Source organism: Apus apus, chromosome 1 (genome assembly GCF_020740795.1).
Source record: "Apus apus isolate bApuApu2 chromosome 1, bApuApu2.pri.cur, whole genome shotgun sequence".
Lineage (NCBI taxonomy): Eukaryota > Metazoa > Chordata > Aves > Apodiformes > Apodidae > Apus > Apus apus.
The window spans coordinates 185,385,261-185,457,349 of record NC_067282.1 but is presented as its reverse complement, the minus strand read 5'-3'; the positions used below and the strand labels follow the sequence as shown (position 1 = coordinate 185,457,349).

The 72,089-nt window shown below is 39.8% G+C and overlaps 1 protein-coding gene across 1 annotated transcript; it reads right to left on the bottom strand.

The window, feature by feature from the left end:
* Positions 1-18,772: 18,772 nt before the first annotated feature.
* Positions 18,773-64,753, bottom strand: IL17REL (interleukin 17 receptor E like). The gene is made up of 17 exons (XM_051609185.1): positions 64,652-64,753; positions 46,478-46,505; positions 39,649-39,798; positions 39,097-39,206; positions 37,659-37,773; positions 36,044-36,088; positions 34,233-34,372; positions 33,999-34,070; positions 32,068-32,122; positions 28,880-29,043; positions 26,604-26,651; positions 25,915-25,972; positions 25,434-25,579; positions 22,933-22,992; positions 21,835-21,892; positions 19,781-19,835; positions 18,773-18,800 (listed from the first exon to the last, which is right to left on the bottom strand). The coding sequence occupies exons 1-17, from the start codon at positions 64,751-64,753 to the stop codon at positions 18,773-18,775; spliced, it is 1,434 nt and encodes a 477-aa protein (XP_051465145.1).
* Between the last annotated feature and the right edge of the window lie 7,336 nt (positions 64,754-72,089).

Sequence of the window (72,089 nt, the reverse complement as noted above, 5' to 3'; positions counted from 1 at the left end):
ATCCTTTTGCCAGCACTGGGAGAAGTGTTAATACAAACTAATAACTCTGTAATAATGAAAACTAATTATTTGACAGCAGATCATTTTTATTTTATTTCAAAAGGTAGCTCATTAATCAAAGGTTGTGCATCCCCCTCATGCACGTTCCTCTCTTCTACATATCATTTTAGCATTCTTCTCCTTTTGTTCCCCTGTCATATAAGTGAAATTGAGACTTTTATGGGGGGGGAAAAGCATTTGCAAACTTGCATTCACTTCCTAATTCTTGTCTTTGCAAAGTGGAAGGACCTGCTGCAGGGTCTGATGTTTCTATATTAATAAGCAAAGTAAAAAAAATCAGAGTTAAAAAGCTGTGAGGTAAAAATGGCAGTGCTTGCTGTTCAGACTGTGGTTTCGTGTTCAGATTGGAAGAATGTTTTAGGAACTGTGCAGCTGCAACAGAAGTATCATGAAAAACAAACTGCTGAGGATGATCTACAGTAGATAGAAGTGGGTGGGAAATGGGTGTCTGAAGAGAGATGAGAAGCAAAAGGAGTCTGAAAAATTCACTGATTTTCATTGACAGAAAAAATATTAGTAAACTGTGGATTTAAAGCCTGGAAAAAAAATTTTATGATGATTCATGACCTTGTGCCCATTTTTCCTCTGAGAGATCCATGTGGAGTAATTCTAGGGAAACCAGAGGATCCACATCGATGGAGAATGCAACCAAGACCCACATGGCAAAGTTATTCCCGCTTTTCATGAGGAAAATAATTCCCAGTAAAAAGTATTCTGAAGAACCACAGCATAACTGGTTAATCTGTAGTTAGCTTTCAGTTGATTTTATGAACCCGTATTTCTTTTCCTGTAAAGTATCAGGGAAGTCATCCCCAGAATAATCCCTCCACTGCAAGATGAACAGTTCTCCTCTGTAATGAGCAACAGCCCAAATAGAGCCTCACCTGGGCCTGCTCCCTGTACCTCATGAGTTAATCAACATTGCACATGTATGTGTTTGCTTTATAAAATGCATGTTAGAACAGGAAGGTAGAGTATTTCATGTACCTATTAACTACCCTCTTTTCCAAATAAATTATTCTGAGATTATTTCCTGACACACAGTAGGTTCTGTCGATTTGAAAGCTGGTCCAGACCTCAAGCTTTGCTCTCTATTTTCAGCATACTCAGCAATATTGTCGCACTCTCCACCTTCCCGACAGTCACTCCCACCAAAGCTGCAATTCTGCCTTTACAAGTACTGCAGCACAGCCATATATTCAGAGACCGGCTCTTGGGCTCTAACCAAGAGACTCTCATTCTTCTCCATGAGTTACTGAGATGCCAGGCAAAGGCAGATCAGACACATCATTGCCGGGGTGTTGGTCATAACAAGTTTGCATTGAGGTTCAGTCTCATCAGTCCCCAGAGGGAATTTCCAGCCTTGTTGTTCTCCTCACTTTACCTCAAGCCCCTACTTTGCATTTATTGCTGCACAGGTGGATAGGAGTCCCTCTTACCCCTCCTATTTACTTTCAGACTCAAAAAGGTGCTTTGTGCAATTCCCAAATTTTGGAGATGGGCCATTATGAAAAGTCAATACCAGCACTTGGATACACATGGAGTTAGCAATCATCTGTCATCACATCCTACTGAATAAGCTGCTGGACAAGCTGACTTCTAAACCATCATACCATAACCTTAAGTACTCAAGTGCACCAAAAGAAGGAAGGCTTCTGCTGCTTCTCCTCTGTGTCAGTATTAAGATGAAAGAGGCTGTGTTCCTGCTGAGGAGTCCCAACTGGCAATAGTGTGCAGACAGTTTTCCAAGTGTTCTGTCTTGAAAATCCAAGATACTGACAGATGTCAAGAAATGAATAAACAAAACAATGAACAAACAAACAAGCAGATAATGAAGTGTCCTGAATATCGCATGGAGAATTTTGCTATGCAGTTTCAGAGGAACCATGCAATTGTGGAAGTACATTCCAACAGAGGTTGAAATTACCCTTATCAGACTTTAAAATGCAGCAAGACTTGAGCCTAGGCCTGATGGATAGTCTCCTCTTCCCTTACCAATCATTACAGTTCAAATGCTTTATTCAGTTTTTCACAATTGATCAAATAAATGCTCAGCCTACGCAGCTGTTAAGAAATGCTTGATAAAAACTCACAGATGAAAAGGTGAAGGAGAATGACTAATCCAAATCAAACAGTACTTTGCATAAATTAAGAAATAAATATGGGGAGACATATTATTCACTGCAGAGCACTTCCCTTTGGAGCACTCCATGGCTCATTGCAAGTCAGTGCAATTCCATTCCACAGCTCTCATATTTGGCCCAGCTGTGCTATTGAGCAATCTATCTAAAGACATGTCTTCAAGTGACAAAAAACTGAGGATGAGATAGAGGGCATCAAAAAGGTATCCAGCAATTTAAGAAGAAATATTGATGTAAATTTTTACTGTTATAGAGGGAGCATATGTTGATTTCTTAAGTGGTCAACTCATAAATTACCTAGGTACTGATATAAACCATTTGCTTATTAATCTAAGGTACTCAAGCTGAATATGACAAATTACAAATGAGTTTTGCAAAAGTGAGCAGCTGGTGATAAAATGGTAGGTGATATTCAATGCTGATAAATAAAGTGATGTGTGTGCAAAAAAAATCACAGCTACAGGAAACACTATTGACCTCACCCCCACCATCACCACCCTTACCATGAAACCTTAAATGCATGCAGAATGTATCCTGTGCTGTCTCACAGTAACTCAGCTGATTTGTGAAAGAAAAAGCTGCCTTAAAAAGTAGGTTGCAAACTTTTCTAAAGCTACCTGTCTTGCAGAAAAATATTATAGGCCATATATTATGTGGCCACATACAGCCTTCTCTGGATAGCAGTGATTTGGACTACAGGATCATGACCATTTTTCCTTAAAACCTGACTACATAAAGAGCACAGAGTTACAACAGTGCATGAGTGTCTCCATATATGACATCCTGCTTCCAGTAAGAACATCCTAGTACGGACTGAACACCCTCTGGCTGGGTCTTCCCTGCAGTTTGGCACAGAGGCATATTAACACCCATGGAAATGTTACCAAACACTGTTTACAGTGGCACAAGGGAAATGCCAGCAGTTGTCTTTTTTTCCCTCTTGATTTTGCCTAGTTAAGTAATAACAAAGCCTCTCTCTCTTCAGTCCAGTCTACAAGAAGCAGGGTCTGCACAGAGCATAAAGCTGCACTTTTTCTGTAATACAGCACTAAACTGATATAGCCATAAGCACTAAGGAATAAGATCTCAGATTTCTAGCAGTTCCATGTTGTCAGCAGCTCAGTACTTAGTAGAACTGGTTAAAAACAGGCATGTAGTTGTCAGCATTATTAGACAGGGAACAGAGAAGAGGACACAAGGTCACTACACCACTATATAACAAATACATGAATGTCCTGGTTTGACCCAGGATGAAGCCAGTTTTCCTTTTACACATTTTTTTTCCCCTCAGTAAGCTTTCTTTTAACTAGTAGCAGTTGATAACAAACAGTGGATTTTTTTTCTAACTACTGGGGCTCCAAGGTCACATCTTTACTCTGACGGCTCAGACAGTACAGGGAGATCTATTACACCCCACACACACACACCCCCGCCCCGCCCCCCCCATAGGAGGCTGAATTAGACAGACAGCAAAACTGGCCAGAGATATTCCATTCCATATATCTACGTAAGCTCAGAGGAAGGTCAGACATCACAGGACACAACTTCCTTCCTGCTTTTTCTTCCCTTCTCTTCCATCCATGGCCGGCATCTGGGGAGGACTCTGTCCATCCATCACCGTCGATCCCCAGGCTCGAGCTCTCCTGACCCTCATCACTCTCCACTTTCTCCAGCAGCTCTGAGATTTTTCATGACTGTTCGCAGCTAAGGAGATGCTGTGAGAGTTGCTGGGGGTGGGGGGAGGCAATAGGGGTTTTGTACATTTCCTGAATACATTTGTATATAATTGTATATATTTTCTTTTAGCATTAGTATTTAATTAGAGCTGTGTAGTTTAGTTTTCAATCCAGCAAAATCTCTCTCTTATTCTCTCTCTCCTTCCCTGCCTGGGTGGGAGGGGGAGGGGATCGAGAGCATTGTTGTCAGACCTGAGTGAAACATTGACAATGAAGCACTCCTATTTTGACTGCCATACACAGTTTGGGCGATTTCCACATAAAGAACTATTAAATAGACCTGAGTTCTTCAGAGATCAGGAGAGAATAACAGAGAGGTTGGACAAAGCATAAGGAGTGTGAGAAATAAGTACAGAGAAGCTGTTCATTATCCCTTACAACACAAGAGCTAGAGGACAGCTAGAGCTAGGTGAACGACATAGTAGCTGGTGACAGGTTTAAAGCAAAGACAGATACTTCACACACCACCTGCTTAAACTTCAGAGTGCCTTACCACAAGAAACAGAAAATTTGAGAAGTTTACATGAGTTCAAAGAAAGACTTGGCTAAATTCATATAAGAAAAACCAGTCTGGAGGTACTAAACATGCAACGAAATAAATTCATTTATCAAGTTCTTAAGACAGGGACAGTGAGGTTGGGGAATATCACCCTGTGTTTGTCCTGGCTATCTGCAGATATTCCTGTGGAGAACAGAGTACAAGCTAGATGAACCTTTGATTTGACTCGGTATAAACTCTCATATGTTCTTTTACAAAGTCAAGGAATCCTGGGGTGACAGGATAGAATTGTGAAAAATGTAATGGTGCAGAAAAGCTCTGCTGACAGTGTGCACTGAAATCCTGGCTGACTCATCCAGATTGGTTTTGGAGTGCTCTGCAACAGATAAGGAAAGATGGGATTTACAGGGGAAAAGATTTAACTTTTCCTACCTCTGTCTGTGATTCCTTACATTACTCAGACAGTACTTTTTGTTTCTTCTGGCTCCTCAACCTCAGTTTCCCAGATGCCAACAAACTGACTTCCATGAACAGCAGAGAATATGCAGTGTTGTATAACGAAAAGGGAACGTATGCCTCTAGCTCCAGCCCCACAATCCTCCCCCAGTATGGATTTAATTTGCAGATGGAATAAAGGGAAGGGACTTGTCTCATCATGTGATACAACCTTATTGAAGGAGGAGCATCTTTGTCACAGGACACAGTCCTGGCAACTGTGAAAAAGTAACTACCCTTACAAAATACCAGGACTGCATCCTGCACTGGCTTGTATTGAGGGGGACCTAACATCAAGCTTTTAGGGGAACTAGCAAGGAAGACAGCAAAAGCATGGAAGCTCATAATGTCCTGATCCAAAGCCCATAAAAATTTGCCTGGTGAGGAAAATACTTTGTTTTTTTCATGTTTCTATACCATGTATATCATGTGTACTCTTTACAAAACCTTTAATCACCCACATTTCAAAATCCATTCTGCATGTCTCATAGTCTAAAAACTTGCTTTCCACTTACCTGGAAATGAATCACAGGAGAATTAAAAGATTTTGTGCTTCTGGGAAATGAAACTCAGTAGTATGCATATATTGCCAAGCACAAAATAGGACAAAAGACAAATGGAATTCATATTTGTCTGGGATTTACTACTAATTACTACAGATGACTTACAGATCAGCAGCGTGATTTCTCAGGCAGGACAAGGTCTGTTTTCTTCGTGACAAATGCTAAGTGAGCAATGAATATTATTTTTTTCTGGCAGGCACAGTGACTGTTGCTGTCAGGCAAGTGGCCCACAGGGCAGATAATACACAAGAGAATGTTTCTCATGATGAAGTTAATTCTTTCTCTCCCTTTGTCTCACGCTTAACACACATGCACACACACACCCCTGCATAAGAATTCATAATTGTCAGATTAGACATGGGATGGGAATTGCGGCTGTGAACTATATTACAATGAACATTCTTTTCCAGAATTCTGGAAAATTGCCTATTAAATTTAAAAGCAATTCCTCTGCAGACAGGGGGGAAAAAAAAAAAAAAAAAAAAAAAAAACACAAAACAAAACAAAAAAACAAAAAAAAACCAAAAAAAAAAAACCCACCAGAAACAGATAAAGGAATGTTGCTACTCTGTATGCTAAGCCTTACACAAGCCCATCCCCAGGAAAGGCCTTATGCATCAGTTCTTAATTTCTGTAAACTAGAACCAAAATATAGAGATATTTACTGGAGAAAGAACATGAAACCTTGTGAGAATCTAAACCAAAATATCCTGTAGTGTTTGAGTCTTATAAAATACCAGAAATGTAGATGATGGCTTACATTCTTCAAACACAGTCATTACTTTTCTCTTGTATTTATGACAGAGCATTGCTGGGCTGTAGCACAGTAGAGCATGCACTCAGGAATCACAGAGTCCTCTTTCGTCTGAGACAGTGACACAGTGGCAGCAATTTTCATACACTATTTCCCATGATAGCCAATGTCTCTGCACCAAGCAGATAATGACAAGTAAGAAACAGCTCTCACAAATACATTTACATTATTTATGTGATCTTTTCCATGGAGTAAATCTTAGCCTGCAATATCAACTTGTGCAGACTAGGTTTTATTTATACTGTTCCAGGGCTCTTTCAAGACCAGACTGGCTACATCCACATACCCAAAGGGAGGGAAAATACCCTGGAGCCTAAGCTGTGCCCATGCTTTGTCTCAGATGGGAAAAGTTGGTTTGTTCCAAATGAAAGCCCTGGAGTCAACTAATATACATGTAATGTGGATGATCAGAACCCTCAAGTAAATTGGAACAATACAGTTTCACCCTAGGGACTAGAAAGTATTTATTATATTAATAAAAAAGTAAAATACCAGAGTTTTGTATTTCTTAAAAAATAAGAGTTGTTTTACAATGCCCTGTCAGACCCAGTTACCTGAAATTTGTCCCTATGTAATTTTAAGTGCCTGTTAAGACCTTTATAACAGCTGGAACACATTTCTCTCATCATGGTGTTCATCTCTCCAAAGGATTCCTTTAAGGTAGTTCCAGCTGTCTGTGATTGAAAGGGCTGTCTCCTCAAAGGCATTCCACCTCATGGGACACAAAGAAAAATAGGACAAGAGAGAAAGATATAAACTGATTAACAATTTTATTCATGCAAGAACAGATCTCCAAAGCCTTTTCTGGACTAGAGGTACAAAGCTCTTACTCCGAATTTCAAAAGCTCTTCTCACAGAAGAAAAGTCCGAATATTGCTTGTCAACAAGGAACTAACACATGCTTCAGCTGTGAAGGCACAGGTGCTTGATTTGCCCCAGCCTTTGTTGGATTTTAGGTATGCCATAAAGGCCTAAATTCCCACCAGGGTATCCAATTCAGAAACTAGTGAGCTCATTTTCATGTGGAGTCCAGATGGAGCTGCAGTGGAGCAGCTCCCAGGCATGAAAATCAGCAAATAAATTTAAAAAACAATTCAATAAGACAGCATCTGAAGGATTTTCAGCAACAGTTGAAGGACATAACATCATTGTCTGCAGTTTTGACTGACAGACTGGCAAGCCCTGTCACTGCACTTCTTTTAGGAAGTGGGGATGTCTGGTGAGCTGGCCAGCAACAATGAGCTATTCAATGATGGTTCTCCTGGAGGTAGAAACAGAGGAAGTCTGATCACCTTGGAGCTTACAAATAAAGGTGATCTGTAACACACCCTTTAAAAGCTAGAAAATTTGCTTCTATAAAGAAACTTGAGGGTAACAAAACACTACAGAATCATAGAATCGTTTGAGTTGGAAGGGACCTTCAAGATCATCTAGTTCCAACCCTCCTGCATGGGCAGGAACACCTCCCACTGGATCAGGTTGCTCAGAGCCCCATCCAATCTGGCCTTGAACACTTCCAGAAATGGGGCTTCCGCAGCTTCCCTGGGCAACCTGTTCCAGTGTCTCAGCTCCTTCACACTGAAGCATTTACTCCTAATGTCTAATCTAAATTTTCCCTCTTACAGTTTTGATCCATTACCCCTCGTCCTATCACTACAAGCCCTTGTAAAAAGTCCCTCACCAGCTTTCCTGTAGCCGCTTCAGGTACTGGAAGGCCACTATGAGATCCCTGTGGAACCTTCTCTTCTCCAGGCTGAACAACCCCAGCTCTCCCAGTCTTTCTTCACAGGAGAGGTGCTCCAGCCCTCAGATCATCTTCATGGTCTGATAACAGGCCAAAGGAGTTGAGTCAGGCTAGACATTTATGACCATTTTCTGCTCATCATTAACTCACAGAAGCTTAAAGCAACATAGAAATTATGTCTCAGCTTAAATCATAAAATAAAAACTACAATCTCTGAAGGAAGGGACACCAAATGAGGTAGTTCATGTGGCTCAGTTCAATCTCATGCTTTAAATAAGCCAAGACAGAAAGAGCGAATTGGTGAAATATCTCAAATAACACTACAGAACATATATCTAGAAAAAAAGGCTTTAAGTTTTGTTTATATAGTAAGGTGAGGACAGATACCAGATTGCTGTCTGGGCTCTAACTTGGTCAGTGCAGGTTATCCTCAATCTGGAAACAACATTAGTGCTGTAGCCACAATGATCTATCCTGCCTCTCAGTAAAACTTATTAGTTTAGGTATATTCCCACACAACTGCAGTTAAATGAAGTCCAGGGCTCAGACACACAGACATATTAGAGCAGAAAAAGCTTCCATGGTCTAGAAATACTGAGATAATCAGACACCCATGGTTAAAAGGTTAATCAGGGTAAGTCGGGTAGGGCACAGGTAGGAAACTGAATAAAAGGACACACCAAGGGAACAAGCAGAACCTTTGAGGATTATTATGTTATTGGTGTCTGCAGACATAAAGAGAACTATGTCTTCCAACCAGAGCTGGTAACGGCCCAATCTGAAGGCATTCAGCTGGTCAGGGTCCTGCAGGTAAAAAGAAATCAATTAGTATAAACTACAGATGTAGGAAGAGATTCTCTATTTCACAAGGAATGTGACTAGAAGAGGAGCGCTGCTGGATCTTGTGCTCACCAACAAGGAGGGCCTTGTTGAAGCAGTGGTGGTCAATGGCAGCCTTGGCTGCAGTGACCACGAGATGGTGGAGTTCAGGATCCTGTGTGGGAGGAACAGAATACCCAGCAGGACCAGAACCCTGGACTTCCACAGAGCAAACTTCGGCCTCCTCAATCAATTGTTAAGGGAAGTCCCATGGGACAGGGTGCTAGAAGGTAAAGGGGCTCAAGATAGCTGGTCAACATTCAAGGACCACTTCTTGCAAGCACAGGATCAGTGTGTCCCAATGGGTAGAAAATCTAGTAAGGGAGCTAGGAGACCAGCGTGGTTAAAAAAGGACCTGCTGGGCAAACTCAAGTGGAAAAGGAAAATCTATAGATCATGGAAGGAGGGGCTGGTTACTTGGGAGGAATATAGGACTATTGTCAGAGAATGTAGGGAGGCAACTAGGAAAGCTAAGGCCTCCTTGGAACTTAACCTTGCAAGTCGGGTTAAGGACAATAGAAAGGGCTTTTTCAAATACATAGCCAACAAAACTAATACCAGAGGCAATATAGGCCCACTGCTGAATGAGGCGGGAGCCCTGGTGACAGAGGATTTAAAGAAGGCAGAGGTGCTGAATGCCTTCTTTGCCTCTGTCTTTACTCCTGCAGGCTTTCCCCATGAGCCCCAGGTTCATATAGCCCCAGTAGAAGTCAAGATAAAGGAGGAGTTTGACATGGTAGATGAGGATTGGGTTAGGGATCAGTTGCATAATCTGGACATCCATAAATCGATGGGTCCGGATGAAATGCATCCAAGGGTGCTGAGGGAGCTGGCGGAGGTCATTGCTAGGCCACTCTCCATCATCTTCGGTAAGTCATGGGTAACAGGAGAGGTGCCTGAGGACTGGAGGATAACAAATGTCACTCCAGTCTACAAGAAGGGCAAGAAGGAGGACCCGGGTAACTATAGACCGGTCAGCCTCACCTCCATCCCTGGAAAGGTGATGGAACAACTTGTCCTTGGCACTATCTCTAGACATATCAAGGAGATGGGGGTCATCAAGAGCAGTCAACATGGTTTTACCAAGGGTAAGTCATGTTTGACTAACCTCATAGCCTTCTATGAGGAAATTACTAGGTGGATAGATGATGGTAGAGCGGTGGATGTGGTCTATCTTGATTTCAGTAAAGCATTTGACACCGTCTCCCACAGCATCCTTGTAGATAAGTTGATCAAGTATGGGTTTGATGATCAGGCAGTGAGGTGGATCAAGAACTGGTTGAAAGGAAGAAGTCAGAGAGTTGTAGTCAATGGGGCAAAATCTAGTTGGAGGCCTGTGACTAGTGGAGTCCCTCAGGGGTCGGTACTGGGACCGGTGTTGTTCAACATCTTCATCAACGACCTGGATGAGGGTACAGAATGTACCCTCAGCAAGTTTGCTGATGACACCAAGCTGGGAGGAGTGGCTGACACACCAGAAGGCTGTGCTGCCATTCAGAGAGACTTAGACAGGCTGGAGACTTGGGCGGGGAAAAACCTGATGAAGTTCAACAAGGGCAAGTGTAGAGTTTTGCATTTGGGGAAGAAAAATGTCATGCACCAGTACAGGTTGGGGGCTGACCTGCTGGAGAGCAGTGTAGGAGAAAGGGACCTGGGGGTCCTGGTAGACAGGAGGATGACCATGAGCCAGCAATGTGCCCTTGTGGCTAAGAAGGCCAATGGCATCCTGGGGTGCATTAGAAAGGGTGTGGTTAGTAGGTCAAGAGAGGTTCTCCTCCCCCTCTATTGTGCATTGGTGAGGCCGCATCTGGAGTATTGTGTCCAGTTCTGGGCCCCTCAGTTCAAGAAGGACAGGCAACTGCTTGAAAGAGTCCAGCGCAGAGCCACAAAGATGATTAAGGGAGTGGAACATCTCCCTTATGAGGAAAGGCTGAGGGAGCTGGGTCTCTTTAGTTTGGAGAAAAGGAGACTGAGGGGTGACCTCATCAATGTTTACAAATACATAAAGGGTGAGTGTCAAGAAGATGGAGTTAAGCTTTTTTCAGTGATGACCAGTGATAGGACAAGGAGTAATGGATACAAATTGGAGCATAGGAGGTTTAAGGTGAATATCAGAAAAAATTTTTTTACTGTGAGAGTGACAGAGCACTGGAACAGGCTGCCCAGAGAGGTTGTGGAGTCTCCTTCTCTGGAGACATTCAAAACCCGCCTGGACGCCTTCCTGTGTGATGCACTCTAGGTGACCCTGCTCTGGCAGGGGGGTTGGACTAGATGATCTTTCGAGGTCCCTTCCAACCCCTATGATTCTATGATTCTATGAATCAAGAGCAGAAGAGGAAGAGCCACCAGACTGGAAGCTGACTGCCCCAGAAGTCCAACACTGCAAGAGAGGAAGGCATTCATCATAATATTAATCATAGAATCATAGAATATGCTGAGTTGGAAGGAACCCATCAGAATCATCGACTCCAACTCATACTCACCTTGTACTCAGCACTGGTGAGGCCACACCTGGAGCATTGCATCCAGTTTGGGGCATCTCAATTCAAGAGAGATATCGAGGTGCTGGAGTGAGTACAGAGGAGGGCAATGAAGCTGGTGAAGAGCCTAGAGAAAAAAAATTATGATTAATGCTTGAAGGAGCTGAGAATGTTTAGTTTGAGAAAGAGGAGGCTGAGGGGAGACCTCATCAGTCTCTACAACTACCTGAAAGGTCATTGTAGAGAGGTTGGTGCTGGTCTCTTTTCACAGGTAATTAGTGACAGAACAAGAGGGAATGGCTTCAAGCTGCAACAGGGTAGGTTTAGATTGGACATTAGGAAAAATAAATTCACAGAAAGAGTGGTTAGACACTGGAACAGGCTGCCCAGGGAAGTGATTGAGTCACCATCCCTGGATGTGTTTAAGGGTCGTCTGGATGTGGTGTTGGTGGATATGGTTTAGGGGAGAACTTTGTAGAGTAGGGATGACGGTTGGACTCGGTGATCCCAAGGGTCTTTTCCAACCCAAATAGTTCTGTGATTCTATGATTCTATGAATTCATGTCCCTGTGTAAGGCACCCCAAGAATGTGCCTGAGAGCATCATCCAAATGCTTTTTGAACTCAGGCAGGCCTGGTGCTGTGACCACTTCTCTGGGGAGCTTGCTCCAGTGCCCAACCACCCTCTGAGTGAAAAGCCTTTTCCTGATATCCAACCTAAACCTCCCCTGATCCAGATTCCTGCCATTTCCCTGAGTCCTGTCATTGGTCACAGGAGTGAAGAGATCAGTACCTGCCCCACCTCTTCCCATCCTGAGGAAGCCATAGAGTGCAAGGAAGTCACCCCTCAACCTCCTCTACTCCAAGCTGAGTAATCCGAGTGACCTCAGCCACTCCTCATAAGTCATCCCTTTCAGACCCTTCACCACCCTCCTGGCTCTCCTTTAGACACTCCCCAGTAGCTTGATGTCCTTTTTATATTGTTGTGCCCAAAGTTGCCCAGCACTCAAGGTGAGGCCGCACCAGTGCAGAGCAGAGCAGGACAATCACCTCCTTTGACTGGCTGGCAACGCTCTGCTTGATGCAGCCCAGGCAGGGTTGGCCCTCCTGGCTGCCAGGACACACTGCTACTTCTAAAAATAAAAGGAAACTGACAGTAATGCAAAAAAATGAAATCAACAGCTCTGTGAATTGCCAGTACTTTTAAGGTGGAAAGTGGTTATAAGGGACTATTAAACATATGTGGCTGTTGTGTAACTCAGTGTTTCTCTGCTTATTTGAATCACAACTTTGCTTTCTCTCCCTGCTGTTAGGACCATTATTATTGAAAAAAAGAAGACAGGCTTTTTCCATGTCTCTTCTAACTCATGCTCTGCATTTAGAAGCTGAGGTATAGGACAACTTGCTGAGGACTCAGATACCCATAGGGAGGTCCTATGTGTAAGAAGCCCATAGGCACACTGATGAGGACTCCTTGTCAGACAAAGAAGTTCTGGGTCTGTTTGCCTCCCACTCACCATGATGTTGTGCTCCATGAAGAAAGGGACAAGATAGCATAGGGCAGGGATGAAAGTGAGAAGAAACCAGGTAGGGCAAATGTATGCACTGGATGCAGAGCAGTACCTGCCTGGTTACTCTCCATTCACATTCCCATTTTACCTGAAGGTTCTGAGTGAGGAATAGATCTGAGCCAGAAATGTGAATCACACCTGGGCTGGCTGGCTTCACCTCTCCCTTTCTTGCCTCACTCTCTTTGTCCCTTCTAGACCATCTCCCCTGCCCCATCTCCAGTCATCCCTGCCTCCACTTACACATGTCCACTTCACCTTCACCCTTTATGGAGTTCTTTCTGTAGGCTTCATATACTGTTTCCTGATGAGAGCTTCTCCCCACCTGTGCCCATAGATGGCTCAAAGTGCATTCTCCCCATCTTTTATCTTTTATCATCCCATCTTTGGGCCTTCTTTTGTCTTTCATGGTTTCTTCTTCCAGATACATCTCATCAGAGAACCTCTCGTGCAGAAACTGTTGGGCAAACACAAACCCAGTTTCAGGATGCATATAAGCTATAAGAGCAATGTTTGGAAACCTCTGCAGTGGGTGTTCAGCTACTGAGCATGGACTAAAAGCTCTGAAATGTATAATAATAGTGGCTACTGACTCAAAGGCAACTTTTTTTTTATTATTATTATACTGGCTATGATATAAAAAGGTCCAAAATTCATGTAGAGAAAGTAATGCTGAACATGATCCCATCCCAAGCTGATTTTGAAAACTGGACCTTAGAATTTAGATGGGAACTTAGCTTTAAAAGAGGATGGTTTAGGTTTCATGTAGTCAATGGCAGGAAAAATATCTTATGAGTTCCTCGTGTTGAAAAACATCACCTAGAGAAACGATCATCTATCTGCTTTTCAGTAGATAAACTGTCCTGGTTTTATGGTATCAGGAATATATATTAAGAGTCATTTGGTCCAATTTAAGATGGAGAGTAGATAAGATCTGTCTTGACACTGATGGTTCATAAATTCTAGAGTTCTTGGGAATCAAATACAGGAACTGACCCTTACTCATGTAGCTAAACTTTTTAAAAGTGGCGTTTGTGGCCACATAAAAGGGTCTATTCCTGCAAAATGTGAGCCAGTGACACTGACAATGGCTTGGAGCCATAGAAAAACAGAAGAGGATTGGGAGCAATAGCTCCCACAGTTGCTACTGGACTTTTTCCAGGACTGCACTATACACAGCAGCATTAGATGTTTGCACTAAAGGTCTTTCTGGATATGAGGGAGGAATGGTTTTCTTAATCTAGCAATGATGTTTCTGTACAATAAAAAACTTTAAAGGGATATAAGATAAAGTCATCATTTTTTAAGGCCAGCTGTTACAGGATATGAACAACGGGAATTTGATCATTGCAACTTTTCACAGAAACAAATACATTTTCTTCTGTTTGCTAAGCAGAGCCATGTGGTCAGGTTGCAGTGTTACATTATAATTCAATCTGCTGTCTAATGACTAAGAGGACCAACACCGTTTCAATTTCCTTATCGCTGGGCTATCTGCCTTCTGCTGGCTCACATATGCCTGACTTACTAGTACAGGAAGTGAACTAACCCCACAAAAGTAGCAATTATTTCTCTTCCCATTTATTTCTCTGAAGTATTTTATGCAGAAGTCCAGAAAAGAGATGAGTCAGAACACTGCCAGCACAGCACTGGACTAGATCTTCTGTGGCTGATTTTATGGCTTAGTGGATACACAGCTACTTGTTAGGATGTGGCAATTCGAGCAGGCCACTCAACTCTAACTTGCTATCAAGGAAATGTATCCGTTGCTGCAAACACAGATATCCAAAATACTGCAGCAGCATCTGTCTGGTCTCCCTCAGTAGACCCAGGGTGGGTGTGGCAAGTGAAAATCAATCTTTAAGTAAGTGGAGGTAAACTGCTTTAATTTATGCATAGCTAAAAGTTAGTTTCAGGTTTGTTCAAGCACTAGACACAACTGAAAGCATCTCTCAGTGCTTTTGCTATACCTCAACAATATGCTGATACATGCTATTATCTTGGAAGAACTGGGACATAGTAATAACAGTGACAATAGTAAGAATGTACATATGAAATGAGAACCTAATAACTGTGGGTTGTCTCAAAATACAGTAATTGGACTAGGCTCACAATAAACAAGAAGGGAATTTCCTTCAACAAAGGAATGAAGGCTCTGCAGAATTAGACAAGTCTATGGGCAGTCATGTAGGGGATTTTTGCATTTGACTGTTATTACAGCACATTTACTTGTGCGTTGGCCCATATTGCACAACCATTACATAGTTTGTCTGAGAAAAAGAAAAAAAATCAGTGGCCATCAGAGTGAAATGAATACTTTTAGAGTTGGGAAAGATTCTCATACCTTCTTCTTTCAGAATTGACCTACTGATGTTTAAAATGCCTCATGAAAAAGAAAAAAAGAAAAGAAAACAAACACTATATTTTTGCAGCTGTAATGCAACAGGGACAGTAGTGCTTCATAGCTTAGTAATGCAGAACTCTAACGTCTCTAGAAAAGGCATCACCTGAGTGGAACTCCTTCCAGAGCATTACATAGGGTGGTCCAGTAACTATATGACAGAGTGGGAAGAGCTGGTCTCAGGTGAAGCAGGAATTTTGTAGTCAGAAGAGACAATGTTTACCTGAAGTAGGGTATTAGAAACAGAACAATTAAAGATCAGTCTGGGAGTCAATCAGAAAAGCTACCAGCAGTTTTCTCATTACTTGAAGGCACTGCTCAGACCTGAGCCAAATCATGGAAATGCGATTAAGACATGCCATCCAATGGAAGGTATTAATGGTAAGCATTTAGGCTGAGTAGTCTAGGCTCCCTCTAAAACAAGTATTCAAGCAGAATGGAATACTCTTGGGAAGTACCTGTCTCTCTGCAATGGCCATCATGGGAGTATAGACTATTCCCTTTGAATAAATACTTTATTTTTAGACAGTTAATATAAGTTAAAAGTCTGCTATGTTCATTATTCAAGCTTTCCTGTAAAACAGCAGCAGGGTGATCAGGACCATGGTTGATCATGTTCGCTTTGGTATTTTGATAGCTGCAGCCAACAAGAGAAGATACAGAGCAAGAGATCAGTGTCTCTGCAGCGGAAACGGGATCTTATCATTGTGTATGGGGTTTGTGTGGAATGGTTTTGGTAGTGGGGGTGCTACAGAGGTGGCTTCTGTGAAGAGCTTCCAGAAGCTCCCCCCGTGACTAACAGAACCGATGCCAGCCGGCTCCAAGACAAGCCCATTGCTGGCCAAGGCTGAGCCCGTCAGCAATGGTGGTAGTTCCTCTGAGATAACTGTCCTGGTTTGAGCCAGGATTAAGCCAATTTTTCTTTTCACTGATTTTAAAGGCGGGGGGGGGAGGGTGTAAAAAAACCCAAACTCCTGCATAACTGGAGCTGGAGAGAGGAGTGAGAATATGTGAGAGCAACAATTCTGAAGACACCAAGGTCAATGAAAAAGGAGGGCGAGGAGGTGCTCCATGAGCTGGAGCAGATTCTCCTGCAGCCTGTTGGTGAAGACCACAGTGAGCCAGGCTGTTGCACTCCAGCCCATGGAGGTCCACAGTGGATCAGATATCCACCTACAGCACATGCAGGTGGCTGTGACTCTGTGGGAAGTCTGAGCTGGAAGAGGCTCCTGGCAGGACCTGTGGAGATGAGCCCATGCTGGAGCAAGTTTGCTGGCAGGACTTGTGAATCTGCTGTGGAGGACCCACTCTGGAGCAGTGTGTTCCTGAAGGACTGCACTCCATGGAAAGCAGGAGCAGTTTGTGAAAAACTGCAGCCCATGAGAAGGACTCATTGGAGAAGTTCATAGAGGACTGTCTGCCATGGGAAGGACCACACACTGGAGCAGGGGAAGAGTGTGAGGAGGATGGAGCAGCAGAGACAAAATGGGATGAACTGATGACAACCCACATTCCCCATCCCCCTGCACTGCTGCAAGGGAGGAGACAGAGAAAATCGGGAGTGAATCTGAACCCAGGAAGAAGAGAGGGGTGGGAGGAAGGTGTTTGAAGATCTGGTTTTATTTCTCATTATGGTACTCTGATTTGATTGTTAATAAATTAAATTAATTTTCCCCAAGTTGAGTCTGTTTTGCCCCTGACAGAGACTGCTGAATGGTCTCTCTGTCCTTACCTGGACCCAGCATATTTTCTTTATTTTTTCTCTCTCCTGTCCAGCTGAGGAGAGGAGTGACAGGGCAGCTTTGGTGGGCACCTGGTGCTCAGCCAAGGTCAACCCATCAGACATTGAAAGCATCCAGCTTCAGTACAGCTACCTTTGCTTCAGGATCTCATACAAACTTGTCATTGGAAGTGGTGTTTTGTCTTTGCTACACTTGTATTTTCAGATCCTGCCATGCCTTTGTAATTTTAATTCCTTTTCAGTCTGACATTTACAAACAGCTGATTTGAAGACCTTCCTGCAATAAAAAGCACACTGTACAAATCAAGCTTTCCTAAAGAAAAGACTTTTCCACTGGAGGGAAGTGAAAAGGGTGGTGTTATGGTGCTCTCTCAGTTGAATGGCTGAATGTCTTGTTTCTGGCTGCATTCTGGAGGGTATTAAAGGAAAAGCAGATGTCTGAATAGATCAGTGCTTCAATTTCACAGCCAAAGCAAGCAACTAAATGCTTTAGGAAGGCTGTCTTGTTGCCTCTGCTTTTGGAACTGTAGCATTGGTTGGAATAAGCATATATCTAACAGATGTGCGGTCTACACAATTAAGCTTTGATATCAAAGGAACCAAGCAGAATTTGTCCTCTTCAGGGCACCTCAAAATCCTTCTGTTTCAGCACAGCAGATACATCTCTTACACCATATTTTTCTCTTGTCAATTGCTCTTTGAAAGTCTTGAAACAAAAAAAAACATATTCAGATGGAAAACATTTTTATTGATCAACTTCTTGTTCCAGACCCTCACTCCCCACCCATATTCCTGATTCCACTTGAGCAACTCCACATGTTTTCAGGATTTGCTGTTAATCATTGTTTAGTTGACTTTATTTCCATGTTACACAACAGAAAGTAAGGATGTTGGACAGGAGTATTCAGTGAAATAAAGGCCAAATGTTTGATAATCAGTACAGTGTGTAGTAGTATTCTCAACAATTGAGTATGAACACTGATATAATGGGAAAAAAATACTTCAATTCTTTCCAAAAAACTGTTTCCTTCTAGGCTGGATTTCCTCATCACAGTTTTAAATAGCTATCAGACCAAAGAAATGTACCTGCTCAAAAAAATAGGAAAGTTATTTCCAAGTCATATAAAAACACAAACTCAGAAAGTAGTTGTTATATATTTAAGGAATGTGGTCTGTCTTAGTGAGATCATAAGGACGGCATCAGAAAACAAAGGAAATTACAAAGGATAATGTAACAAAGCCAAGAAAACTTCCTCCATTCTTAATTTCTCAAAAACTTTTGCTTATGGTTTAAAAATGAAGGTTACAAATAATAAAATATTAAATACTTGTTCTATGGGTAGACAAGGTACCATGAAAGTACTCATTTATAGCATATTATATATAAAATACAAATTTAGAAGGGAAATGTGAACCACATTCTCTAACCAAGTGATCTGAGATATTTTTTGTTTCGAAATTCTGGGAAATGAGGAATCATATTCCAGCTTCTTTTGGACATGTTAGAATAGACTTGCTAAATTCTTCACTCATGAGAATAATCTCATAGTAATTAGAATAAACTACTAACATTAGAGATAACCAGTTAGACAAGATTTGCAAGTTACACCAAAATACAAGTTAAGAAGGACCTTGAAAATAGGTTGATAAATTCAATGCAAGGAATGCACACTCTTCATTCTAGGGGAAAAACAGAAGAGGAAAAAATATTGGCTTTTTTTTCTCTGAAGTGTGAGGGAGTTAATTGCATTTAATATGTAGCTGGAGTTAAACAACAAATGTAACCATTCATCCACACCTTGTGGACTTGACTGTTAGAGTCCAATCAGCACTTACATGGAGAAATGAACAAAACCAAGGTATTTTATACTGAATGGTATCTTCTGACAAGAGAAAATCCAAAGACTGCTCAAAGCAAATACGGTAGCCCCTTCTCAATCACATAACTTGTAAATCCTTTGCAAAGACGCATATTGTCCCCATCTTTGAACAAGGGCTTTTCAGAGCCTCTCTACTTTCCCTGGAGTTCTAGAGTGCTTCCACTGTCTTAGGTTGCCTCTGAAAGGGTGTCCTTAAAGGAAGAGGTCTATTTAAGAGCTCAGGCTATACCATCCATGGGCTGCATTAATTACTGATTTGTTCATAACCTGGGAATAAGTGTTTTGCAAAGGGTTGTGGGAACGAAAAGAAGCACTGGAACTGCTGAGCAGACACTATTGATGACTGAGAGGACAGAGGGGACTGATCTGCCTGCAAATGTCAGGGAGGAAGCAGGAATCAGGGGCTAATAATGTAAATGTCATGCTCAGCAAATCTAAGATTGTTCAGGGTTCTTGAAGGTTGTCTTGTTACTTTACAAACTTCTCACTACATCTGGTTATTTGACTTCCTTTGTGCTCTTTCTCTGGCAGGAAGGCCTCTGATGACACTATTGCACTGTGGTGCTATAGAGAGAAAGCAAGAGGAGAGAGCACAGAAGCAAGAGGTGTCTTCAGTGGTGACAAGGAGAGGGGAGAGATAGGAACCTGATATTCCTGCTGGCTAGTAAAACCTTCACTCAGTGATTGCTTCTGTTCTTCAGAGAGGCCAATGATATGTTTTCAGGATTAACAACTCTATGAACTGTCAAAGATATTTTAAACCATACACTGGGTGGATACCTGTGTGTCATGGCCTTCGCTGGGTTTCCATCACTGTATGTCTGACCACGGAAAGCTGAAGAAACAAGTTCAAATGTAGGTTGCCACTTTGTCTTCATTATGGTTCATACCTTTATTCTCACATCAACTGATTTGGGTAATTGTTTCATTCAAAATGGATAAGTTTATTTTTTAATGGGTAAAATAATGACTCAGAAAGCTTTGCTACATTAAACAGAATCCAGAAAAGAGGCCAAGGGAGGGCAGGATGCACTGATGCTGCTTGGCATCTTTAGCAGTGATATTTTATATTCATTTCTATTTCACAAAGTTGTATGCAATGAATATTTTTACTATTTTCACTATGCCTTTATAAGATTATTTGTAATTTACTTTGACTTTTTGTATAACCCAAATTGTCACAACTTATGGACATATCTTTGGTATAATATTCTCTTCACCTTTATCTGGGTTGTTTTTTTCTTAAACATCTTAGATTCAGACACAATAGAATCCCAGTGTAAGAATTATCACCTTTGGTGACATTGCCTTGAATTTCATCATCTCCTGATTTTGAAAAGCTAATGCTTGAGAAAATAACTTTCGTATAAAAAATAAGCACTGAAGAATACAGAAGCCCTTAGTAGAAAATGCTATTACTGTTACATTCAGAATCTTCCAAATGACAAGCAATTAATGGCTCCTGGTGAGTCATTAAGAACACAGGAATTACAGCAGTGAGTCAGACCCATCAAGTTCACTGTCCCATCTCTGACACTAACTTCTACCATCTGCCTCAGAGGGGGGTTTTGGGGACCTCCTCCTGGACAGCTGGCAGGGACAGAATTATTCACCCACTAATATGGACTGCATTATCCCAAAAATATAAAGTATTGCAGAATCCATAAAGCATGAGGTTAATATCCTCTATATAACACACACAGCAATCAGGTATTACAGTTCTGATATTCTTTACATATGTGCAGTCCTTAGATTTTTTTCTGAATCACCACAAATTCTTGATCAGAACAAAAACTTTTGCCCAAAAAGTTCTCTACTCAGTTTTTGGTGTTCCACTATTTTCATTTAATACACAGATCCATTCTCTCCTACTATAAGGCAGCGGGGAATTTCCAAACTGCCATCTCTGGAGCCTTTCATTATTTTACATGCTTTTGTCATATCCTTCACACTTGTTAAAAGGAAAATATGAATAAGGAAAATGCATCCAGACTACATGAATCCCAACATTCTGACTAGTTAATTGATTCACCCTGAGTGGTTTAAGTTTTTTAGCAGAGAAGAAACCTGAACTAGCATTATGCAAGTGCTTATACAGAGAACTACATTTAGACTACAAATTCAACCTCCCTCCTTTTTAGTGTTAGGCTTTGAAATCTGAAGCTGTAGTTAAATGACAGGTATTTTTAGACAACAAAGAAAATCTGTCATAGGAATCGCTATGCTTACAATGAACAGGGAGGTGAGACTGTTTCTTTGGGTGCATTTGGGGATGTGTTTTTGGCAATGCTCAGATTTGCCTTCCCACAGTTTGGCTCCATTTAGACTTTTTAGTTCTAAACTACCCACTCCTGCACTCTTTACTGTAAACCCCACAGCCTTAGTTCACTCTGAACTCACTAACTTCCACATCTTACTTCCAGGTCTTAGAGATTCTGGAATATTCTGACTCCATGAGCATATCTGGGTGTACCTTAAATCATAAGGAAGAACTGTTTGCTTACTTGCCAAGGATTGTTTTAAACTACTTACCTCATGTAATGGCAGCAAGGTAAAGGTAGGTGTGGCATGCAGAACTTGGCACAGGATGGAAAATTCACTCAGGAAGCAGAAAAAACAGCCACAAAAATTGCCCTTGCAGTAGCTAATTAAAAGCTAGTTGAGGTATATGAGTCCATTGTTTATAAAAAGGAAGCTGAGTGTATCTAGCTCACGTGCAGATATCCACATTCAGTCAGGTGATTCCCACCTCAGTTTCCAGTGAAAACACAGTTCACCTGAGATGCTCTCTTCTACACAATCAAGACCTAATTCTTCTTTTCATTCATACTTACCACAGTGGATATCACAGATCTGCAGTGGAACTGAATACTCTACATCTGTCCTCCAGCCCTTGTAAAAAAAAAGGATTAGTCTTATTTCCCTTTCAGCAGAATTGGAAATAAAAACTTGTGTTGACAGAGTGTGATCGTTTTATGAGCTTGCTCCAGTGACTGCATTTTTTAATCTGTTTTTAAATAAGTGGATACGGATACTTCTGGTCTTGTGTATATTTAGTGGGTTGCAATCACTTTTAGGTTTCTAAATCATAAAGCGAATCAGATTGGGGCAGGAGTTGAGGTGGGAGAACTGTATTTGGACAGCTAATGTCTAATTTACAAAATAAACAATTTATGCAGGAAAACATCAATTCTACCACCAAACCTGATTTTCCACTAGGGAAAGAAAAATTCTCATTATCCAGAAGGCTCTTGCCAATATCCCTTTCATCTTGCCCCTTTCTTCCTGGCAGCTGAGAGTGAGGCTGACAAGATTCTTCCAGAGCAGCTGCTGAAGTCTCACAGCTGTTGCTGTCAGTCTCTGCTGTCCTAGTGTCTACTGAGAACATTAATTCCAGAGAGGAATAAACCTATCAGCTTCACGCTCCTTTTCTGTTAATGTTGTCTCAATAAAGTTCAGCCACAGAAATAGTGTGCAAAAATGTCAGAAATAATTTGCTAAGCTCTGCTTTTGAGAGTGTAAATTCTATCATACAATGCACTTACTGTGCTGTTTGCTATGTGCCTAACCTTTTCCAGCTAATGGCAATTTTTGAAAAATTCATCTGTTATTTACTTGGATCTTTTGATACCTTGGAAGTTTTTATTACAAAGTAATGTATAAGGACAGGATTAACAATTTCCTGATGATATCCCTTTATCTGTCATTGACAAAGGAGCAAGATCATGGAGTGCAACTTCTCCATTGATTGTCATCTCAGTGAGAGGCAGCACATCAAAATGTAAAAAATGCTCTTTGCCAACTGTGTTTGCACAGTAATCAGATTTGACTGGGAGGAGAAAGTAGTGAGAGTGCCCGCTGTGGGTTTGGTTTGGTTTTTTGTATGATTTGTTTATTATGTACTAAGTACCTGGCAAAATCAAGACACATACCTGAATGCAAATTGTTGACCCACACATTTCCTTCGACATAGTGATTGATACAGAATCTCCCTAATGAAAAGGAAAAATAATGAAAATTATTCTTTTCCATACCCTGGAACAATGAAAATTCACTGTCTCTCCAGCTCTTTGGTTCATTTGCTAATAATGCTACATGTTCTGCTATGTCAGAAAATTAATAGAGTATATATTCATTATGGAAGGTTATATATTTTCAGAAATCCCCGGATCTCAATGATCATAAGCAGCTGGTGTAGTTTTGCCAAGCACAATTTGGGCAGCACAGGAACAAGGGTAATGTTCCTGCATTTTATGAAGCATCAAAAAGCAGGACACCCTCCTCACCATGGCTGCTTACACCCCATTATGAAGTGAGCATCTTCACTTTTTTTCCTGGTGTACATGAGTTGAAGGAACAACCATTTCTTTACAGTTCTGTGTTTCTCATCACATTGTTTGCTGAGAACAAGTTCAGCCTTAGGGTGAAGTTGTCCTAAATGACTGTTCTGACACTTAGTATTTGAATTTTTTATGGTTTGTCCTCAAAATAATGTTACTTACCTCACTAATAGCTAGGAATCCTACACTGCTCTCTTTAGTGTGGCAAACTTCTAAAATAATCTGGGGCAAATTAGGTGAATATGTTCTTTTTTGAGCATGACTGAACTGGGCTAGTAGGTAGAAAATGAACATTGGTTTCTGGGAACACAGAGCTAAGTAATGATTAAAATGTTGTGTATGTTGCTCACAGTGTTGAGACAGGAATTGTATGCAAATTATGTAGGCTCCCATTCTGACATAACAGCTTTCTACTGGATGGAAGAAAACAGCATTTTAAAATGCATCAGTGCCCTTTATGAAACACAGACTTCAACACCTAGCTGCGATTTATTGGTGCTGCACCACTACCCTTTTCCCTCAGCAATTCACACAGGGAACCTTTAAAAGCAGAAAGTCCAGACTTCACAGATCTCACATGAAATAAGCCTGTTGAAGAGAAGTGCCACTGTTAAGTGTTCGCTGAAGACAGTGTTTGACAACTGTTCTGCCATACAGATCCCCATCTCTGCCAGTAATACAGCATTTCCCCAGATATCTTGCCCCATTAGGAGAGATGCTTGATAGATTGACCAGCAAAGCTGAGCTGGGAAACTCTGCCTTTGACAGCTGCTCTGTTACGTTCAGCACCAGAAATGTAAAAAAGACCTAATCTGATTCATTAGAAAATAAATTCAGCTTTCAGTGTCCACTCCTTTAAGTTTTTATTCATAGCTGATAGCTTGTCAGCTACCCCCTGATATGTTCATCCTGCACACTGAAAACATCAGAGGTACTTTAGTCAGATGCAGCATGTACCTGTGTGCAGTTGTAAAGAAAGGAGTACAGCTGGAATATATCCTAAAAAGAGGACAGATGTAGGAGCTACAGCATGCTTGTGTCTTCAAAAGCACATCCCCCTACAGTTTAGTGAAGTGAATGGGCACAGACTGCAATAACAATAGAAATCATATCTGGATTTCTCAGCTTTCTCAAAATCTATCATATGACATCTCATATGCCTGGTCAGTGGAGCAGAAAGCTGGAGCACACATTTCAGGGTGGACACAGGACTACTGAGGAGCTGCCTGCTGAACCAGCACAATGCCTTTCAGTATGCTGGCCCTAGTAGCTCTTAGGACCTATGCTGCTAATATTCTCCTGTTTGAAAAATAATGCTGTGGCCACTCTTCTGCTCTTTGGCCCCACTTTCCAGATGTAGCTCAGTAGATCACAGGTCAGGCCAACCAAGTAACCAAGGCTGAAGGGCAAGGGCAAGCATGGTGCTGCCCAGAAAATGTTTGAGATAGAGGCTTATTTTCAAAAGAGTAAGAGGCTCCCATTTCCTGAATAGCTGCTGTCTGAATCAAATCTCACCCTCCCATAATCTTTTCCCTCTCTCCCTCACTTTGCTGGAAGAAGCAGTTGTGTAGTCATACAGTCAGTCATCTCAAAAAGTTAATTTGGCTAAAAACTTACCCTTTTTTTGTGTATTGAGTTTGTGTAGGCAGCTGTAAGAGTGGCTCAAGATCATAATGGATTTTATGCCCCAAGTCTTACATTTCATGATGTAAGATTTGTTCAGGTAAGTTATATCAGTAACCCATATTTGAAATAATAACACTAACATTGCTATATACATAAGAGAATGTCACCAGGACAGAAAAATACTAAACCACAAAAATTATATTAAAAAATATTAAGGATCCACGCAACAGTCACTTCCTTTGATGTAACTCATTTGACTTTAGGATCCTTATTTATTTCTTGCTTCAGTGTGAGATCAGAATTAAAACTACAACTAAACTTTAAATATGTTCTAGTAATTGTTCCCATATGTACATGCATGGGTTTATTAATGCTTTCAAGCTGCAGAGTGATACATGGAGTAATAAATGAATGCAGTTAAATGTGTTTAAAAGTCTTACAAGACTTAAGAAATAATATATACAAACCACAGAGACTGAATGGTGCATCCCAACAGATTCACACGAGGCCAGCTGCGTCCTGTTACACACAAGCACTGAGAACTGTGCCTTGGTTTGGGATGTGAAGAAAACTTCTATTTGTTCTCCAACTGCAGCAGTTCTCATTTTCCAAGCTGATGTTAGGGGGGAAAACTTGCTTTTAGATGTACAAGGACCATATATTATATTTTAAGTTGTTCTATTTAAACTAAATGTCTTTTAATTAGTCAAGTACCATCAAACAATATGCAAGTAATTATTTTGATGCCCACAAGTTACTTTTTATACTGATAAACATTTGATCTACTGGGAATACATAGAAGTAGCAAGCTGAAAAATCTCTTTGCCATAGTTTACAAGCTACAGTGATGTGTACACTTTCACTGGCTTACTGGAGAAGGCTCATGTACAGTGAGCGATTTAAATATTTTCACAATTTAATATTCTGTAATTAAAAGAGAATATTTACCTGGAAATTCTCCATTAGCAAATGGACATTTAACCCAAGACCCTTGCTTTGTTGTAAACTGAAAGCAGAGAAATCTGTTAGGAAAACTGATTTTTCCATTTCTGCCAGTGGCTACAGAGTCAACTAGAGATGATCAGTGCATTTCAGAAAGTTGCAAAAGGTGAATTTGACAGCTTTCCTGGTCTGTGGTATCTTCCAACCCTTCATTTAAATTAGGTCCCCCAGTTCTTCAGATATTTATGCACATGCATATTTTCAGAAACATGTAGTTCCACTAACATGAAAGTAATCCAATATAGACAATAATATGCCTATATTAACTGTATGTGGCATTCTTTTCTTAATTAGAATAATAAAAGGTACTCCAGTAAATGTAGTGTAACAATACTATTTTTTTAATTAAAAACTTCATAAGTTAAACCTAGTGCATGCTCCAGAGTTTGCATTGTCCTGTTTTTCTTAGGCAGAGAAAACAGAGGGCACAGTCTGACCCGTGTAATTTCTATCATTCCTGCTGCACTTTCAAAAAAATTCCTTTTAATCTAATCTTTGACATTTCCTTCATTCTTACTTCCCATTCAGCAGAGCTATGAAACAAAATATTGTTCCCAAAGAACATTAGCAACTCGGTTTTTAGACCTGACAGAAAGAGAGCAGCTAATAGGTGTTTTACAAAGAAATCACTTTACCTTCATGCAAAGTCTTGGGTGAGTGTCCACACGAGAATATTTAACCTGCTTGAAAAAACAGCACTTAGTATTAGCTAGTTTCATTGACTAGTTTCACAAAGTCAATTCCCCAAAATTTTCATGGTTTGATTACTGAGAAAGGAGCTGGTTTGTTTACTTTACAAACATCCCATTAAAAAAAATTCACATAAAACAAGAATAATGGAAACAACTACTTTGGATTACCAAATAATTTGCCATTTTTCTGTAACATGTAGCATTTTTTTATAGTCTGTCTCACCCATTAAAGCTAAATTAATTGGTTCTATGGTGGCTCATGTGCAAAATTCTAATTACACGTTCGTCTTGTTTCAGTCCATTATTTACCATTCATCAATGACTCTGCAGAACATTTAAACATACACTCAAAAGTGTTGTTCCACCTTCAGTTAAGAAATTTTTCAATTTTCCATATCCCTATTCCAGAAAAGATTTAAACGTAAACTGTATTTTAAGCATCCACTTAAGTGACCTACAAAATGTTGCTGACTTGATTAACAATTGTTTACCCTCGAAGGGCTTCACCATAAAAAGCCTTGTCTCATGTAAAGAATTACTACCCATGTAGGTGTTCTTACTTAAATAAACACCATTTGCCCAAGTGACTGAGCACAATGGACCCTACACACAACACATGGCATCGTCACCACAGTGACACCTCTTTCCTGTAGCTTTTTTGAGAACATAATAGATATCCTCAGGTGTGTCTACACAGGATAACAGAAGATAGCTCTGTAGTCCTCTCAGATACAGAGATAGCATTGTCATCAACAGAGAAATCCTCATCCTAATTAGAGACAAGAGTTGTGGTAGCTTTGGGAACTAAGCTGACATGTGTGCATGGTACAAGAGTATGCAGCACTGTGTGCATTTACTGGGAGAGCTGCTACTATGTGACGAATCTCTGCAGTGGTTTCCAGCACACTATAGAGATGTTCTTCAGGGTTACAAGACAAGAGATTGACCAAATTCAATATAAGACTTTTTAGGATTAAATAGGGAAAAAAAAGAGAAGATTCATGGTGTCCATGAATATTAATAAATACAGAAAAATATCCATCATCTGTAATAAATTAACCTTGGCTTGTGTTCTGGATAGTAAACACAACCACTACGAGTCAAACCTCATTTTAGGCTTCCTTTGTTGGTTTTTTATTTGTTGTTTTTTTTTCCTGCAAGCAATGAGTTGTGCTTATTGTCAGCAGATTATTAATCCGATAGGGAACACTCACATGTTTGGTGTTTTGCAAAATCAAAGTTCTGTTGAAACCCATAAAATCATGAAACTGAACAAGCACTAAACACTTGGACAGGAGTGCCTAATTAAAAATCATTCAACAGTCTTGAGTCGGTCCCACACAAGTCACGTCATTAGAATAATACTCATAAAGTTACAAAAATTAAGAATTTTATCTTATTTGACTTTTCAGATGCTACCTTGATTTCCACATTCAGGGAAGCCTGAAACTTACTTTTAGGATGAAAGCCAGAATTCTAACCAACCTCGTAAATGCAGTGCCTGCAGCACCATGAGACTTCAGATTGAAGTATTAGCAGTTCAAGATACATGTAATGAAAATGCTTTTTGACTTTAGAACAAAAGTGCAGAAAGAACTGAAGAACCCAATATTTCAACACCCACAATTTCAAGACATTGGGCCGGTAAGTTTTAAAGAGATTTACCTTCATCTCACTTATATTTAGGCTTTTAAATGTTAAATATCCAAATCTGGTCTAATCACAACAGGCTTTTGTGATAGTCAGTGAAAAGAAAGGGGTGTCTTCAGAGAAAGTCCCTCCAACCTTTCTTATATACTTATCTTCAGATGAGAAGAGTTGTCCTCTCAATACATCTGTTTCACTTATTTACTTTAAAGGGAATCTGATGTGAATAGCTTAGGCTTGAACACCTATATTTTAGACAGCAAAGTCAGGGCAGATGAATCATGCCTTTACTATAAATGAAAAGCAGACCCTATTTAGCCCAAAGAATTTAGCAAACATTACTAGCCTCACAGTCATCCCCACTTTATATTTCTTAACAGTGAGTCAGTAAGCTCTTTGAATAAATCATGTGGTTAGTGTACAAGAACAGACTGCAATTATGAATAGTTTTAAGTATCAGAAAATCAGAGAGGAATTTACAGCTACTCTAATTCCAACATCTAGCTTTTAACATTATGCCTTTGGCCATGGCCTTCAGTCTCACAGTTAGAATAAATCTGCATAGCTCTTACTTTCTCAGGAGAATTTTTGGAAGAGTTTTGTATATCTTCACACTGGTCGCTAGACTCCATTAACCTGCATAGGTTAACCATGACAAGCACAGGACAGGCTGGCTCCCAAGCTAGGGTTTGTGTCGCTGGGTTATAAACAATATTATCCCATAGCACCTTCGTATCTGTGCACAGAGAGTGAAAACATTATTCAAGAGGTCTAAAAAAGGAATCAAAATTGTTCATGAATCTGATACTGATATATGTGCTTAAAACCAAAAGCATTGCTTTTCCCTTTCCTTGACATTTTTGCCAATCAGAAATGCCGTATTTCACGCTGTAATCGTCTAAAACTTGAATTCATCCCACCAAAGTGTTGGCATTTACCAGAGGTTCTCAACCTGAGAGCTTAGTCTCCCACCACAGTGATAGATGGGCATCACCAGGGAATGATGCCTTGGCTTTTAAGTAGGCTGCACCAGCTTCTGGAAGTGCATTCTGGGCCCATCAGTCACAGGAGGAGGAAAATGGAAGTAAATTCCTAGCCAAGGATATCCAGTTAACTGTGTATGGTAAACTGGGATGAATCTGTACGTTAGTGTCTAGAGGTAATGGCACTGGAGACTCAGATTCTGTGTCTTGTTTAGGACTTGCATGCATACGTGTATGTAAGAGGACGAAGAGGATTTGCCTGTACCTGCATATCAAGAACTCAAAGAGTAAAGACAGGTGTGAAAGAAATTCACAATAAATAATTTTTCTACAGCATTTATATAAATCTTCTTTCTATGTATATGCCTTCTTTCTATACTGGATATACCATAATTTGAGACCTAGCCAACAAATATTTTGGGATATTTTAAATAGGCACTATAATAAAATAAAAGCTCTCATATTTATTTGATTGGTCAAATTAGTCACTTTGTACGGACTTCCATTTAGCTGCACATGGATAAGAGAATTCTCTGCATGAAATTCAAACTGATATTTCAGTTTATACTTCAAGAAGTAATTTGGAAAGTTTTACATTTTCCTAATGGTCAGAAGTAGGAGGAAAATATATTTCTGCAACTACTTGTGAAGCAAAAACCTGAAAACCTGGCCGGTTGGATGTTCAAGATGAGTGAAAAAACAACACCCATGACCAGAAAATGTAGAAAAGCGATGAAGCACATTCCGCATCAAATGGTGGAAACACCAGGTGTCCAAAATCAGCTCCCATCAGGCATAACAACAATAGTTCTCACAGCTATATTTTTAATGTTATAGGAGTCTGTAATAATATAGATACAATGTAAGCACAATACTAATAGTTAAGAGAATAGCATGACAATTAAGAGTTCTCAGGTTTGTTTCCATGTCTGCTCATTGACTTACTGCCTGAGTTTCCTTCTGTTTTATTCCTTTGTAGCATCTACTTATTTACGTAAATAAGTAGACATTTACATAGTAAAGATGCTTTTCCACAAAATTAAAATAATAATAATAATAATAATAATAATAATAATAATAATAATAATAATAATAAAAAATTAATAAACAGACCAAATCTACTTTGAAAATTCCAGAAAACAGAGTTGTCAGTTAGGAAAAAGAAAGTCTTAAAAAGAAATCAGCTTGGCTGTAAAGTTAGAACACCTTAAATGCTTTAATAGCTGGGTGCTAGAGTCTGAAAAACTGCTTGAGATTCCCGTAAAGTAGTTGAGTAAATTATAAGTATCATTGTAAAACAGTATTTCTCATATTCACTTCCTTATTGAAGAGCTTCAGTTGCCAAACCACATGGGGCCCTTCCTCTGAATACGTGAATCTTTGCAACCTGTGATTCAGCTCTCCCTAAAGCCCTGATTCAATGGCACTGGAGAGGAGAATGACTGCAGTAGGAAGGAAAGAAAAGAAGCAGAATATAGAAGGAAGGAAGGGCTCATGGGATTCATGACCCTCATTTTCCATATTTGCAAAGCACAACCATTTCACACACAGGAATTAGGTAAAGATAGGAGAAAATTCAGAAGAAATCAACCTGTGCCCCATGAGACCCAGCCTGAAGCTGAACAGCTACTAAGACTGTTGGACTGAATGGGAGTTGCACTAGATGACTTTTATACTCCCTTCCATCCAAATACATTGTATGATTCTATGATTCTATAAGAATAGAGGTTAGGACTTTATACTGCAGATGGCAAACAGGCTTTGCTTTTATGACCTTGAAGCCAGAAGTGACTACATCACATAGACATATAGCTACTTGAGCTAGCTTGAGCATCGCCCCTGCAAGTGCTTATTGCATTAATAGAGAAAAAAAAAATAATAGCTTTTAATTTAGTCAAGCTGCAGTCCATTGCCAAAAAGGAATGGTAGTGTCATGAACACTATATTCTGCCACAATAAAATAAATCAGATATGAAGGCTAGGCTAACAAAAGAGGAAATTGCTTCCATTCTAACACAAATGTATCAGCCCTGCAAAAATGTAAAAGGATTGCAGCGAATATCTATGTAGTTTAATGGAGTTCAGATGCTCTGTTATGGGTTGGTGTTTTTATCCTCTCTCATGCTTGGTTTGTTGTTTTTTGTAATCAAATACTAAAATCTCTTCTTAGAATAGTGGGGGTGGGGGGAAATATTGTTTTACTTACGTTGGACTTAACACAGTAAAACACATTTTCAGGCTACACTTTTTTCTATCTGCCTGGTAAAACTTTCACTAAAGACCTATACAATTTGACGATCTCTGTTTCAGCCATCATCTTAGACCAAACTCTAATTTTGCTGGAACACTCTGTGTGAATAATATGCTGTTAAGTATGGGAAGTCCCATATGCAATGATCTGTCTTCCTTTTCAGCATGCTGTTCCCTCCTTTATGCTGGGTGTCAGACACTTTCTTCAAATCCCTCTTTTAAGCCCTCTTCTCACATCAGCATTTCAAAGCTTACCTCAGTGTCTTTTCTTCCTTCTGGCCTGTTTCTGTGTGACTTAAGAAAATGTGGGAAATTACTAGAAAGTTATTTAGTGTTTATGTTGGCATGAATTTTGTGAACAAATTGGTCTGAAAGTAAGTTAGTCTACCCACAGTATAACAAACCCATCTGATGATTTCTTTGAAGTTTAACAATGTATAGTTTTCATCTTGGATTAATTTCAAATTGCAACATTCACCGGAGCTGCTGAAAATCACTCACATAAAGAGTAATCACACAATACTTGCCATTTTCAAATGGGCAAAGTTGTAGCCTTCTTGCATCTGGAATTGCCACCCAACCCTGCAACACAAAAAGTGACTACTCGCTAGAGATTCTCAGAAACACCAGTTTTTAACATTTCAGACAGAATGTGACAGAAAAATTTTCCACCAAAGATACAGACACTCCCTTTATTAGAAAGCTTTGGAAATATTTTTTTAAAAATATGTTTGGCACTAAGTATCTATTTCATTCTTGATCATTAGAGGAATTGGACCTGATAAACTTAGGCCATCCCTTCTAGCCTTTCAAAGTGGAACAAAAATTAAAAAATCCCTAGGCTTGGAAAAGGCCTTGTGGTTCAAAAAGCATACTAAGGTATGTGATTTTAGGTCTCTAGAACATACAAATCCTAGTGTAACTAAAGTACTCAAATTACTATTACAGTAACAATATAAAGATGCAGCCAGTGCAGCCAGTGGAGTCTACAGTGCCATCCAGCACATCCCAAAGGAGTCATCTGCATGTGGTCAGTTGAGTAACTGACTGCATTAACTAGAACTCCACTGACTATAAGAGTTTGGACATCTAATTCAAATGTAGATATCTACATCTGGACATCTACATTTAGGTATCTTAGTCCACAAAGTAAATCATACCCCAATACTGACTGAGAAACTAGTTCACGTAGTATATTTGTATCTTACCATGATAATTTTAAATTGGTTTAGTGACTTTTTCTTCTTTTTTATGAAAGGTACTCTAAAATCTCACTTCTAAGTTTGGCAAAAAATAAATAACTCTGTACCAATCCTGAATATGATAATGCTATGAAGTTTGTCCTCCTTCATTCTTTGAGCCAAGAAGGGTTTAGCTTAAAAAATCTGTTATTTCCCCTTTCAAATTACTCTTCTGAAATATATTCAGACAACAAACCTATTTTCTCTTTCTATGTGTTTTCCCAGGCTAGTGAAAACATGTTCTTTCAATCTCCTTTATAAGACTCTCCATTCCCCAACCACTCTAGATTTTTAATTTATATCTTCAATTTGAACTAACCTTTCTTGAATATGGATACAAGAATTGCCTATATTATTTCAAAGAAGACCTTACCCATAGTTTCCTGTTAACTTGGAATAACCTAAACACTAGACCTTTGTTCACATTTACATCATGTAAGCATGCTAATTTAATCATCCTATGATAAACTATTACACCCAGATCTGTTTTCCTCCACTATTATTTCTAAATGAGGACTTGCCTCTTACAGCAAGAATTCTTATTAGAACAAGTGCATGAATTTACACTTATACATTAAACTTCATCTTCCTTTAGTTATTTCACATATGAAGATCTCTAGTCCCTTCCAGTTATCCTAACCCTCTTCCATTTTGGTTACACCTCTCAACTCCATTATCAGCCAATCTCACTAACACATTCCCTCCCTTTTGTGCCCATGTCACCAATCAAAAATATTTATATAAGAATAGATCTAAGCGTGGTCCTTAAATAACCTTCCTACTAGCACAGCCACATTCAACAGTAGTCAAGATAGCCCTCTGGCTAGGTATTATCTGCCATGCAAATCTTGTTCTCACCCTCAGTTTCCTCAATTCCTCATTTAGTTTCCCATGCAATACTATACCAAATGCTATGCTGAACTTCAGTCAGATTAAATTTTCTGTCTTTCATTGCTTGTAAAAAATCAGTCAAATTAATCTTACACAACACTTCCCATAAATTAATGTAAATTGTACCCCATTTTCTTACCTCTATGCTTTAATTAGTGTTTCCTAAAATATCTTCTACATTTACATAATCATAAGGTCAAGCAAGCCTTTGTCAAAAACTTAAATCTAGAGCCTTGCTCTAAAGATATTTCCTCCTTTCTTAGCACAAATCCCAGATAAAATTACTTTAATCAGAAACACAAGTATATACCAAATTCCAGACTTACCTCAATGCAAAGACAAGGTAGTAGCTGAGAATATTTCAGAGAAACAGATTTTAAAGATTCCTTCCCTTTTATCTGAAATGAAAAAGATGGCTATGAATTCAGGACAGTAAATTACTTTTATAAAGCTAAATAAAGATACTGAAAGATGTTTCCTGTAACTGTGAACTCAATGAGCATTTCCATAAACAATTCACCTCCTATCAGTTCAGCAAACTGTTTTGAGCTGTAACTCACCACAGCAACTGTGCCTGTGTCTTCACAGGTAAACCATTTGTGGCACAGACGAACATAATAATCTTGATCTTGAAGAAAGTTGGATACATTCACTGATATTATTTTCCTTGCCCTGTCTACATTATAATCAAATTTTCCAGCTGAAAAAGAAAATTCAAGGATTAAATTGTCACATCTATTTCTTTGTTACTTTATTATTTCTGATTTTGCTATTTCTTTATAAAAGGCACAGAATGTGTTTCATATCATGATGGAGATTAAATTCAACATTTATAGATTCTCACCTAGTATGTTTTAATGCATTCTTTTTACATCCTGGTATTCCTAAAGGTATTTGTTATGGTTTGAAGGGGGCACAGACTAATTTTATGGTATTGATATGAGGACCTAGAGAGAGGGTATTGTTTAGGATCCCAAGGGATCCCAGGCAGAACAGAGAGAGGTCAGTATTCCCTCCAATTTCCTGCAATATCGTATAAAAGCCAGGAGGGCGGGGAGTCCCCCAGTTCCTGCTCCCTTTTTCTTTGCTGCTTTGCTGCACTTGAAGATCTCAGGAAGAGGCCCTTGCTCCTTGTCTCCAGCTCAGTGGGATCAGAATCCACTGGATGCTAGAAAGAGCCTTGAACCCTTTTCCCAAGTCAGGTCTGCCACGAGGGACTTGGACACCTGTATCAGAGACCACTGGAATTGGTTTTGTATATATTTGTATACTTTTCATTATTACACCACAAGTTAATGTCCCTTCCTCTTTCTATTAAACCTGTTCTAGTTTCAATTTCCAACCTCTAAGTCTCTCTTCCTTATTCCCCTTTTTAACTTCCCCTGGGAAGGTAGAGGAGAGTAATAGAGATCAGTTCTGTCCTCTGGGTTTTGGTTCATCCTGACCACTAAACTGAGACAGTATTCTTATTTTACGAGATACGATGAATATAAAGAGCAAATTTAATATTACTCAGTTTCAAATTACTACTGGCAAGACTTAGAGGCGAGGACACTTAGAAATTGTACTTCAATCCTAGTACTTGAAATTTTATATAGTTAATTTATAAATACTTGAAATATACACACTAATACTACTACAAACACCGATTATCTCAGAGTTGCAATTTCATTACATAGTGAATATGTGCAACTATGTTAGACAAACACAATAGGTGGTGGAATCTTTTAATCTTTTAGGATTTTTATATTCATGGATGTGCCAAAATCAGGATAGCAGTTTGGCAAATTAACTTCAAGCTATTTGTGAGGCCTGCCTATGGACGAAATATAAAACCAGGAATCCAAAGTACATGAAGAGGACACAAAGCTATTTCCAAAAGTTTAAATATCAAATAGGTTGTCAGTATCTTTATCTGCTACCTAACATTCCCAAGTCAATAGAAACACATTTTCCAGAACATTACCTATCAATTACATGATAATTATAAGTAGTAGTAGTTATAAATAATCATTTTCCCCTGCTTATTTAGCTATCACAGCATGATCAGAGCTGGAAGGAACCTCTAGAGACCATCTAGTCCAACTCCCCTGCTAAAGCAGGACTGCCTAGAGCACATTAGTCAGGACTGCACCCAGGTGGGTCTTGAGTATCTCCAGAGAAGGAGACTCCACAACCTCCCTGGGCAGCCTTTTCCAGTGCTCTGTCATCCTCATAGTAAAGAAGTTTAATCTCATATTTAAACAGTTTCCTATGTTCCAGCTTGTGCCCGTTGCCTGTTGTCCTGTCACTGGGAACTACTGAAAAGACTCTATGAAAACATGTAATTGTGTAAAGCACCAGCCTTAAGTTATATAGAAGGTCAGCTCACCCGAACAAGCTGGAATATATTTTCCCACATCACTGTTTCTGCAATCTGCAAAATAAAACACAGAGTTTCCTTCAGTGCTACTTTACTCATATAACTGTGTAAATTAACTGCCAGATTATCCAATAGCTTCCCAAAAAGACACCTTTCTATTATACCCCTCAGTAAAGGCAGATTTACATTCACTTCTAGATAAACAGCAAAAAAAGAAGTGTCCTTACCACACAGATTATATCACAGCTTGCCTTAGGAGCTATCTCACCAGTGTGGGGTTTCTACTGAAAAACCCCATCAGCAGTTTAAGGCAGTAATCTAGGATATAACACTACATGTTTTTATGTAGTACCTAACAATAATTCAAGTAAGAATAATAAAAGTAATCATAATTTATGTTATTATTTCCTTGAAAGCTACTGCTGTTGTTTACCAGGCAGATTCCCCTGATATAACAGTTGTGGTTTTTTGCTATTCTGACTCTACTCTAGGCAAACAAGGAAACATCCTATTAAGCTCCCAGGGTGCTTACCAGAATTAGAGGCCAGATGACACTTTCAGAATGGATGTTTGTATAAAACCTAAATCTTGATTTAAGAACACTAAATAAGCTCCTAATGTGCTGCTTACCCTTTTCACCTCTTCTTGCTTGTCTCGGTATTAGAGCAGCACTTTGCTCTCATTTCTTCTAGTAGTTCTTTACCCCAGAGAAATACTTTGTATTTTCATTTGTTTATTCACTCTTGTAAAGTTGCTTTCCCCCTCTTTATTTAGAAAGTACATATCTACTGCAATAGTGAATTGAGACTTAGCAAGACAACAAAAGGATTTTTAAATTTAAAAAAAAAAAAAAAGGCTTTAGTCCTATTGAAGTGTGAAAGAGCCACAATGTGTCCCATAATGTGTGCAAGGGATGATTCTGTACCAAGAGGCAAAGGCAAAACCCACACAGCTCCAGGCTCTGGACATGAGAACACAGGACAAGCCTGAGCATGGGACAAAACAAGGGGTTTAATTTCATTTTTTTGCACCATCATTTGGTGCACTTGTCTCCACTAGTCACACTGTATCTTGGCTGGACCACAGTGTTGGATCTGTTCTTATATGCATACATACAAACAAACATGGAAAAATGCCACCTTATCTTATCCATTTACATGAAAACAAGCAATGGAATAGATAGCTAAAGAAAATTAAAAGGAATTTCTTTACACTTCCTTATTAAGCTTTCCTCAACCTCAGAAACCACCTGTGGCCTATCTATGAGGAGAAGCAGAGGTTCCACAGGCGGCACAGAGGGCACACAGCACTGAACCTGCAGGCAGAGAACAGCACGTGCCAATCACAAGAAGGCCAACTAGGACAAATGCATAGTGTAGTTCAGTTTTTCACGTACTTTTAGATGTAAACCCTGGTCTCTGTTTTTTATAGCAAGTCAGACTTTCATATGCACAAAATTAATCATTGACATGTAGAATAATACTGGTCTTGACTTACATGATCTACCATCAGTGACATCAGTGTATCCCAAACTGTGATCTGGCTTCACATTTGGGGATTTTTTGTTTGGATTTTTTTGAAAGGATGTTTCTCGAAAAACATCTGGTTTAAGATGTTTTCCTACCTTCAACATAGTATTCCTGACTCAGCTTGACTTCACAGTAATTTGGTACTGTTTTCATGGTCACATAGATGTGTTGTGCTACATCGACTTCAATGCAATTGAATTGTACCTGTACCTGTTTAAAACATTTATAAAATCAAGTTGGGGTGTGACTTCCAAAATACATTAAAAACCCTGGTCATCATATTTAAGCAAGCAATATTATTTGTTTTGACTTACTTATATTTACAGGGATCATTAGGCAGTTTCAGATACTGTAGCATTAAGAATGTAAAAGAAGCAGATACTACTTAAGGAAAGAATTTCAGAGTATCATTCCTTCTAATCCAGGATGTTGATATCTTTTTCACTTCCAGAAATCTGAATATCTACAGACTATCAAATAATCCTAAAAGCATAGAAATACAGTACAAAAAGGTCTTTCACACTACCAAAAGTTCAAGTTTGTAGGCATTTTAAAATTGCAAAGACTTGCAGAATAGGAAAAACAAATCTCTGGTTAAGCATTTAATGGCAACTTCAGCAAATTTATTCATTCCAACTTGTTATAATGCATTTGGAGAGTAAAACACGTCACCATTCCAGTCACTGAACTGAGACCAAAAAAAAGTCATTAAATATGTTTGTTAGTCTTGCCTATAAACTTATCTTACTCAAAAAGCTACCAGCTGTTCATTGCTGTCCCTGTGTTGCTGATAAGGGTGTTTGATCATCAAGAAATATAGAGTGTAAACTGCAATTCCACTTTGGGAGGCAAACTTTGTTTCACATGTGCAATCAATATAATATTTACAAAGCACATAAAGTAACACATCTTGTATGGGATTAATAAAAGTTATTCACCAGTAATTGAAAGCAAAAATTCATCTATTTTAAACAGTTGGTCAAGGATAGTTCTTTTTTTTTTTTTTTTTTCCAGTGCAAATTTAAATAACAAATACTTCTGGATTTAGTTTGGTAAAAATGTGTACTCTGCTATGGCAATTATTACCATGAGTTTAGGGCAGATGTGCACAAGTTCTTAGGCACTTGGCTGTCTTCTAGATGTGTAAATTCTATTCACGTAGTTGAACGTAAATGAATCATATCTATGCAATTAAAATCCCTCTGGCATTCTGCTTCCTAGCAATTGGAGTCACAAAGGCTTCCTCAAAATTTAGTGGGCACAAAAAGAAAGCTAGAAAGATTGATATTAAAATTAGGCTCTGCAGAGGCAGCTTCTCTTGCAAAAAGGTAAAATGTATGAAAATTGTGGATAATTGAATGTATAGGTTATACAAGGACATTTTGTTATAGAGTTTAATTTGACAATGCTGAAGCATACGTTTCATTGCATTTTCCATAAAGTCAGTAAGAAGAAAATGAGAGATACAAAATATATTATTTTCCAAAAACACATAAACATATAAATGAAAACCAACCCAAAAAAGGGGTTTACCTTCTTTCCATTAGGCATCTTGGTTTTTTTCCTAGCAAATCTCACATTTGTGCACTGAGATTGCTGAGTGTCCAGGGAAAGAGAACATATTTCCAGCCCACGGATATTTTCTGAAATGAGTCAGGAATAGATTTCAAAAATACAATTTGAGCATCTTAAAGAAATTAAAATACACCATATTGTAAACTTTTCTTCTAAGTGAAAGGCACATGTACTTTACCTCTGTTAAAAAAAGAGGCATTATATATATCCCACATGTGGGCATAGGAACAAGGATTTAATACAGATTGTTATAAATTAAAGTTGTAATTATGTAAAAAATTGAAGTTGTAATTATGTACATTCTTATGCAAATAAAAAAATAAACCTGTTAACTCTGAGCGAAGGGTGTTATCCTGGTTTGTAGTGAAATGGTTTCACAACAAGTATCTTTCTGACATAATTACATGAAAACAGCTTGGACACAAATATTGCAATATGAAACAAAATTTGGCTGAACAGCTATAAACAAAAAGCAAACCAAAATTATTCAGTAGCAAGTCTGCTTCCTACCATCCAGACTCAGAGTTCCTTTAATGTTTAAATGGAGAGAGCATGGGCTTCCTTGGACACATTTCATCACTGTTGAGATCTTCATACTTTTCAGTACCATAGAAGATAAAGATGCAGGAGCATCATGGCAGAAGCTGTTGAAAATGCCACCTGCAAAAGCAAACATAAAGACAAAGAAATCTCATCGTGCACAGGACACCTGGGGGAGAGAAAGTGCCAAAGGTGAAGCTCCAGCTCTATTGAAATCAGTAAGAAAGTCACCATTGACATGAGCCAAGCCAGTACTTTACCTAGGACTTTCACATGGCCAAGATAGCTAGTTGGCTTCACTAGCAATGCAGGGAGGTTGGAAAGAAATACATTACAGATGGAGTTGGATAATAAATTTTCTGGTTTAGGGAAGTGTTAACTCATAAGAAGAAGGAATCACACTTCTAACAGTTAAGGCTAGCAGAGCACGCCTAGACTAATAGTGTTTTTAAATAATCAGATCTGCTAGATCATGGCTAGAATAATAGGGTTTTTACACTTTTTTTCGAAGCCATTACCTGTATATTGTGAGCACTATCATAGGTAGTATTTTGTTTTTAGAATTGGCTGATGCTCTCAACTGCTGTTAAAATACCATCTTCACACAAGAGGGCACCATTGCATTCCTAGTCGTGGACAAATCCCCCTCACCTACAGGATTTCCTTCTTCAGACCAGAATAGGAATAGCAGGATAAGTATTATCCAGGCCTTCTTCAAGGTGTAAACAGTAGGCACAGATCACAGCTACTATGTCTCATCTTATTTTCCTATGCAAATTGAGTCATCCCAAAGCCTTAGGACAACGGTTTGCACAGTTGCCTTCTGTAAGCTAATGTAAAAGCAAAAATAACAGTCTTAAAGCCCCAAATCTCATCAGTTAGCCATATTTAATCTCTTTCTATTTCTCAGACTGACATGCACAGAAAACAGTTATTTATTTATTAATTGATGTTGATAGAGTGGATTTAATCCCCCATGCATTCCTTGCGCTTCTTGTTTGTAGTCCCGAAGACTAAGAGTTCAAGAAACTATCAGAATCAATAGCCAGGGAATTGGGTTTTGGTCCCTTGGCTTTGTTGTGTACAATGAAGCACACTTTCATTTCAGCTGTAACTTCATCATAGCAATTCCTTTGAAATATTTCTTACCCTTCTGACTTCAGTGCATAGCATGCAAGTTAACAGACACCCAAGTAAAACAAAAACATTTCACTTCACATTCTCCTCCCCCTGGGGAGAGGCTGAAAGAACAAAAAAACAATTGATTCTTATTAGTCATACTGCTGAGCATACTCCTAGGAGGAGTTCAACTAGTATGGCCCAGAGCATAATATGAAACAGCAGTGCCACAATACTGTTCTTGCCATAAAATACAGGGTAACACTCTTAAGTGAAATCATCAGAAGAACATACATCCCTCAACATCTAGCCAAGAACTGTTGTCAAGCATTGGTGCCCATTGACTCACATGGAAGACACAATCAGTTCTCACAGGTGAAAGGTAGCATATGGAGGAGGAAGAAAGGCAAAGCTTATCCTTACTTACCCTCCAATGAAGGAAAGTACTCTAAATTTAAAGACTGAGAGTATATTAACCTGCACAGGACCTCTTTCTGTATTGAGAGATTCTCACTTTCAGAGTCCAGTTGCAGCTGAAGCCCATTGCCAGGGATTCAATACATGCAGGACATGCAGAGAGGCTGACATAAATGTGGAATCTTGGCTTGAATCTGTCAGGCCCTAAGGTGTCCTCACACTTGCTGTCAGGAAAAATAAGTCCTGCATGCTACATATCAGAAGTCAGAAAAGACAAACACTTCACACCTGAATCTCTACTCTCTTATCCTAGTTTTGTGCCATGAAGCATCTTTTGAAGGCAATAGGATATGCTGATATGAACTAAGTGGGAAACAATGGAAAAATAAGGACACTTTACCTCAACTGACAGTAGACTCGATTCTCAATCATCCAAGGCAATATTGGTAACAAGAGAAGACAATTTGTGCAAAACAAAGAAAATACAGATCACTCAAAATACACAAATTAGGCTTTAAGAGTGGTGAGCTACACTGACTGTTGAAGAATTGTAAACATGTATCCAGAAAGATGTGGCAGCCTTAAAAAAGTTTAGTCACAGCAGCCAGATGTGAATACTATATTCTGTGTTCCAAGAATGGGTGGTGTAATAATCCTGAAGGTATCTCAGGATGGAGAGTTATTGTACAACACCAAATTAATCCACCCACAGTTAATTGGGAGGTTATTGTATTGCAGAACTACCTTATAATTATTACTAATAATGTGATAGGTTATTATTAGTTTTAGCTCTGCCTCTGCTCAATAAGGTATTTTCTTGACAGCATGACATGACTTGCAGCTGTGGCTACCAAGCAATATTCAGGAGCAACAGTTTCTGCTTAATTAGTTGGTTGGTATAAATTTCTTCATCCAGGAATCTTACCTATCCCCATGTCTGTGTTAAAATTATATAAGGGAAGAGCAATCTGTATATACATACATTGTCAAAGCTGACAGTTCACAAAATATTCTCTTTGGATGAGTCTGACCATATTATTTGACCCTATGTATTTTTAGGAGAGACTGTAATGACTTAATTGAATTCCGTCCTCAGTTATTGCTGTCTGAGATATGGAATTATCAGATGTCACAGGCCTGAAATTTTCTCAGGAGAATCCTAAGTCATACCTAGGTGCATTACTGAAATAAAATCATTATTAGGCAGATGAACAAACAGTTTTAGGGATTACTGTCTGTCCATAAGCAGGGGAACTGTCTTCCTTGATCTTCAAACAGAGAACAAATAAGTAATACACTGGATAAAATGAAATTACTCATTTTACTTTGGAGTTTTTTCCATTAATTTCATTATGCATTTTGAGAAATGCAAAAGATGCTGCAAAACTCAATAATAATTTCAATTGATATCATGCATGAGGTTATTAGTTTTGGATCACAATACGTATATGATACAAGGAAGAGCTGACAAAAATAATTTTCTTTCTATAAATCATCACAGTATGAGACTCATTTCTGACTAATTTTTCAGTAAACTCTTTTCTTATCATATTTGAATCCCCTCCTTAGTTTCCTCTGGAACACACACCTCTTTCCTTTTCTCATGAGTAGTTTGATCTATACCCTAGAAGATACATCTTGATACACAAACCACCTGCTGAGTAAATCTTGCCTAAATTTTATCTTTATGAATTATAGCTGTAATTAGCCCTACATGAGAAAGGGATTGTTGCTGTAATAAGATTCCTCAATTATCGACACATATAAACCCAGGCATAAAGAAGCCAAGAATCATTATTCAGCATGTAGACACTTTCCTTGTACTTTTGCCATCAACTCAACCACAGCAGATTATATTTTTATCTGATGATGCAGCAATCAACCCAGAACTGTCACGACAGCAAAACACACCTCATGTACACTTGGATAATAGGAGCCAGAGCTGAGCAATGAATATGCAATAGAAATTATTAGATGAATAATCTGAAGCCTCAGGCAAGAAGGTTAAATTGAAGAACATTAAAAAAATTGCAGAGAAAACCCATTAATAACTTAATAACAGGCCCAAGCCAACACCCAACAGAAAATTCTAACTGCTTTTTTTTTTCTCTTATATTTATTCCTTACAATAATTGTAAAAAATCTGAACTATTTACGATACTGTCAGTGCTAAATCTCTGAGTGTATCTAAAGCACGATAGAATTGCTTCATTGGAGCATAATTCCATGAGTATAGATTACAGCAGCATTTCAAACCTATTTGCATATAATTTACCACAGTATCTGCTGCATCTGTGCATTATGATGATGCAACAAAATTGATAAACAAACTAGATATGCTCTCCTAAGATAACCACATGGTACACTTCAGTAAGTAAATACCAAAATTTGCTGGTTAAAAGTACTTAAACTGATTATGAAATCAATTCAATTTCAGGATGATAGCTTAACTTGCACAATAGAGTAAATTAGAAGGGTTTTACAGTTGTACATTCAGAGAGCATTTCACTCCTTCAAGGATAATGGCCAACATGGTGACATACCGTGTCAAATATATTTGTAGAGAATGTAAGGCTTTTAAAATTAATTTACTGTTGATATCAATGCCTGGATATATTACAGTGAATTTAAAATACTACAGTAGCCCTTATGTACTACTAATAGTCTAGAAGAGCAGGAGGGAAAAGTCAGAGTCAAAGCCACATGGTCAAATACTACTGAGGTGATAACTGCAAATCTAGGAAATAAAGCCATCTTTTTGTTGCAGCTATAAGCAACTACTGCAAAAGTGCTCTATAATACAGTTAAGGTATCTTAAGGTAATTTTGCCTTAAATAATAAATAATTAAAAGAATGTCTATAGAAAGGGAAGTATGGAAATGAGCGAACACCCACTGTTGCACAAGTGAATTACAATGAAGACTAAAAAAATGTTTTTCATCATCCCTATAAGGCTGTCAGCCTACACATTACTCGTATTACAGATAGCTACTAAGTCATTTTTAGGCAGCACTGTAAACCTACAATCAGCTCTGCTTCATGTACGTCACCTCGAAAGACAAGGATCTTCCATTTACAAACTCTTCAGAGCCCAAAGTCAAAATCCCACTAAGAGCTAAACATCTAGTTTAAGCTTAAGTACATCATCTAAGTACCTCTGGCAATAAAGAGAGAGGGAGAAACCCTCTCACCTCCCTCCCAGCACATAATTCACCTTGTCCTAAGATGTGTGGAATGAATCACCACCTCGTGGTACCTGCAGTGAATCTCCACTATCTAGATCTGCATTTGTGTAATAACCAGTACAGATTTTAACTTGTAACCAACAGTATTGCAGGTCTCCTCTCTGAGACCAGGGCTGAAGAGTTTGGTTTCCACAGCCTGTGCTGCCCAAGGGCATGAAGGCATGCTTCAGCTAGGCAAAGGTCAATGCCCCTGTTTCTCTTCTCTTCTACAATTCCTTTGACACAGTTTGTGTAACTAACAGCTCAGCTGCCTAATCCAAACAAGATTCATTCACAGTCCTTGAACCAGCCACAGACGGTTCACTCTGCTCATTGGTAGAAAGCTAGAGACTTTTTCAGGTGAGACTTTGAACTGCATTGCTCCCATAGCCATGTTCCTTCTCTCCCCCTCAACATATGTCCCATAAATGCCATGCTTTGAGAGTCAGACTTGTGACAGCTGATGATCAGCTCATACCCCACACCACAGCATCAGCATCTCACACTTGTGGCTCAGCTCTACAGCTTCTCCCTGTCTGTGGATGTTCTGCCAGGAAAGGCACCGTGCAGACAAGCAGGGCTCAGAGCTGGGCCTCTGGCTAGGATTGTCCTCTCACAGGGGACTGCATGCAAGGCAGCTGCCTCATACTTCCTTGGCAGGTGACTGTACACACTGGAGGAGGGATTGATGGGGGCTTCATAGTTTTGGGGCGGAATCTAGTTGGAGGCCTGTGACTAGTGGAGTCCCTCAGGGGTCGGTATTGGGACCGGTGTTGTTCAACATCTTCATCAACGACCTGGATGAGGGTATAGAATGTACCCTCAGCAAGTTTGCTGATGACACCAAGCTGGGAGGAGTGGCTGACACACCAGAAGGCTGTGCTGCCATTCAGAGAGACCTAGACAGGCTGGAGACTTGGGCGGGGAAAAACCTGATGAAGTTTAACAAGGGCAAGTGTAGAGTTTTGCATTTGGGGAAGAAAAATGCCATGTACCAGTATAGGTTGGGGGCTGACCTGCTGGAGAGCAGTGTAGGAGAAAGGGACCTGGGGGTCCTGGTAGACAGGAGGATGACCATGAGCCAGCAATGTGCCCTTGTGGCTAAGAAGGCCAATGGCATCCTGGGGTGCATTAGAAAGGGTGTGGTTAGTCGGTCAAGAGAGGTTCTCCTACCTCTTTATTCTGCATTGGTGAGGCCACATCTGGAGTATTGTGTCCAGTTCTGGGCCCCTCAGTTCAAGAAGGACAGGCAACTGCTGGAAAGAGTCCAGCACAGAGCTACAAAGATGATTAAGGGAGTGGAACATCTCCCTTATGAGGAAAGGCTGAGGGAGCTGGGTCTCTTTAGCTTAGAGAAAAGGAGACTGAGGGGTGACCTCATCAATGTTTACAAATACGTAAAGGGTGAGTGTCAAGAAGATGGAGTTAAGCTTTTTTCAGTGATGACTAGTGATAGGTCAAGGAGTAATGGATACAAATTGGAGCATAGGAGGTTTAAGGTGAATATCAGAAAAATTTTTTTTACTGTGAGAGTGACAGAGCACTGGAACAGGCTGCCCAGAGAGGTTGTGGAGTCTCCTTCTCTGGAGACATTCAAAACCCGCCTAGACGCCTTCCTGTGTGATGTGCTCTAGGTGACCCTGCTCTGGCAGAGGGGTTGGACTAGATGATCTTTCGAGGTCCCTGACAACCTCTATGATTCTATGATTCTATGATTCAGCTCATTCAAGAGCCTGCATTGTTACTATAGGCAATAATAATATGTTGAAGAAATAAAAAAGTATGAAATGATTAAGCAAATTCTCCCAGTGACTATCTTTGGTAAGGAAAATTATAAAGCAATAATACACATTCATTAGTAACCTATTATTTATCAGAGCCTACCCATTTTCAGTGTTTTGTACAAGGAAACTGGTGGCAAATACCCTGTCAAATGACAGGGCTTGGATGTCATCAGGAAAGTGGATTTATTATCTGCAAAAAATTATTTTCATCTTCCAAAAATAAACATAGTAAAAATGCAAATTATGCATACTCACTGGAAGGTTTGCTTTTACAATGAATCCCCTGCAAACAGAAATGAAAATATTATGAAAGTTAATATAACAATCAAAATTAATATTGATTAATCATTGTGCACAAATATAAACATACCATAAGCAAGTAAACATATTCACAGTTCACAACAGAAATAATTTTTTAATTTTTTTCAAATACAGTGAAAATGCACATCACTACTGTATATGACAGCCTTATACATATCAGGACATAATACCAGCATTTTCCTTATTTTTCTGTATATCTATAGATATGTAATTGTTATAACAAGTATAAGAGTTCCACCAAATACAGACATCATTCTAACAGGTGCTGCCGTTCACACTGACCAACAGCTTGTTTACTGTTTTGTCAAACTTTACAATGGACTGCTTGATACCAGGGCAAAGAAACCAAACAATTTTTAATGGATGATATGTAGAACACAAATAATATTATATTATTTTTAGATCATACTAGGCAAATAGAAAGAATTATTACAGTAATTTCAAATGAAGTTTAGAAATAAGACTCGTCTTTTTATTTCTGAGAACTATCTGGCTCAGAATCCTGAAAATGAAATTACTACAATACTTACCATTTTCAAGTGGGAAAGTGTTTTGACAAGAGGCAAAGTGAACCTGACACTGAGATTTTAACAGGTTTCCAGCTGTCTTTCAGACAGACTACATACCTTTTTCCAGTAAAATAAACACTTAACCATACACTAAAATTCTGCACAGTATAAAAATAACAAATCTTACTTTGAATACTATGCATGACATTCTAAAGAAAGGCGGTTACTTAGTCAGTACACACTGTTTTCTGCTGTTTTGGCATTCAAGTTTCTGACATAGCACTTATACCAGTGTTCTTTCATATACAGCAAATATTTTCTTCTCAGTTTTCCTTTAAAATCAGTGTTTCAGTCTCAGAGATAATTTTGTCACACCTACAAAAGGAGCAGGCACCATCCGCTGCTCTCAAATGGATTGGCAGCTTTCGGCCCTTTAAAACATTTTAGGATCTTGTCATTAAGCCAACAATCTGCAAGTTTTAGAGCCAGCAAAAGTCTCTCAGTGGACATTTGGAACTTTTCAAGTTGAGAGAAACACAGAGGCTGCAGCCTGGGTAAGCATTAGTACATTGTAAAATAACTATTGCTTGGTCTTCCATAAGGCTTTCATCTACAGGTGATTCTGTCCTCCTCATAAACGCAGCTGTAGAGCAAAATAATAGTGCTGCAGGTGAGAAATTACAGCATGTTAGCTACCCTGTGACAGATGCCTTGAATACCTGAGAAGTGTGTTTTCTGTCCTTCAGTGCTGCTTTTAAGCTTTTAGCTAGATAAGCTCGTTTTTTAAAAAGGCTTCAGAAAAAGAGTCACCAGTATCCAACCTGTATTAGTTGTAATTTCTTTGTCCTTTTGGCATTTTTATTTTTAATAATCACTTATAGAGGTAAGTTTTACAACTGGCAATTTGTCACTATGATTCATAAAAGTGCAGATGCATAAAAGGTGGTATTTTAAGTCATTATTTATAATTATACAGAGATGGTCATATATGTTCACAGCCTGAAGATTATAAAAATTAATCATGATATTGTAAAATAAATTACTTTGGATTCCTCTACACAATCCTGCACCAACACTCAGAGCAGGGATTCTAAAGGAATTCACACTTCTTTACATAACTGTCCTATAACTGGGCTACTTCTATTTCAGTGGTTTCATAAATTCCTCCAATGCCCCCAAAGAACTGAAGAATGTAAGCTGATATGACCTCATTTCTGTTGCAAAGTGTTCATAGAAATATTTGTCATTTAATTATTTCTGCCTACCCCAAAAAAAGTTTCATTGGTTGTTCGCTGATTCTCCCAATGCAGATTCCTCAATAGAAAGGAGAAGACTATATTTTTCTGAATAATTCAGTGCAACACTAAACCAATAAAAGTGGAACATGCCAGTTCATATAAAACTCCATTGGAAATTTAACTGCTGTCTCAAAGCTCTAATTTTGAATTATTTCTAATAAATCCCTGCAGGAGTGTGCAGGACAATTAAATTGAGTCTCTCTACTTGTGGTTCTCCATGGCCTTAGGGAGTAGAATAGACAAATATAAAAAAATACTGCAAAAAAATGAATGAGTTAGGGAGCTAGCTTTCTTGTTGAGAAAACCTAACTGTTGGATCAAATACTTGCTGAGCTACTGCTTACTGGAAGAAATTAATCTCTCGTGAGATAATTTAGCAAATTAGTTCTGTAATTCTTAACGCCCCATTCTGTAACCAGACTATTGAAAATATTTTGGCTAGGTGGCTTGAAAGAGTCCCCAGTTGCCAGTCAAAATTTCTTAGTACATCATCTTGAGTCCTGCACTTCAGCCACAACAACCCCCAGCAGCACTACAGGCTTGGGGAGGACTGGCTAGAGAGCTGCCCAGCAGAGAGGGACCTGGGGGTTGACTGGCAGCAGCTGAACATGAGCCAGCAGTGTGCCCAGGTAGCCAAGAAGGCCAACAGCATCCTGGCCTGCATTAGGAACAGTGTGACCAGCAGGACCAAGGAGGGGATCCTGCCCCTCTGGCTGGCCTTGGTGAGGCTGCATCTCGAGCACTGTGTGCAGTTGTGGGCACTGCAGTGTAGGAAGGACACTGAGGTGCTGGAGAGGGTGCAGAGAAGGGCAGCTAGGCTGATTAGGGGTCTGGAGAACAGGTCTTATGAGGAGAGGCTGAGGAAGCTGGGGCTGTTCAGGCTGAAGAAGAGGAGGCTGAGGGGAGATCTCATTGCTCTCTACAACTGCCTGAGAGGAGGTTGAGGTGAGGTGGGTGACCAGCGACAGGACAAGAGGAAATGGGGTCAAGTTGTGCCAGGGGAGGTTCAGGCTGGATATTAGGAAAAAATTCTTCACAGAAAAGAGCGGTGAGGCTGCCCAGGGAGGTGGTGGAGGCACCATCCCTGAAGGTGTTCAAAAAAGGGGTAGATGTGGTGCTTTGGGAGATGGTTTAGTGGTTAGGGGTTGCAGGGTGGATGGCTGGACTTGGTGATCTTTAAGGTCTTTTCCAACCTGGATGATTCTGTGATCTTTAAGCTAATCCATCTAACCATTCTTTCTGGTTACAATCACGGTGCAAAAATACATTAGAAAAAAATCAAGATTCCATTGAAGTAAACAACAAAAATCTCACAAAACTCAGAGTTTCAGCATTTTACTTAAAGAAGGCTAGTGTTGTAGAGTTCATGTTATAACACTTGACAAACACAAATTATATTAAATAAATGATCTTAAGTTACAAATATGAAACAACCCACCCCCTTCTGTGGGGCTGTGGGACGATGCAGAAATCCTCCTATAACATCTAATCTATTCTAATTAAATATTGTTTTTCACTATTCCTCAAATTAATCCTACCATCTGAGCACTTGCCAGTACCATCTTGCATTTGTTTTCTTATCTGCTCCATGGGACAAAAGAAACATCCATCAGTGATTTTTGTTCTGGTAGGGAGATTTTTTTGTCATTCTTAGGCACTTGATTTTGTTCTGGGTGAGGAGTAGTTGGGAAGGTTTACATAAATAATCAAACATTTGCACAAACGTTTGCCAGTTACAGCAAGCATTTGGTCACAGCTCAATACTTTTTTTTAATAAGTGTTTATTTTTATTGTACAATACTGAGGAAGGGGGGTGGGGTGGGAGGGTATTTTATAATAATTTTGCAAAATAGTCGAGACCATCTGTCTCAAAGAAAAACTCAAATAAATTAACCAAGTTCCTCTCCCACTTTCTATATCTTTTGTTTTCAGGAATTTTCAGTGATGAATGCAATAGAAAAACATAGCTCTCTAAAACCAAAATGGAAATTTTCTTCCCCTTTCACAAATGCTGTGGGTGTCTTTTATGCAAAAATAAGATCCTGAACATGATAGCACATTTACTCCTATACAGAGAGCATCTTTGATTCATATCTGCTTTGGCAAAAAGCCTAAGCAAAACAAACTTACACAATGCACAAACAGTTAGGGATTTTCCTATTTCTCTAGGGTTTTCCCCGTTTGTGGTATTACTCAACTGTAGCTAGAGGTTATCTGAACAGACACCACCAACATGCAGCATTCTGAATAGAAGGTGCGGTGCCAACTTTTTAGCTAGCACAGCAATTTCTCCTCAATCAAAGCCAATTTTAATATCACATTGTTTTGTTTAAAGACTGTAAAGGAGAAAGTGAGATCAGCAGAGGAAGACTTGGATTTGGGGGCACAGGGAGTATTTTCATTAATTAAAATTGCCAAAGAGAAATCGTGCGCAAGTGTGGAAATTCTTCCCTGAAGGTTCTGTCATGCAGGAAAGAGTTTGAGGCAAATTTGGTTCCATGGTCTTCCTGTCAACTCTGTTGTATCTTGTCCATAAAACGGTTGGTGGCAACTCTTTCACAATTCTGTAAGGAACAGTAATATGCCTCAAAATGCCTTAAAATGTATAATTTAATGGAGATCAGGTTGTCAGAGACTTAACATTCATTAATTAAGGTGCCTACATGAAAGTCAGTGAATGTACAGTGAATAGTTTTTCCCCCTTTTGCAAGATTCTCAGTGGCAAAGCTATTACAGAGCCTTCACAGAATCACAGAATCTTAGGGATTGGAAGGGACCTCGAAAGATCATCTAGTCCAACCCCCCTGCCAGAGCAGGATCACCTAGAGCACAACACACAGGAACGTGTCCAGGTGGGTTTTGAATGTCTTCAGAGAAGGAGACTCCACAACCTCTCTGGGCAGCCTGTTCCAGTGCTCTGTCACTCTCACAGGAAAGAAGTTTTCTCTGATGTTTACATGGAACCTCCTGTGTTCCAGTTTGCATCCATTGCCCCTAGTCCTATCACTGGACATCACTGAAAAAAGCCTGGCTCCATCCTCCTGATGCTCACCCTTAACATATTTGTAAACATTGATGAGGTCGCCCCTCAAGTCTCCTCCAAGCTAAAGAGACCCAGCTCCCTCAGCCTTTCCTCATAAGGGAGATGTTCCACTCCCTTAATCATCTTTGTAGCTCTGTGCTGGACTCTTTCAAGCAGTTCCCTGTCCTTCTTGAACTGAAGGGTTCAGAACTGGACACAATAATCCAGATGTGGCCTCACCAAGGCAGAATAGAGGGGGAGGAGAACCTTGACCTACTAACCACACCCTTTCTAATACACCCACTCAATTACTTATATTCCTACTTTAGGTTCAGCTCTCAGAGAGGAAAAAGGAAAAGGAACATGACCATCTTCTGACTTTTTGCTCTGTTCCAACAATTTCTGTTCTTTGACCAGCTTTACAAGCAAGCCAAGGACTGGGTATACCTGGCAACACAGGGAAAGAGTTGGCCTTATGTGGCATGTCTGCCAATAACCAGTGCAGACATTGTAGCCAAAAGGCTGATAAAGATGATTAATCTAATCATGTTCTTTTGATTTCCAGTCGAGAGAGGATGCTTTGCACAGATTCATCTTATTCTGCACACAATTAGAAAGGACCTCCCAGACCACTGGGTCTGGGCCTCCAGTAACCAGAGGTGCCACATCATCTAATCCTTTACAAAAAATGGTGAAGCTTCATTTTAAAATCACTGCTCCAATAGGCAAGGCTGTTACAGAATCCCTGTTCTCCAGTGGCACTAAATCTTTTAATTTCCAGTGTAAACACCATAATGGTTAGCTTGTATTGACTTCTGATTGTTCGTATTATCTTTTCAATTAAATAAATACTTTCCACCATGGAATTTACTTTCCATTTATCTACAGCCAGTAATATACTTTTTCTCAGCTTTTTTGCAAGACCATAAAAGCCAAGCTTCCCTATTCCTCTCAAATAAAAAAGGCTTTCCTTCTTACCATCACCCCTCTCAGCAGCTTTTTTTACTTTAATGCATCTTTCCAAATGGTGTGACCAAAGCCATGCACAGTTTTGAAGACAGTTTCCCACTGGGGTTTATTTGATACCTACTAAAGTGGCAATATCCTTTGTCTCAGTTGGGAGCACCATAACCATGTCAAATCAGTAGTTATCTTTCAAGACAGAGAGGGAGCTACTTATCCTTTCTGTGTGGGCAGTCCACCAGCAGCCCACCCTTTCTCCATCTGCTCACCCTGTTCAATTCATGGAGGGAGGAACCTAAATATTCTGGGCCCATAGAGTGATGATTGAATGAAAGATTTCTCATGGCCTCTAGTGAAAAACCTGACAATGCTAATTATTATCTCAACCACCTCCATAAAGAAAAAGGTCTTGCAGCAGTAGACAGCCACAGTCAAAATGCTATGGATCTTTACAATTGAAGAACTTTGGATGGAAACAGAGAGGATTCAGAGCTGTATTATAAGCTCCTCAAACTGTCAACAAATGACTGTAAATTAATTCATAGAGACATTCATCTTCAGAAAATACCAAGGCAGAACTCAACAAATGGAAACAACTGAATACGCTTTAGATTTTTCCACAGCTATTTTCACAGGTGAAGGAGATAAGCCGGAGCACCCACACACACACACGTTTTGCTGCCGGTTGCTGGGAAACCAAACCGCTGCAGCCGCGAGGGGCTGCCCCCCGAAACCGCGGATTTCGAGATCCTGCCGGAGCTGCCGGCCCGGTCCGTCCGCTGCTGCTGGGGGGTCGCCCGGTACCGGGAAGCCGGACCCCTACGGACCTGCTGCCGAGCCCTGCCAGCTGGAAAAGAAGCTGCGTCTCAGGAGCCACACGCTACGGAAGGGTGAACACACACACCCACACACGCAAAACCTCTAACTTTCCTGCCGCGCTCAGCTCCTCCCTCCCTCTGCTTTGAACCACAACCCTCTCTCGGAGAGAACATCTTAAGGACACAGAACTTTTTGCATGACCTCCCTAAAGGACCCATCACTTCCCTGATATATCCCTGGTAGCCATTTGCCATTTTCACATTTTCCCTAAACCTCATCCCTCAGTTTGTGTTAACCCTTAATAAACCGGTTCATTCGTAAACTAAACATTGGTCTCAGCAGCAATCGGTGAGCGCGGTGGGGGAGTATCTAACTACAGTTCTAAGATACGGTCCCGCAGCGGCCGTTCCTCTGTGAGAGGCGAACACCACGTGCGACCCTCGGTCTTACTCAACAGCCCCTCCACACTGCGGGGGGAAGTGGCGAAAACCTCCTGGCAGCTGATACCCCCCATGGCATCAGCTCGCAACGCCTATTGTCCATGCAGAAAAGAAGTAGGCACCTGATCTTCTGGTAAAACATGACTTTGCACTGCTTTGAACGACTGCTGCTTCTACAAGACTGCCTGGATGTTGCTGGATTTTTTTACAGAATGCCAAACCAGAACATGTGAGTCATGCCTGTGCGTTACCCAGTTCCATGCTGAACAAAAATGATCCTATCACATCAGCACAGTGCTGAGCCTTAGAGCATAAGGACTACTGAGAAGTGGGTTATTAAGCTCAGGCTCAGTACAGCGCTAACGAGGTCATGCACTTTCTGGAGGAGACCTGGCTTGTGTCCAACAGAGCAAGGTAATGTCTGCCAGTGCTAATGTCGTGTTAATGTGTGCTCAACTAAACAATGGACTGACCATGAACAGGGAAGAGATTATTTGGTTTAATGAAGATGATTGGGCAGTCTTCACTAAGGCTTCACAGTGGTCTAAAGCACAGCCTTTTGCCAATGTTTGTTTCTTGCACCATTTGCCATTTCACATATATATGCAAATGCAAATGCAGGGACCCTGTCCTCCACAACCCTGCAGTGTGTCACCAGGCCAACACTTCCATTAGTCTTGCTGTACTTCAATAATGCAGGAGCACATGGCCAACAGAAGGCCTTCAGGCCCCTTAGACCTTTATCCTTTGTTTACCTAGTACTATTCAGGTAAAACAGAGATTTCTACCTTCTAGTCAGTATGTACTTCCTCCTGCACTGTACTGATGCAGAGAAATCCCATATTTTAACTGAATTGTCCCATATTTTAACTGAATTGTCCCATATTTTTGCTGGACTGTGTGTGGCATGTAACATCTTCTGACCATTATTATGAGTGCATGGCTGTATTGCTTTTACAGAGCAGAACAAATGAAAGAGTAGGCAGCACAGATATATTTCTGGGAACTCTTTGCAGTGAGATGCATTTCTCCTATAAGTGAACGTCCAGTCAAAATAATATTGCTTTGAAGTCTCACAGCTGGGAAAAATATTCCCCCTTTGTATGTTTTTAAGTGAATTGTATGTAAAAATAATGCTGTGATACAAGAAGGCCCTACATAGAAACCACTTGCTTTTAAATTTATTGGACCAAAGGGAGCTATGGCAGCCTGAAATAAAAGCTGCGTGTTCTATTGTATGCTTCAACTCCAGGACTAGAAGCAGAAATTGCTTGAAGCAAGTAAGCTTTAGCTTCTTTTTTTTTGGAAATGAAACCCAAAAAAAAAAAAAAAAAAAAAAAAACAGAAAAAAATACTGTCAATTATTTTTAAGTCATGTTTCCTAAAATATTAATACAAGTTGTTAACAAAACAGAATTGCATACAATAGACAAAGTAAAATTAAATTGCACTTTGAATGTCGTATCCTCAGCTGGTATAAATCAGCACCATCCCATGCAGAGAGTGTCGGAAATTTCAGACCACTCAGCTACTTGAAAGGACAACTAAACTACCAAATCAGCACTTGCAGTCCAACAATGAGACAGGGACATTCTAACACAGCATGAACAACTGGAAATCTCATACGGAGGGTGATTAAATTGAATCAAAGAAATTAGAGTGGAAGGGGTCTCGAGAGGTCGCCAAGTCCAGCATCCTTGGTGACAGAAGCACTATTGTCACCAACACTGGATCACGTCAGCCATTACTTTGGCCATTTTTTGAAAAACTGGTGGACATAGATTCCACAAGGTCTCCAAGTTAGGAATGCTGTAACAATCCCTCTGTAATGATCACAAAAGAGGTTACCAGACAAATTTAGACAAGATATTTCAACCGCACTAACAACACTGAGAAAGCAAAACTTGCAGTGAAGATTATGAGACCCTCCAGGACAGAATTGCTCCTCCTGCTGCTTCTGGAGACAGTGCTTATTTCTTTTGGAAATACTTATCTTTTGGCCTGAAGACCTTTTGCTATTCCAGTTACTGTTTTCTCATGATCATAACACTACTGCTCAGCAAAAAGAGGGAATATATTGCAGACCTGGCTTTTCAGTGCTCTGGCATATACAGTAAATCACTCACCATTTAGCTCTAGGCAACTACTCATTTTGTTTATGTTTAGATCCAGTCTCAGGGGCAAAACTGTTCTGTACACTGTGACCTTTATCAATGATAGAATCACGGAATCATAAAATCATTAGTTTGGAAAGGACCTTTAAGATCATTGACTCCAACTGTTAAGCTAACACTGCCAAGTCCACCACTAAATCATGTTCCTGAGCACCACATCTACACATACTTGCAGGGATGGTGACTCAAACACTTCCCTGGGCAGCCTGTTCCAATGCTTGACAACCTCTGTCTTGATGAAATTTTTTCCTAATATCCAATCTAGACCTTCTCTGGTGCAACTTGAGTCAGTTGGCCAGCACCCTCAGGTCCTTTTCCACTGGGCACATTCCAGTCACTCTTCCCCAAGCCTGTAGCACTGCACGGGGTTGTTGTGATCCAAGTGGAGGACCTGAGACTGTTTTGTTGAAGCTCATATAATTGGCCTTGGTCCATCGATCCAGCCTGTCCAAGTCCCTCTGCAGAACTTTCCTACCCTCAAGCAGATCAACACTCCAGTCCAACTTGGTGTCATCTGCAGGTTTACTGAGTGTGCACTCGATTCCATCATCATTGATGATCATTGATAAAGATATGAAACAGAACTGGTGCCAGTACTGAGTCCTCAGGAACATCACTGGATAGTCAACATTTGCTAACCTCCAGTCAACTGGGACCTCCCCCATTAGCCAGGGCTGCTAATAAATGACTGAAAATGGCTTGGTGAGCACTTCCACCAAATCTCTGTATTGGGTATGCATAACAAGGTTCTGGTAGGAGGGAATGCTGCAGAGGTGGCTTCTGTGAGGAGTTGCCAGAAGCTTCCCCTGTGTCCAGTAGAGCCAATGCCAGCCAACTCCAAGACAGACATGCTGATGGCCAAGGCTGAGCTTAAGAAAATTGTGGTAATCTCAGCCAAACACCATGATCCATAATATCTCATTAATTGCCACCTAAAACTAGAGGCACCTAAGTTTGTTAGGCACCTCCCTTTCTGATTTGAAAGCTCCCCAGATGCATGTAGTTTGGGGTCTATTTCATGACCAGAACAAAGTTAGAATGACATCTAGCTCATGCCAAAGCTTTGGAAGACACTTTGGAAGAGTGCCTCTCTGCAGCTACCTCTAAAGAGAGAACTGCTTCTTTCTCAAGCGCCTGAGCTCTAGAGAGTGGAGTTCAGACTAACCCAGTGCTTCAGTTTTTCCCTTGCCTAACTCAAGGCAGCACTATGCTGAGCATGCAGGTTTCTCATGCCACCCTGACAAGTCACTAATGCTTTCTAATGATCTCCATTTAATCTGTATTTAATAACCTTGAACCATAGGAAATGAGCAGGATCATAGAATGGGTGAATGTTGCACAGATACTATCCTGAAATTGTGGAGGCAGAGGGGCTCAAAAACAAAAATGAACTTGCTAACCCCCACCCTGCCAGCGCAGGTGACAGCCCTATCAAATTCTGAACAACAAATCACACCAAGACCTTGGAGGCCACATGTCAGAGCTGAAGCACCCTTCAAAGTCACAGAGGAGCACATATTTCTGGTTTTTGAAGCTCTAAAAAAAATGGTGCTTCTCATTAAACAGAGAAAAATCTCAAACCTAAATAAACTTTGATCTACCCCTGATTATATCTCTCCCTGCTGAGATATATTTTAAATATTGACATTGGCTTTATTTTAACCTAAGCTTGTTATGTTTTTGTGTGAAAATGTAAAGCCATATATAAACGACCCCTCAAGTCATGCTAGAAGCAGTGGTAGAGTTGTAACCAATGGCAAACCTGAGAGGCCACTCACTGCATTTCCTCCTGGTGCTATCGTGTCAGTTAAGGGACTGCTTCCATTAAAGACAATGATAAAAATGTCTGACTAGTTCTAATTGTGCTTGCTTGAGTTACAGAAACACTCTAGCCACAGCAAAATGAGGAAAATCTTAGCACCTGTAGATGAAAAATGTTTTTTTGCAGCTGTATAGTTGAAAATTTTGGAGAGACAGGATTATTTCCTAACTATTCATATTTGTATTACTATGGCATCTGAAAGTCTTAAACTTACAGCAGAAATCTTACAGCAGAAGCTGTGCATACATGCCTTTCCTCTCCTACCAAGAACAACAAAAGCAAAAAACACCTTTCCCTGAAAGAGCTAGCACTGTGAGCACATGAAAAATTATAAAACATTAAGAATTTCCCATGTGGAAAAGCCCCACTGAGAATATCTGTACTGCACATTCCAGCTGAAATGTTTGCAGTTTGAGATAACTGATATCGAAGGTGGTTATTAATAAATCTCGAAATGTTAAGGAAGAATAAATCATAAAAAATAAAAAATAATTACTAGAATAGTCATTACAGAGCCTTGTTCTCTTTTTACTGTTAACTCATAATTGGGGGGGGCTTTAGGAGATTTAAAAAAAAAAAAAAAAAAGGAAAAAAACCACCAAATTCTTGAATAATCATATAGTTTGGCTTTATCTTGTGTATCTTCCGTGTAGTTTAGTTGCTAAAGTTAGTACAGTCCAATTAAAGGCAGCAGAGGTACAAAAGAAGGGCTTCCAAAGAGGCAGGGTTCCACCAACTTTACAACAGCAGCATTGTTTCACCTGTCTCTCCTGATCCCACTGTTGCTCCTAGAGGCAGCAATAATTCCTGGGCATGTCCTCAGCTTAATAAATCCATCAGTGTTCAGTACCTTCCTATGTTGCTTCACTCTATGTCTCATTTTTAATGATAGACCTTACTCACTGAAAACCACCTATGCCACACATTCACATAAAAAGTGTAGGTGTTTTTTTACCCATAAGTGGAAAAGAAAATAAGCTACAAAAGCAGACTAATGTGACCATGCTCTAAAAATTATTCTAGCTTATATAAATATAATATATTGAAAACAAGGGAAAAACATTAAAAGAACACATACTACTGACCAAAAACTAAGCATGAAGCATGATACTATAATGAGAACTGCAAAACTAAATTTAAAAAAAAAATCAACTGGGGAAAAATAAAATACAAAGATATCAAAATTTGTAAAGTAACACAGAAATCTCTCATTGCAGTCATGGAAGGAAGAACAGCAGGTCAGGGAGATGAGGAAGTGGGAAAAAGATCAAGGAAGTTTGCATATGTAGGGAAAAATAAAACTGGAGACAGTGAAATGTATTAACTGCAATAAATTCTATTTCCTCAAAGTTTTTCCAAGAAAGACAATGCACATCTACCAATGTACAATGTTGTTTATATGATTCATACCTTCTGAAAATATGCAGGCAAGTAGAGGCAACTCCAAGACAATCAGTTTCCAGAAATGATTGAAATTTACCACACATATTCAAAGCAACTAAGTTGAAATATTTTCTTGCAAGGGAAATAGTCACAGGTAATTTGCAAAGTAAAACTAAAACTCTCTTCATCTTTGCACACTTTCTGAATGAGATTGGATGTCCCAGACAGTTTTCACAATCAATCCCATATTTTGCATGCTGAAAGGGCAGGATATGCAATATAGCAAGACAAGTCTTTGGCTCTGCTGACTTTTCCAAAGGAATAAGGTAAATATGACTTGAAAAAACATCTTTAGAATGCACAAAAGAGAAAATTACACATGAAAACAGAGGTATAACGACCATTTTCTGAGACATACCTGAGAGATATTTGCTTAGTGTGTGCAGAGATCTGTAAGCTCCACAGGCAAGCTATTGTGGTGCTCAGCATCATTAGTTACTGTGACTTTCCAGCTTATTCATGATTTCAGAAAATCCTGTCCCACTGAATTCCTACAGTTATGAAGGCAGGGTCAGGGCTGTGATGTATCTGTATCATATCTGAGTATACATGCCAGAACTTCCTCAACAACACAATGCTGTTTGGGGCATATTTTCTATTTTGTGTTTTTAAGATTGCAAACAATTTCCTGATACTCAAAAACAGCCAGTAAATATTAACAAAATCAGAAAAAAAATTTCCAAGATTATGAAAACTGCCATGAAAACATCTGTGCCAAAGTTAATATATAAAACCTAGGGATCTTTTTTGGAGATGATGGTAGCATAACACATAGAACTTAAAACGTGAATTCCTGGTTTGAACAGTCTGGCAGTCACAGAATGGCACATGGGAATTCATGGGTCCTAGAAATTAAATTATTTTCTATCAAGGATAGGATGAAACTCCTTTCTGATGTCCAAATTATCTACCTGTCCAGGACTAAGGCCTAGCTTCTCAACTCTAAGCCAAAAACCCAGGAGAATTTCTAAAGCTATCCTTAGAAATAATTATTTTAAAATCTCTTTTTGGTCCTTCTAATTTTTTATCATCCCTGATTCTCTCCTCTCTTGCATTCTGCCAAGAGAGGTAGAATGGGACAGTACAAAGAAACATGACAAAGTAACAAGTACAGCATCGCCAGCTCCAGCAGATGTACAAATTAAGCTAGTCCTACATCTTACTGCAGGAATTCCAGCTAGGTCACAACACGTGGTCTCATTAAAATCAGGGCTGAGATTTGGGAGCTAAAAATTTACTGCTCATAATAAAGGCCAGTGGCTCCCATCTCCTGCTGAGCTTGCTTATATCTCCTTTGCTTTAATATCTACCTCCTGTTAATTTTGTGTCCCCAGCTTTCATGACTATTTGTAGTGCCTCTGCTCTTGCTACTTGAGAGTGCTTGAGGAAAGGAGAAGTGAGGAGGAGGAAAGAACAAGAGTTACCATTGCATTTTTCAAGTTCTGAATTGCAGAGCTTTTCCCACTTACACCTTTCCCCAAAGAAGTGGTGGTAGGTGCTCTAATAATGAGGAACACTAGAGGTTTTAAATTCTTGCTTGCCACTGGCTGTTTTCCTCTCAGTGGGTAAGGAAAGAGGATGGCACCCAACCAGTGGCATAAGACACAGCAAGAAGCATGAAAGCTAAATATTTCATGTTATTGATAAGCTATTTTAAAACTTAAGAGCAAATTTAAAACATAACCTAAGAGATAAATTACCTAAACTTGCTAAATTGCAGCTCTCCTGACTACCAGCAAAGAAGGTGAGCAGACATATCTAAGCAAATGGGTAATATCACTCTAATAGAGTGACTCCACATGATTAATTATACTATCAAAGCACTTAATTAAACCCCATAATTAAGAAACATTGCACAGGAAGGTCAGCACTATTTTGTACTTGTGAAAACTGGAGAAAGGAAATTACTTGAATAGGGTCACACAAGTGAGTCAATGACAGCCAGGAATACAAAACTCAGGCTTTCTGTCTAGGGCACACTCTCATGGACTGTACTGCATCTCTGCAAGTATTAGCAGAGGTATGTTTTATATATTTATGCATCTCCTCTAGTCATCATATTGATGCAGACACAAAAAAAGTCTATGGTGAATCATCTTCCTATGTTGGGACTTCACTCTCTCTCTCTCTCTCTCTCTCCCCCTCACTCTGAGGAAGTCAGATCTCTGACCAATCTCTTTAGACATTTTCCATGTCTAAAAATAGTTTTTCAACCAGATTCTAGAGAACAACTGGAGCATGTCAACTAGATTATCATGTCCATTTTAGAGAGGCTTGGGATCATTTCTAAAACAATAATTGCTTACCTTAATAATGAACAAAGAATGAAAATTTATATCAGCTGAGTTAGTGGCCTAAGGGCTGGATTTACAGTGAGTGATGTTCAGCAAGAATGGTCTGATCCAAGGCATAAACATCCAGTAAGGAAACACCAAAGATTTCAACTATGAAAAGCATGAACAGGCAGCAGCTATGTCAAGTACTTGCTGCCAATAACCTTTATAATTACAGGGAAATGCCAGATTTAGTTTCGAGTTTCCTTCTTTATCTATGGGCTTTTGAAATGTTAGTGCATTTAATGGCAGACAATTCAAATATCATTTCATAGTTTCTCGAGAGTTTTTTTTAAAACATAGTGCTCTTGATCTTTCCCAGCTGTTGAGTCAAATTTGGCTTAAGCTTATTTCTTTCTGAACAGCCTGTAAACAATGTGGATTGTAAAATGAATAGGGCACAAACCCCATTTCAATTGCAGGCTGGGATTCCCCTATGCTTTTACAGGGAAACATTGTTGATAACTGTGTTTGCTTTTGGTGAGGCCTGGAGACCAAGCCCATGGTATTTAACCTTTGAATACGAGAATATCACACAGGCTCTAAAGCCAAGCCATCAAAATAAGGAAGGAGAAATAAATCATAATAAATAACAGAAGTTTGGTTTTTCCTTTGCTATCACTCAACCCACAATTGTATGTTTTCATGCTGTTTAAATATTCATGTAATACTTGCATAAACATCCAATGTTCTTTTGGGTTTTTTCCTTTCCTGTAGTGAAGCACAGCTCATGGTATAGTAATGAAACCTCAATATTGCCTTATCCAAGGCAATGTAAGGATATCTTGTTGAATACTCACAGTAAACTAAGAATGATTCATAAAGTTGTAAACCAAAATCTAAACAGTGCAGGGTGAATGGTTTTTAGATCACATACCTGAAAACAGTTATGTCACTATTTCCCTCATAAGTACAACCAATGCTTTATACTCTGGTAAGAGTACCCAAGGAGATCAAAACTGCTTACAAGTATTCAAGGGACATATCCACTTTAACACCTACTCTGCTTGTCAAAATGAAAAGCTTCTGTTATTAAACCTATTCAAAAGTTTCTGAAAATACAGTTTGAATAATGCTGAAAAATGGAACTTAATTCCTTTTCATTCCCCTATTGCTTTATGAAGAATGACATAACATGACAGTTGACTCTGCAGGAGAGAAATCCACTATACAAACTTACAGGAGAATGTCATAAAGAAAACAAAACAATTTTCTATAATACTGACTTGTAACAATAGCAGCTACAGAAAACTTCTGGTAGTTTTCAAATTGCGATATCTTGTTATCACATTATCACGGGTCACATTTGTGACCTGTTGTGCCATAGCAGAAGGCAGCACATGTATATTGCACATATGCAGACAAATTGCAACCCCTGGTTACTGTCCCTATAAAGACCATTGAGTTATAAACTATGGAGAACATAAACTGCTCCCTTTTAAAGTAACTCAGGTAGGTGACAAACTGTGGTCAGTTATGTAGGGAAGCTGATGTTACTTGCAAAGGAAAAGGAAGAAGGAGTGTTCTCTAACAAGCTAGTTATAAACCTCTAAAGTTCATGCAGCTAAAATGCTTTGCACTAGATTGAAAATGCTGTGCTGGCACTAATTTGTCCTGTGGAGATCATTATTGTTCCCAGTGAGAAAACATTTTTGTCTTGAAAAGTCATTAATGCATTCAAGATTCTACTGAATACAACTAGCAGAAATATTACATAGAGAACATGAACTGAACCCCATCTTCAACATCACAAATGATTGATTGATTCCATTATACTGGAAACAATATATTTCTGCTGTAATTTAAAAAAAATAAAAAAAAAATAGGCACCTTTCTTAGTTGTCCAACCTTCAGTATAGGAAAAGTTGTCAATTTTGAAGGCAAAGAAAGGGATCCAGTCTAACAAACCTCCAGGCTGTGTCTATACATTAGCCACCTAGTGAATCAGTCTACATAATATACATACATACCTAAGATATGACAGAGAGAGATGCCCTTTAACGTTCCCAGACTATCCCCTAGACTGAATCCCGCTGAAAACAAAGTTGCTATTGTTTTTCACATGCTGAGTGTCATAGTCATACACTCTTGGAAGAAATAAATTAGAACGGTAAATAATTTCTATTTTACACTCTCATTTCAGCAGACGAAGGAGCTTTTATTCTTTTAAATGCATGTGGGTTTGCATTCATAAATGTAAGTGCATACAAATTCTTGAAAAGTGCTCAGGTACATCAAGAGATTAATCTCTTATAACTATATTTTAGTATTAATATCCACATTATCTAAGTGGATAAATACTACAGAAGTTGAATGTGAGTATATTAAACACTGTTATCTAGAAAGGGGTTGGGTTTTTTCTGCCTCCATTTTTTTAAGTATCTTCAATCCTGATATTTTGTAGGGTACATGTATAAAATATAGAGTTAATTGCTGTAACATGTACTAACTTAATATCAGGATTGTACCACCACATGTAGACAGTCTTTACTGTGTGTCATTGCCTGTCCTACACACTGACATATTCTGTCTGTACAGAGCTAAATTCTTTCATGCCATCAATTCCACTTCCCTGTAGCAAGTACATAGTTATCATGCTGTACTAAGACTGAAAGTCAGATTCCTTATTATTTTATTCTTTTTTAATGTATCTTTCCATGTATTCTCAGTTTCAGTATGCAAACAGAAGCATAATACCTCCACACTGCCCCTTTGTGGGGGTATTTGGAAACATACACAACTCAAGCTATCACAGACATGGTATGATTCACACTCCACTTCTATGCACATACATAAGTCATTAAATTCAATGTTGCATTCACTCCACAAAATGAAAAACAGGTTTTACTCTTTCTCAAGCTTAATTCATCTTTTCACAGGAAAGTCAGTGTTCTGTATATTCCTAACATAACTAGTAATTTCTGAAACCTCCTTTTCCTCTCTCCCTCATGTCTTTGGCACCACTGCAGTTGTAAAAAATTACTCTCCAAAGTAATAAATATGAACATAGTCTTTTTTTTTTTTTTTTTTTTCCAAATACAAAACCAGATTTTAAAAGGTACTAACAGTAGCTTAAAATAGTGTAAGATGCATTTTCTCACTCCCTTCCTAACACTCATCTTTGCCACTTTGCATGCTTAGTTCAGCATGACAGGAATAGACAGTGAATGTTCAGGACAGCTGAAATATTTTTCCATTTTTGCTTTCTTGCTCTGCTTAACATTATTTTGGCAGCATACAACTACTGTATTAGTAGATAGCAGATAGTAACAAGTAAGAGATTACCTGAGAACATAGAAGTCCACATTCTTCAATCCTGGGAATAATCTGACAATCAGAATTCCAAAAAAGAATTATTAGAAGAATCTGAATATTAATACTTATCATCCTAAATTAAAAACAAACAAACAAAAAAAACCTCAGAAGAAACGTTCTACTCTGACAAATCTCCCTCTCATGTCAAAACTTTAATATGAATTTTAGTCCCTCCCACAGCACCTCTGAGCTCCTCCCTCTAAAGCTTTCCAAAGGCAGAAATTTGCTAGTTGTGGGAAATACAAAGCATGTTCAACTCATTTCTTACAACTGTAGTGAGAAATGGGAAATGGGAATTTCTGACAATCACAGGAAAAGCCTTTTCCTTCTTGATTTCATCAAGTCTGCTTTAGATCAGCTTTAGCAACTTTTTTTTTTCTGTAAATTCTATGCATAAATGGGAGTTTATTTACAGAGTGATGTATCAGGCATGTTCACTGTAATCCAAATGCATTCTTAAGTCTACTTATTTTCCTGGTTTTCTAATGCACTGAATAAAATGGAAAACAGCTTTGCTGAGGTGCGTAGTCTTGGAAGGCTGGTTTCTTGTTTTGCAGCAGCAGCAAAACCAGATTCTTTTACATTAGTAATCTGTGCCTTGAACTTATTTCACTCATTATTTAATTGTATCAACAGAAGCTTCTTGTTCTATAGACTATCTCCAGAGTCTAGATTTTGAACACCCTCAGGAAGTATCCATGCTTTGCCAAAGAAGCTGAATACCACCAGCTCTGAAAGCAGGCACAAGTGAGTCACACCCCCTCAGTACCTGTTAGCATAACAAAATGCCCAGGAATGCCTTTCTGGGTGCTGCCTTGCATAGTCCCATCACAAAGAACAAGTACTCAAACAAACACTCACACATGGAGGCTATATGTGGTGTGTCATGCTCATAGGTGGAACAGGGAGTTATTCATTCATGGAGAGGGGTTGCTCACTAGGAGAGGTATCTCTCAGAAGGACATTGCCAGAACCCAAGTCCTCAGTGCCCTTGAAATACCTTTTACATCACTTAAATTAGTGAATACATAATGAACATCATCTGCTAGGGCCTGGTTTCCAATATTTTTTTTTTAAATAATCAGGTAAAAGACTTTCTCTTCTGCCGATGTATCTACTGTGCTTGTATTTTAGATGGTTTCATGTGAGTCCAGTTGGTCAACTTTCCAATAAGGCTTTATTTTTTGAAGATAAAAAGTAGTGTAAACCACAGGACTGATCAAATTTTTGCATAATTATTTTGGTTTAAAAATAGCAACAATTAAATTTTGTCATTCTACATGAAAGTACACCAGATCAAACATCACAGAATCATAGAATGGTTTGAGTTGGAAGGCACCTTAAAGATCACCTAGTTCCAACCCTCCTGCAAGGGCAACCTGTTCCAGTGTCTCACCACCCTTATAGTGAAGAATTTCCTCCTAAAGTCTAACCTAAATCTCCCCTCTTCCAGGTTTGATCTATTACCCTTTGTCCTCTCGCTACAAGCCCTTGTAAAAAGTCCCTCCTCAGCTTTCCTGTAGGCCCCCTTCAGGCACTGGAAGGTACTGTAAGGTCTCCCCAGAGCCTTCCCTTCTCCAGGCTGAACAGCCTCAACTCTCTCATAGGAGAGATGCTCCAGCCCTCAGATCATCTTTGTGGCCCTCCTCTGGACTTGGTCCGAGAGCTCCATGTCCTTTTTATGTTGGGGGCTCTAGAATTGGACACAGTACTCCAGGTGGGGTCTCATGAAAGCTGAATAAAGGCAGAGAATCACCTTCCTTGACCTGCTGGCCACACTTCTTTTGATGCAGCCCAGGACACAGTTGGCTTTCTGGGCTGCACATGCATATTGCTGGTTCATGTGAGCTTCTTGTCCACCACCACTCCCAAGTCCTTCTCATCCTGTTTTCAATTTGTTCTCCACCCAGCCTGTGTTTCTGCTTGGGATTGCCCCAACCTAGGTGCAGGACCTTGCACTTGGTCTGGTTGAACTTCATGCAGTTTGCATGCGCTCACTTCTCAAGCCTGTCAAGGTCCCTCTGGATGGCATCCCTTCCCTCTAGCATGTCAACTTCACCACACACTTTGGTGTCTTCAGCAAACTTGCTGAAGGTGCACTCAATTCCACTGTCCATGTCGCCAACAAAGATGTCAAATAGCAGTGGTCCAAGTACCGACTCTTGGGAAAAAAACACCATCACCCAACAAGTGAACCACCCATCAAATCTGTACTGTTCCAGTTTTGATACCAGGACGTTGTGCAGGACAGTGTCAAAGGTTTGCACAGGCCCAGGTAGATGATGTCAGTTGCTCTTCCTTTGTCCAGCGATGTTGTGACCCCTTTGTAGAAGGCCACCAAATTAGTCAGGCAGGATTTACCCTTGGTGAAGCCATGTTGGCTGTCACCAATCACCCCTTTGTTTTCCACATGCCTTAGCAGAGCCTTCGGGAGGATCTGCTCCATGATCTTGCAGGGCACAGACGTGAGACTGACTGGTCTATAGTTCCCTGGGTCTTCCTTTTTTTCCCTTCTTGATAATGAGAGTTATGTTTCCAGCCAGTGGGAATTTCTCCAGACTGCCGAGACTTTTCAAATTATGATGGACAGAGGCTTCGTGACTCTGTTAGCCAGTTCCTTCCGGAGCTGCGGATGGACCTCACCAGGTGTCATGGACTTGTGCACCTTCACATCCTTCAGAGGGTCATGAACCTGGAATATTGTGTCCAGTTCTGGGCACCACAGTTCAAGAAGGACAGGGAACTGCTTGAAGGAGTCCAGTGCAGAGCCACAAAGATGATGAATGGAGTGAACATCTCCCTTATGAGGAAAGGCTGAGGGAGATGGGTCCCTTTAGCTTGGAGAAAAGGAGACTGAGGGGTGACCTCATCAATGTTTACAAATATGTTAAGGGTGAGCATCAGGATGATGGAGCCAAGCCTTTTTCAGTGATGACCCATGACAGGACAAGGGGCAATGGATGCAAACTGGAACACAGGAGGTTCCATGTGAATATCAGAGAAAACTTCTTTCCTGTGAGAGTGACAGAGCACTGGAACAGGCTGCCCAGAGAGGTTGTGGAGTCTCCTTCTCTGAAGACATTCAAAACCCGCCTGGACAAGTTCCTGTGTGATGTGCTGTAGGTGATCCTGCTCTGGCAGGGGGGGTTGGACTAGATGATCTTTCAAGGTCCCTTCCAGCCCCTAGGATTCTGTGATTCTGTGATTCTGTGATTCTGTGAACCTGCTCTTCTCCTACAATGGGGAGATCTTCCTTTTCACAGTTCATGCCTTTGCCTTCTTGCTCAGTCCACTTTCCTCTGCCTAACAGGATCAGTAGCAGATGCTTAGGAAAAATAAGAAAGAAGTTAAATATGTTACTATTGTGGATTATTTTAACCTATATGGTAAGAAGTTCCAATGAGCTGGTTCTTATGGATTTCTTCATCTGTAAGCCATGTGCACATCACTGTTTTTAATAGCTGTTTCCGGACCTTTCTTAAATGAATTCAGACAACAACTTTTAATGTTTTTATCCTTATGTTTTTCAAAACTTATTGTGGCAACTATTTACACAATTAAATTATGTTTATTTGCTTTGTTTTGATTTTAAAAATGCTTCCAAATAGTTCAGTTGGGTTCTCCCTTTGTTCTTTCTTTAGAAATAATAGAGAATATCCATTCTCACCTCACCTTTGCAAAATAGTCTTTTTATTTCTAGCAAATCTCCCCAATTTTTGCTAAGATTAAGAATATACCCCTTCATTTTACTAAACTGTTTTGTAAGATAGGGGGTCCTACACACAATATCTAGAGATGAGCAGATCAAGGATAGTTTACAGAACACAACAGTACAGTCCTGTTGACTGAATCATCAGAAGCATGAAGTCCCACTACCAAAAAGCCCTTTACCAATATGTCTACTGCAAGTAAGCCAGTTCAGCACACACCATAATCAGTAGTTTTGCAACTTCAGTTTCAATATTATTAGTAGTAATTATTATTTCTTTATCTATTTATTTATTATTCAGTTTATTCCTGTAGAATACTCTTTGATTGCTGTTTCAAATATTAGTCTTATTGTTTTGGATTATCTGTTTTAAATGTAGATCTATGACAATTCCTCCAGCTGACCCTTCAGTAAGTTCCCCTGTAATAAACTCCACTCCAAATAAGCAAGCACTTCAATTTTTTACTGTATTATTAGATTCCTTGAGTAAAAGGTGTCCTTTTGTATCTCCGTTATCAGTCAACTCCACAGACTTTTTAGGAGGCTTCCTTCTAATCTCTGGTTAAAAAAAGATTGCATTGATCTTTCTTAAAAGTGTTGCATGAGGAGCTGAAGAAGTATTTTCTTACAGGTGGCATTTTGGGGGTTATCTTACAAATGCCCTGTTCTGAGTTTTCCCTACATGATTTTTAAAGAAGCTCCTTTTCCCTGGAAAGCTTCTACCCTTTCAACCGCTCCTTTTAATTTCCTTTTGGAGACTTCTTAATTTTATATAGTTCATTTTTTACTTATACACTAGTATAAGTAAACAGCACATTTTTTTGAGATTTTGAATTTATGCCACTATTGAATAGCAGCTTTTTGAGTGGCTGCTTGGAAAAGGACCAAGAGTTCTTTTTTTTTTTTTTCCTGTGGGGTCTCTGATTACTTGCTCCAAGCAATAGTTTACAAATACTTTACAATAGTTTACAAATTTAGTTTCTGTGTCAAGCCCTGAGGTGACACTCCTCCAGTTTCCATGTAAATTACTGATGTTGCTCTCTTATTTTCTTCTCTCTTACTGCCTCTGGTATTTCTTAGCACACCTCTGTCACCTTCCAAATCAAGTGGCAAGTAGCTTTGCTCTAGTACTGCACCCTTCCTATGCAGGAACAGTGTCTAAATCCACACAGTTTCTGTAATACCTCTTACTAAGTTTGGCAGACAACAACATTTCTTAGTCCAAGAAGGTCTGAGTTCAAATCTTGCGCATTTCAGGATAGTAACCTGGCTGCTCAGGTGTTTTTTTTTAATAAAATGCAGAGGTAGACCCTAAAGTATTCAGTAAGTAAAATCCAGTACTTCTTATTCTCAATATTCTTTTGGATCAAGCCTGATCTCTGGACCATCAGCCCAGGTCCCTTCTTCTGAAATGGTCTCTGGCTTCAAAAATTTTGCATGCTTGGCTACACATTTGGCCCATTTCAAGAGAGACTACTAATGTAATTCCACCATTGCTCAAGTGTGTTAAAGGAGCATTACATGGAAACCCAATTTAGGAGAGGTGTACCACCAGACATACTGAAACAGCTAGACACAGATTTTGACTTGTGTACCAGTTTAGGCACAGAACTGCATGGAGATTTCTACCTTGGTTATATATTTACTGACTTTGTCAAGATGAATATACCAGTGTCTAGGCTGGAAAGTATGTCCCTGTCAAATCCATGTTGGAGAAGTCCCAGTCTCCTTTGGAGCACAATAGCCACATTCACACTAAGTTTTGCAAGAGTATCCTGTGGTACAGCACTGCATACTTTCATGTCTCACCAACACAGGCATACATATCTTATTACTATTATTATTCTTCCAGTTGTCTTGAGGTGAAGGGCACAGTCCCATGGCTCCTCTTTTATCTAGCGTGCAGTTGTACTGCTTGCACCAGGCAACAGACATCTTGCTGCAGGGCCACTCACATCAACCACAGGACAGCTGAGTGTTTATAACTTAACAGATTCTTGTCATGTTGAGCAAGCTCTGGAGCAGAGCCGTGTGGGGTGCTACTGTCATCACAACAAAATATTCGCAATGATTCAGAACTACTTGGGAGCTGCACTTTTCCAGGAGTGTGCCTATATCTGCTGTCCAGATTGAGCCTGCATGGCCAGGACAGGTGCTTAGCAGCGTACCAGCAGGGCATATATAGTCCCACAGAGCCACAGGAGCTGCCCAAGTGCTCCTTTATCCAGCCTGCTACTGCTTCATTATACAAAAACAATTGGTCCCTATTTCATCTACATGATCCAAGGGGACCCTCAATCTCCTCCTCCAGCCTGTTTCTTTCCTACAAAAATGACAAGTATTCAGCAACAATGGTAAACGCTGCAGCAGGTAGCACCTTAGGAGCATTGCCTACAATTTGCAGAAGCAGTCAAAACACCTCCAGAACTGCAGGTAGAGGCTGGAAATGTTATGCATGCACAAGTCTGCAGTACTAGGGGAGAAATAAATGCTCAGTGGGATGCGAGAAGGTTGCTGTTTCTCCTGGCTCATGCTGTACTGTAAGGAGACACAGATAGACCCTATGTTGATGAGATTACACTGGTTTTGCAATTATCCTGCATTTAGGTCACTTCGGAAAATGGAACTGTCAAAATCTGGCCTTAAGCAGAGGCAGGTCAGGTGCACCAGACACCTAGGGATTAAGTTCTATGTATGCAACTACTATTAAAGTCATGTATGCTGCATCCAGGCAGCACTGTCTAGTTAAGAAATTATTTACTTTCAGGTAGAACTACTAGTCATACTATTGTGTCCAGTGACACTGCTTTCCTGACAAAGCAAGCCAGTTTCTCCTGTGAATAATCAAGAGTTCCTCCTTCTATCTACTTCTCCTCTCACCACCCACAGTGCTAGGAAAATGGCAGGAAATGATGAAGCGCTGCTGGAAGATTGACCCTGCTCTCACCCTTCTCCCTCCAACATTAACACACTTGTCTGCTGAGTCGTCTCAGTGGGGTGAACAGAACAGCCTCATTGTTGCTCCTCTGGACTGGGATCAGCAGTATTACATTCACTAATGCATGTTTTTTTTTACTTAGTACAATCAGGATGGCCTGCATCAGGAGCAGTGTGACCAGCAGGACCAGGGAGGTGATCCTGCCCCTCTACTTGGCCTTGGTGAGGCTGCACCTCAGCACTGTGTGCCGTTGTGGGCACTGCAATATAGGAAGGACATTGAGGTGCTGGAGAGGGTGCAGAAAAGGGCAACTAGGCTGACTAGGGGTCTGGAGAGCAGGTCTTATGAGGAGAGGCTGAGGAAGCTGGGTGTCTTTAGCTTGGAGGAGACTGAGGGGCAACCTCATCATTGTTTACAAATATGTTAAGGGCAAGTGTCCTGAGTACAGAGCCAGGCTTTTTACAGTGATGTCCAGTGATAGGACAAGGGGTAATGGGTGAAAATTGGAACATGGGAGGTTCCACGTAAACATTAGAAAAAACCTCTTCACTATAAGAGTGACAGAGCACTGGAACAGGCTGCCCAGAGAGGTTGTGGAGTCTCCTTCACTAGAGACATTCAAAACCCACCTGGACACATTCCTTTGTGATGTGCTCTAGGTGATCCTGCTCTGGCAGGGGGTTGGACTAGATGATCTTTCACAGTCCCTTCCAACCCCTGAGATTCTGGGATTCAAGTCATGCCAGGGGAGGTTCAGGCTG

What these genes read in the sequence shown, in the direction of transcription:
- IL17REL (XM_051609185.1), bottom strand. Translation starts at nt 64,753, where the DNA reads ATGATAAGTATTAATATTCAGATTCTTCTAATAATTCTTTTTTGGAAT. An exon ending in TGCTAATGGAGAATTTCCAG is followed by an intron (nt 25,580 to 25,914) that starts GTAAATATTCTC and finishes CCCTAACATCAG; the next exon opens with CTTGGAAAATGAGAACTGCT. An exon ending in GGTCAACAATTTGCATTCAG is followed by an intron (nt 21,893 to 22,932) that starts GTATGTGTCTTG and finishes TTTTTTTACAAG; the next exon opens with GGCTGGAGGACAGATGTAGA.